This window comes from Adiantum capillus-veneris, chromosome 18 (genome assembly GCF_014529385.1).
Source record: "Adiantum capillus-veneris isolate H3 chromosome 18, ASM1452938v2, whole genome shotgun sequence".
NCBI classification, from domain to species: domain Eukaryota; kingdom Viridiplantae; phylum Streptophyta; class Polypodiopsida; order Polypodiales; family Pteridaceae; genus Adiantum; species Adiantum capillus-veneris.
The window spans coordinates 98,291,576-98,363,664 of record NC_140948.1 but is presented as its reverse complement, the minus strand read 5'-3'; the positions used below and the strand labels follow the sequence as shown (position 1 = coordinate 98,363,664).

The following is a 72,089-nucleotide window of genomic DNA, read 5'->3' as shown; positions in this document are numbered from 1 at the left end:
TCAATGGTGCTATGGCATCGACGAAAACCCGCTTGTCCCTTTGCACACTTGTCATTCTCTTCAGCCCAATCACTCAATTTCATCTCCATTATGCACCCAAACAACTTTTCCATAAGAGACCCAATCATTATAGTCCGGTAGTTGCTTACATTCTTTACATCCCCTCCTTTATGCAAAGGCTTAACCCAATTAGTACTCCAATCATAAGGCATACCATGTTGAAGTGCAAGGTTGAACATATCACACATCCACGCATGGGTAAAATCTCCCGTCCATTTGATCATCTCCGGCTTGATACCTTGAAGATCTCCCGCTTTGCGAGTGGCCAACTTTTCAAGCCCACCGCATACATCCTCAATAGTAAAAAAAGACACCATACATGGGAGTGAACCATAAAATGGCATTTTTTCAGTATTTTCTTGCTCATACAATTGCCTACAATGTGTGTACATATCCACTAAACTCAAGTTACCAAAATTCTCAACCCGCTTGCCTCTCAAGTTTCTCCAAAATCTTCCACATGCATGTGCCTTTTCTTGGACTTGAAAAAGTTGTTGCTTTACTTCCCATCTTCTTCTCTTCTTTTGAATCAATGCCTTGTATATATGCAAATGACTTTGATAGTTATCTTTGTCCATAGTTGTATCAAGCTTTATCAAGGACTTTCGAGCATCTTGACATTCTTTATCAAACCACCTTTTGCGTGATCTATCTTTGTTAATACCATGGAGATGCTTTATGGCAAAGCATTCTTCCGCACAAGAACAAATAGCTTTCTTGAAAGCTTCCCATTTAGTTTCCAATGGTGCATCACATTGAAGCTTTGTCATCCATAATTTTTGCTCAACCATTTCAATGTACATTGGTGCCCGTTTGAAATCCATACATAGTGATAACTTCTCTTTCCTTTGGCTGAGATTGTCATGCTTAGTTGCTTCTCCACATGAAAGGTCAATACATAAGGTGCGATGGTCGGATTTCGGGGTCCATTGACCAAACATAAAACTCTTTATGCGATACATGATGGCTTCAGAGAGTAGCATATAGTCAATCGACCAACCCAAATGATTTTCTCATATTAAACTGATCATTTAATGTGGGAGAATAAATGGAAACAAGGGCTAGGATATAGAAATGTTCTTATAGATCTATCTCAACACGTAGCCAATGGTAAAGGGGCCCAAAAGAGAGATGGTTTGTCAAAAGAGCAAGGCTAACCAATGGAGCTTAAAGACCTTAGGGTTAGTTTCATTGAAGGCCTCCAAAGGTTAGTGTTAAAAAGTCCTTTGACCTTAGGTAAGCTAGGACTGAGCTTAAGGTGGGAACCCGGCCCAAGCTTAAGGTGCTTGAGGTTCTTGTCGTTCTTGATGACTAATGTGCTTGAGGTGCTTGAAGTGCTTGCCGACTAGGGAGCTTGAGGTGCTTGTGGGAACACCACCCAAGATTGAGGTGCTTTGTCATACTTGTTGACTAAGGTGCTTGAGGTAAGGTGTGACAAAAGTCAATCATCAATCCCTACAAGGAGAGGGTGAACCCTACAAGAGGGGGGATGAGAGAGAACACACACACACTCACACAAGGCAAGCTTTGTACAAAGAAAGCAAAAGGGACATTGTCAAGTTCCTCCTCATGTTTCCCTCATGGTGTGCCTAAAGCCTATTGGTTGGCCACCTAAGGGGTCCAATAATAAATTAGTAGATTTAATTGATTGTTTTTGCATTTATCAAGTCCTCTCTCTCTCTCTCAAAAGGAAAAGGGGGACGTTTGTCCCAAGACTAGTAGGCTTTCTTGGTATGACTCTTGCTTGTGATTGGCTAGGCCTGAGGGGTCCAATGAGCTTCAAGCATGAGCTACAAGGGGGGGGTCGACCAAAGCAAGTAGGGGGCACGCTTGAGGGGTATACTCCCCCCCCCCCCCCCCACACACACACACACACACACGCGCGCGCACACACACACACACACACACACTCATTGTGTGAAGGAAAAGTGCAAGAGCTCCATCTCCTTCTCCAAGCAAGTAGAGAGGTTGAGAGCCTACACCAACACTCGGGATATGTTGCACACCTCGGGAGCTTTGGACTTAATAATGGGGTCTTTTTAGACTTGCCTACGGCTTTACCATTATTGAGCCGTAAAAAATCCAAAAGGAGCCAGCCCTTGGAAATTCCGCAATATTAGACCCACTCCACTAATCTCTATAACTAACCACTTCGAAACATGGGTGTAGATACTTAAGTGCCAAATTTCAAAGGCTAAGAGGAGTAGCAACTAAGGTTTTGAAGTTCCAAAGCATACACTAAGTAAGTAAACAAATTTTGTTTAACATGGCTGAAAATAACCAAGAGAGTAGAATGAACATTGACAGCTTTGATTTTGCACATGAAGGTGCTAATAATGATGCCCCCATGTTTGTCAATTATCTCCTTACTAGGCTGCAGCAATCTATGGGCAACCCTGCTTTGCAAGTGGAAGTTACTCAACAACTTTGCACTTATGGGATTTCCCTTCCTCTCCAAGAGGAGAGAGAGCTTAGGAGGCCTCGTGAAGAGACCCCCAAAAGAAGACTCTCTCCCATTCAAGAAGAGTAATCCAAAGAGCAATAAAGCAATAAAACTTTAAGCTCCTCTGAAGATGTGGCTCCAGAAGATGGCGGTCTACAAGATCTCCAACTCCTCCCAAGAAGAAAAGATCAACACACAGCCCTTCTCCTTGTCACTCCAAAAGGGAAGAGAGGAAACAAAGGAAGAAAAGGTCAAGAAAGAGGTCACCCTATTCACCTTCTTCTTCACCTTTCTCCTCTTCCCATGAAAGCTATGGCTATTCTCCTAGAGAATACAAGAGGGGAGGACATCGCAAATCATACCCTGCATGGTGAAGGTCACAAAAGCTCACTAAGTTCAAGAAGGGAGGAAAGAGTATCTCTTTTATCACCTATAATGGCACCTTTGGTGCTACCAACAAAGTATTGCCATTCATCTAGCAATTTGATGCAGCCTTTGGAGATGAGGGCTTCACGGAGTCCTCCAAGCTATACCATGTAACTATGCACTTCTAGAAATCGGCTCGTCTCAATGGTGGGCTAGCCTTCGTGGCAACAAAGAAGACCCAAAGACATGGAAAACTCTACGAGTTTCATCATGAAGCAATTCCTTGCAAGTGATGCAAAGGACAAAGCGCTCACCGAATGGTGCAATTCAAAGTTTCTCTCTCATGAGTCTATCCACAAATATGTAGACATGTTTTGGGATTTACATCTCAAGGCTACTGTCTTCCAAAAGATAGACATCACCGAGGAAAAGCAGCAAATTTGTGCAGGATTACCTGAAGAGATGGCCGAATACGTCAACTCTCAACCGCCTGGTTCTATCACCAAAGTAATCCCACACCATGGTTGCTTCATGCATCAATTTCCAACAAGGGGCTAGACGGAATGTCAAGCCCATGGAAAACAAGGACAAAAATGATGCAAAGGGGAATACCAATGCCCAAAATGCTTCCCAATGCACTTCCAACAACCACAACAACAATCGGTCCAAGGAGAAGGGAGTTTACAAATGCAAAAACAAACTCTCTCCTGAAGAGCTTGAAGCCTTTTGCAAGGATCATAAGTGTTTTAAGTGTGAGGAGCAAGGATATGTCTATCATTCTTGCCCCAAGAAAAATGCTCGCAATGAGACTCCTAGGGCTTCCACCATCAAAGCTCCAAAAGAGGATGCTCATTGCAAAGGATCATCTCTCTCCTATGCTTGGGGAAAGGTAAGGGAGCATGATGCCTTCATCCTGTTTGACCCTGCTTCTACTCATGACTTCATATCAATGGAGCTGGTCACCAAGTTGGGCATTCAATCTTTTGAGATGGGAGATATTATAAAGATTGACACAATTTTCAAGGGACGTCAAGCCTCCGTTACTCCCTTGATTGGGAAGTTGAGACTTCATGTCCAAAGCTATGTCGACAAAGAAGACTTTTTCATGTGTCCTCTCCAACATGATGATGCTATCCTAGGGGTGCCACGGTTTGATCGCATAGCTTCCAACATGAAGTTCCTTGAATCTACTTCACCTACATGGGAAAGAACATGTATATAGATGCTAGTGAGTGTGGTTGTACTATACCACTTGTAAATCCTCCTGCTTTTTATAAATCAATGAAGAGCTCAGTTTCTACGTACATGATTTTTGTCAAAGAGTCCCTAAAAGATCCTAATGTTTCATCAAATGTAAATGGTAGGAATCAAGAAGACTTAGACTTGTCTAGTTTTCTAAAAGGATTCCAAGATGTGTTCATTGATGATATCCCTATGGAATTGCCTACAAAACGAGGGGATGATGCCCATCGCATTGAGCTCCTTCCGGGAAACTCACCGCCTAACAAGCCTCCCTATCGAGTTTCTCAAGCTCAACAAGAGGAGATCATGAGGCAGGTACAAGAATTGGTTGACAAAGGGATGGTGAGGCCTAGTTCCTCTCCCAAGAAAGTCATGTATGAATCCCATGCTCCTCCCTATGCGGGGCATAGAGGCATTCAACCTACTCTCCGAGGAGTAAAAATGTACTTCTATTGGCCTACCATGAAAGTGGACATACAAGAGTATGTTTCAAAATGTGTAGTATGCCAAAAGACCGAGTATGATAGAGGGAAGAAACCTAGATTACTCTAGCCATTTCCTATCTCAAATTCACCATGGGAGAGTATACCCATGCATTTTATCTTTGAATTACCCAAGTTTATCCATGGGAATACGGGAATATGGACAATATTCGTCAGGTTTAGCAAGCAAGCACACTTTATTCCTATCAAAAAGTCTATTAAGGCACACCAAGTGGCAACTCTCTTCATATCACAGATTCTCAAACACCATGGATTACCAACATCCATCATGTCAGATAGAGATCTTAGAATGACCAGTAATGTTTGGAAAGGTCGCTTTGAAAATCTAGGAACAAGATTGAATTTCTCTTCGGCCTATCACCCACAAACGGATGGCCAAAGTGAGATAGCCAATCTTCCGATACTATTTAAAAACCGGGTGATAGGTTGTAATCCTTTATTACATTTGATAGTCCAATGGACTATTACTCAAATACTATACATTTTGTTTTGTAATGGATGTTATGTTGGCACAATCCTTGGTACTCTAGGTGATTTTTTGTTTGTTTGGTGTTTTTTTCATCTCCTTTGATATTGGTTTGGTACTTTTTAGCTATAGATTTATTGGTCTTATAGGGTACTATTGGGTTTGACTTGGGTACTATGTTCTTTAGTGCTTTTGGTGCTATTTGGAAATGTTTTGGTACATTGGTACTATTTGGGCACCGCTAAATATTTCTTGGTTGCTATATTGGTTCTATCTTTGTTTTTTTTTTGTGTTTGCTATGATTCATTTTGTATTATTTTGGTGAATTGGTACTGTTTTGGTGGTATTTTGATACTAGTTTGGTACTATTTTTATATTGTTCCGTGACTACTTTTGTTATTCCTTGCTATTATTTTTTCTTTGGTAGATAAGCTCATAGAGTATGTCTGTTTTGTAGATGGATTATGCCAAGCTCTACAATGAGTGCCTAGAAAACCAAGACCATTATCATTTTTAAAGCAATTTGTGTGCTGATGTGAAGAGGGGAATGACATGCACATTGTTTCCAAGGCCTCATGTTGTGGACACTAAGAAAAAAATTCATGTGTTTGGTACTTGTGTTGCATGTGGGGAGGCTTTGGAGGCTTCTTACATGGTTGGTACCTTCATGATTCCCTGTTGGAATCAATACCATCCACTGTGTTTTGCAGCTGTGTGCTGAGAATAAAAGATATTTTCATGAAGGCACGTTGCAACACCACAATCCCTTTGGAGGCAAAGGCATGGGTGTCAGGGAGGTCCTTATTGAAGAGTAAATGGGGTGTTGTGTTGGACACTATGCTTATGTTCATTTGAGTTGATGATCTAATCTTGTCTTTCATCTTTGTGTATATGTAGGCAGAGGATCTCTTGGTGCAAACACCCATGACAACACCCTAGTGGATCAGAAGGATCTCCATGGTCATAGCAAGTGTGATGCGACTCACATGTTCCTCGAAGATCCTCACAAGTGAGTGCAAGAAATACTGCAAGACCTTGATTCCAGCACAGTGGAAGGGAAAGGAGGTGAGCCTGTTGTAGAATCAAACTTGGGAAAAGATCAAGTGAAAGCTAAAGTGCAAGAAATATTGCAAAACCTTGATGCCATCAAAGTGGAAGGGAAATGGGTTGAGCCTACTGTAGATTCAAGCAGGAGAGAAGATCAACTAAAAGTTGAAGTGCAGGATATACTACAAGACCTTGATGCCAACACAACAGAAGGGAAAGGGGATGAGGGCACTGTGGACTCAAGATTGGAGAAGAACAATTGAAAGCCGAAGTGTAGGATAGGGTTAAACAAGGTAAAGAGGGAAAGGGACAATAGGAGAAACAATAGGGGGGAAGTAATCTTGTTGAGGAAGTTGTTGAAATGGAGATTGACCAAGGCAAGAAGATCAACAAAGAAATGCCTGTTGAAGAGGTGGTAGTTGAATTTCTCTCAGCGGGGCAGAGTTTTTGGATGTGACATCAAAAGTTGTAGAGGAGAAGGTGGGTAGAAAGAGGAGGAAGAAGGCAAAGTGGATGACAAAAGCTACTAAAAGTGCACAGGAGGCTGTAGGTTCCGAGGAACCCAAAGGCAAAGAGGAGGCTTGAGGCATGGAGGAGGCCAAAAGAGCTAAACCTGTAGAGGCGGCTAAGCGCACGGATGAGGCCAGCTATTTGGGGGAGGACAAAGGTGCAGAGGAGACACCTGATGAAATGCCCTTAGAAATAGGTGATGGCGTTGACTCATCCACTCTCTCCCAACTATTCAATGTGAAATCTAGAAAGCATCGCATTGGACATTGCCTCAAGCCATGAACGTGCAAGAATTAGCCGCTGTGAAGCATTTTGTACTTGCTTCTTGGTTTATATGAAATAGCAACCCATTTTGCTTGTGTCAATGTGTCACTCTCCTCTTGAAAGATGTCAATGTGTTTTTAAACTGTCATGTCCTACTATCAAAAATTGGTAAACTTTGATGGTGCCTAATGTCCAACTTTGCTATTGCAAAAAGGTTGTGTTCTTCTACTCATATAACCTAGTGGTACTACAACCAAGGATAGTTGGTGGCTAAATGAAGAACAACTGGATACATCAATGCCAACACATGTAATGGTGAGTGATAGGCACCTTTTTATTTTGGATGTCAATGGAGTGCTACTGAAGGATTTTTTTGAATAATACAAAGGTAGCACGACTGTGAAGTTAGTGGAAAGTGGAATTTGCCAGGTTAGTAGTTCCTCTTCAAGGATGGATGAGAGGAGGGAAGAGGACAACAGGAAGCTAGGGGAGAAGATATGATGAGAGAAAGGGAGGGGAGGATGAGAAAGAAAGAGGAAGGGGATAGTTTTTGCAGAGTACCAGAAAGGAATCTCATTACACAATAAGAATGGGATTTATAACTCTGCTTGCATAAGAATTGTACACAACAATCAATTAAAACCATTTAGCACAGTACCAAGATTTGATACTATAGTACCAAAATTGGTGGCATATTACCACCAAACATTGGTACTGTATAACATACTATTGTAAAGGTAGCAGATAGTACTAAAGGTGGGTAGTATAGAGTATCAAATTAGATACTACATTAATATAGAGTATCAAATTTGGTATGGTAACATAGAGTATCAAATTTGGTACTACAACACTCACCTGAACAAGAAAACAACACAGTATCAAAATTTAATGCTACAATAGCATATCATTTAGTTAAAAATTAGAAAGCATAGCCAAAGTTTTGTATTGTAGAGTACCAACCTTGGTACTGTGGGTACCATAGTTTGGTACTGTAGAGTACTAAATTGATAACACAACAATGGCACTAGACAATGCTGATCTCAAGTAAGATTCTACTCAAGAGAATTACAATTGTTGGCTGTGGTTAGAATTGTAGTTGGGGTAGACATTGTATGGCTCCCCTCCTGCCCACTTCCTTCTTCATATGGCATACTATTGTAGATATTTTCATATATCTCTGAGAATAGGTTAAAGTGGCTATGTAGGCCAGGGATAGCCTCCATGGGGAACCGTATGGCTCTAACTCGATGGGAGTAGATCATCGGTGGTTTCTAATTCAATAGGCTATAGGTATCAACTTTTTCCTCAACTTGGGCATAGTAAAAACCCTCAACTAGAATTCCACCTTTACTATCTTGTTATGCCAAAGGTCCTTCAGTACTCTTGGTGCCTTGTACATGTTTTTTGTGCACTTTACAAGGTAAAAGTCTTCTTTCTCCTTGGTTGTCTTCACTGCAAATTTATCCCCAATGGACAATAGTTGGATCAACACCTCATGTTCTTCTTCATACATGGGCATGGTTAAATTTTGACTCATTTGGGAGGAAAATAGATATTGTAGTTCTTCTCATCATCCTCATCACTATCTGCTTGTATTGGCTCTATCAATGGCTTGATGGAGACATATTTCCATTCTTCAATGCGTTGCTTATTACTACATCTCCTCCTTTGACCACTCACACATGGATCACAAAAGCATGACAACGTCCAAAAATGAACATCGCATGGATTATGGGTTGAGTAGCCATCAGCACAATGGAATGAGTGAGAGCCTGCACTTGGTTTATAGTCCCATAGTATTTGGTGAAACCAACCGAAACACCCTCTTTGTGCCAACACTCCCACCTTCCCTTGTTGATTGAAACCTCACGTTTAGAAGATTGACCACATCAACCGCACACTCATTGGTCAGCCATTGGGTTTTAGCTCTTCATGTGTAAGATCTCTCTTGATAACAACACCTACACCATCATGCTCTCCTTTTCCATGTCTTGAATTAGAGAAGTTATGCATCAAATGAAATCCTCTCAATTGATAATACCTGGCTACAAAATAGTGTGATTGTCATGCCTTGAATTGCAAAGTGGCACCATACGACCACACCCAATGATAACGCAAATTGTGTCCTTGTTGTTTCATCCAATTGTCATGCAACATAAAACAATGTAAACAAAGAGCATTTCATGGATCTTATAATTGAATATATAAAAATGCAGGCTCTTCTCAATAGCTCCTACTAAATTCTTGATATAAGAGATGTGCACCAATATTGTTACCTGTGTTCACCACCAATGCATGGACTGGATCTTGTTCTGCACTTTAAAGTTGTAATTCTCTACAAAATCAACAACCAAAAACACAACGTCTTTGGGAAACTTAATCAAGCACTCTTTAAATTGATGGGAATGCCACCTAAACACAAAGTTACAATTGACAAATATTTTCAAATGATCTAAAAAGAGATGAAGGAAAGTTTCACTTTTCATCCTTTCCATGACCAAGTCCTTTCTCTTCTTCTCTTTTCCTTCAACATTAACCTGTCCAATACCCACATCCTTAAATACCTTAATAGTCACCTCCTTGCTATCTATTGCAATATTGTCTAAACAGAATGACAATTTTCTCTCACCACATCTAGGGCACTCTCCAAGGAAGCATCACTTTGCATGATATTCATGATCCGTAGTGTGAGGGCACAATGTGGAATCCAAAAAGTTACTTATTTGCTGGAAGACTACCTGGCTTGTAGAACACTGACCTGGACACTATGTGTACCACAAATGGAGCATGTACATGGATGTTCTTATGTGTGATGCCCAAACTTTTTCTCGTGCATTTTATTGAAAGCATCCTTGAAGTATACCATATGCATATAGTAAACACATCGACAAGTATAGCGCACTTGATTCAAAGCATCCTTGAAGTGTATCATATGTATGTAGTAAACTGATCAACAAGTATATTGCTCTTTCAATTTTTGGACAAAGAATGGTTTGAATGTCTCAAAGGACCTAAGTGACAACTTCCTCGCATGATATGTGCTCTTGAATCTTTTGTGGAGCTCCACCTGTAAACAAAAAATAATCCACGTTAGAGATCATAATATTACAAAAAAAGAGTAAAGCATTAGAGTAGTTTACAGTACCAAATCTAGTACTGTAAAACACTAGTCCATTCTAAAATACCAAATTTGGCAGTGTACTGTCAAAAATGAGACTACAATACCAAATTGGGTGTAGAAAAGCACCAAATTTGGTTCTTTGTGACCTATGAAAGTCCCCTAAAAGCAGATACTCTGTTTTTTGAATTATACTACCTTTAGTGATTGGTGCCCAAAAGAATTAAACTGCATATAATCTTTGGTACTATGCTACTTAAAAGCACCAAATTTGGTACTATGGATTCCCTATACTTGTACCCAATTTTGTACTTTTTTGTAAACTCCATAGTATTAAACTAGATCCTTAGTAACAAGATGGATTTTTTGGGTAGAGAAATGCGCCAATGTGGGTACTATATATCCAGTTTGATACTTTGCAGGACACTTTGAAGACACCAAATCTATTTCCAAATCCAATTTGGTATTATAATACCAAGTGTGAGTGATGCCCAAAAGAACCAAGTTGGATTTGGAAACAGTCCAAACCCAATTTGCATTATAATACCAAGTGTGAGTGATTCCCAAAAGTACCAAATGGAGATTGTTATATGTAGGAAAACTCAAAGCACCCTGCATAGTACTAAATTGGTACATTTCCTTACACTTCATAGTACCAAACTGAATTCATAGTGCCTCACCAAACAAAAACTTTTTAGCATACTTCATAGTGCCAATGTAATTCAATAGTACCAAATGGGGTACATTTATTTTTCCAAGAAGCACCAAAATTGGTGTTATGCATCTTGTTTGGTACTTTTTCCAAAACCTGATTTGGTATTACATTACCAAGTTTGGGTGGAAATCAAAAGTACCAAATTGAGAACGAGCATCCATACCTTTGGGAACTGCAACCAAAAAATTGTATTGTGCATCCTCTTGGGAACCATGCAAAATCCAAAAAAGCAACAAATTGGTATTATGGAGCTGGGAAATGGTACCTACAATGATTGTTGCCCAAAAAGTACCAAACTAATACTGTTTGGCGTAGAGTGATTGTTGGCAAAAAAAAAACCAATTTGTTGCTATACAAGCAAACATGGATGTCACTTAAAGACTACAAATTTTGTGAGCACTAATCTATTTTCTAGAGTGGGCTTCTTTGAAACAACTATTGTTGATTCCTTAGGTATGTCAATGATGACATATTCTTGTGGTTTCTTTTCTTCCTTTGTTTGTGCTTTTGCATGATGACGCATGACATAGTTGTTTGTCTCACCTTTTTCACTTTCATACTCAATATGTTCATTAGCTTCCTTCAACACCTTTATCATAAAGTACGAAACTATGTCATAGCCTTCCTCATCATAAAAGTTTGTTTGCGTTATTTCATTTGTGTACACATCTAAGTAGCTAATATTTGGTTCCATCCAAATGACTCAAATACTTCCTCAGGAAACGGTCCTAGGATGTACTCTTTGTCCTCTACCGGTCTTTCTAGAATACAATCATCTTTGGCTGAACTTCCACATTTTGAAGCTCCACACATCCAAAGGTTTGTTTTGGTTTGCAACCATGCTTGAATTGTTGACTCTTTTATGGTCGCTGAATCAAACTCCTCAACAGGTGTCTTTTTGACATCTCTATAACTAGGGTATTTTATGTTCACCCTTGTGGGTGTTTTTTTATGTCTCACGAAGATATGGTCATAACCCCAATCTTGAACCATTTTATTTGTACACTGTATCGGGCTTTTCTCATAATCTAAGGCTATGGAATCTGATGTATTCTTATTCTCTCTCTCAAATGCTGTGCGGTGCTCCTCTCTCTTGCATTTCTGTGAGCACAATCTCGTAACAGGTAGCCATGCTTATTACACTTGGCGACCACGTAGTTGATCGAACCTCCACGACCTTTGGTGATGATGGTCGTGCGAGAAGTAGAGTAAAAATCAGGAGCAGCGGAAATGTATGCACTGTCAGGGTGGTGCTTGGGATCAAGTCAGAGAAGTTTGTTGGAAACCAATGGGCAAGCGGCATACACATACATGGAAGCCCCACAACAGCAGGCTCGACGCGCGGAACGGACTCCCCTTTGTTGATGAAGGAGGTGTTTCCAACTACTGACGCCAAAATTCTGAACCAAATGTTGGTTGCAAGTAGGAAGGCGTTGAGGGCAAACTGCCTTTTTCCTTATCGTATGAAGCGGAAAAGGGTTGCCGGCCATGGCCATGAGCGCTGCTGTGCTAAAGCCCCATCACCATTGCCTACAAAGTATTGCCCTTTGCTGATGAAGGAGGTGCAGAAGGAGGTAGTGAGGGTGCCGTCGGCCCTGAGCAGCTTGGTATTATGGCAATTCATCATACACTGGAGATGCATCACTGTTGTGGCGGACAGCCTAAGCGGGCACTATGCGATGGGGTCCAAAGGGATGCGTGGAGGAGCACTGCTGAGGATGTGGCATGCTGCTCAAAAAGCCTATAAGGTAAGTGGGCAAATACAACGCTTCATCCATGTGAGTACAGAGGAAGTTTATGGTGAAACAGCGGCTGATGCGATCGTTGGCAATCATGAAGCATATCAGTTGCTACCCACAAACCCGTATTCTGCCACTAAAGCGGGTGCAGAGATATTTGTGATGGCTTATGGGCGATCCTATGGTCTCCCCTTCATTACGACGAAGGGAAACGTGTATGGTCATGGGTTGCGGATGTTGCGGAGGCATTCGAGCTTGTTCTGCACGAAGGTGATGAGGAAGGTGCGAGCGGACAACTTGGACGAAGGGCCTGCGGAAGACAATGGATTGGTATATGAAGCACCCTAGATGGTGGGGGGATGTGTCACGTGCTTTGCTTCCTCATCCTCGCATGCTGGCAAATACGAAACTGCAAGGCACCCTAGTTTGACAAGCTTCCGGGAAGAGTACACCAGCAACACCAGTTCCCTAGTGCCATACTGAAGACCGGTTTTCGGGCAGTTGGACTGCTGTGTTCCCATTAGGGTGCTGCAATTTCTACGCCCGTGTGCGGTGATGCGGCTCTTACAGAATGTGGTGGCTGCCTATGTAGATCAGCTGAAAAAATAAAATAAAATAAAAATCATCAAATAATCCATACTCACCTGTTCACACACTATCATTATTCGCAAATAAAATCCATCCCAGCAGTTTGCCAATAAACAAGAATGCAGTCGGTACAAATGCTAAATGATGCGGTACATTGTGGAGCGCAAGTTGCGGCATCCAAGTTGCGGGTCCATGAAGGAAATTAGCTCCGAGTTCGGGTTGCGGCGTAGATGAATATGGTCGGTCCAGGAGCAAAGAGCCACAGAGCTAGGAAGCGGCCTCGACAATCATGCTTGCATCACACTTCTCGAATTTCACAAAAAACCAATCAAGGGATGCACTTGAGTGTTCGCACAATCCACCGTGCGTGCCAAGTGTATGAGCCCGGACCGCACGTGACCGCATTAATCATATTGGGAGTGTCAAGCATGTCTCGTGTACCTTCGTGTGGGAATGCACTCTTAGAAGGAGGGGATCTCAAGAGGCATAATCTGAAAGGGCTACGGGGATATGAAAGGGTGCTCATTATTTCTATATAAGGAAGGGTTTCCTTTGTACGATGTATCGGGCTTTTCTCATAATCTAAGGCTATGGAATCTGATGTATTCTTATTCTCTCTCTCTCAAATGCTGTGCGGTGCTCCTCTCTCTTGTATTTCTATGAGCACAATCTCGTAATAGGCAGCCATGCTTATTACACTAGTAAGGTGGTGTTTCCTTCTTATCCTTCACAATAATCTCCCATCTTGTTAACAACTATTGGTTTTTCCTTAGGTTTCTCTTGTATCATTTTACCCATTTGATCATCTAAGAAAATATCATGAAGAGGATTTTTCAATCCCATCTTCTCTATACTTTTACTCAATGCTTCCAACAGATGTGGTCTGATTTTTAACAATTCTGAGAGAGTAATTGTTAGCAACGTGTAGTGAATGACCTTCAGTGATGCTATTTTTAGCATATATTGCTTATTTTTTAATAGACATATCATTTTGTATATGCACCTCTGATGTATTTACGGTGTCGGGGGATATGGGTTCCCCGGGGGATTCACTCTATACAAAATGGGACGCCACCTGCGAGCGGACAACTTTGATAAAACCCCTATATACGACTCATATTAGGGAATATGACCCCCTTTCTACGCTTATACAAAATTCAATGCAAAAAACTATCATACCCCTATCTTACATATAAAATTTAGGTCTCACATGATCTAACTGAGGAAAACTAGTCAAAGAGCGTGTAGCATAGTGACTACCAATGTACTAAGGAACCACTTTTGTTGATAACTAGATATACCCTCAATGTGTCTTAGTTTGACTTTCAAACTATGTGCCCGTTCAGCCTGCACTCTAGCTACTCATCCAATTTTGACCCATCTAAACTACTCAAAAAACACGGTTATAAAGTTGTGTTAGGTTCTCCGTGTAAATTTGCATCTATACAAACTCTTTAAAGCTTTCATACCCTCATCAAATGAGCTATAATAACAAAAAAAGCAATTGATACAAAGCAATGTTGGTTCTTGCATGAATCTTGGTAGCTATTGACTCACAAGTTTAAGGGAAGACTCTTTTGGGATGCCATGATTTTGAAACACAAAAACTTCCTTTCATTTTCCCCTTTTCTCAACCCCCCCCCCAAACCCAAAATATGATACCCCCTCCCTTATTTTTAAGCTTAGGAGATAAATTATTGGGGGCCTACCCCTAACTTATACGCGTATGTAACTTGTAAAAAAAAACCCCTCCCCTGCACTTACGTGGTGCGGTAAGTTTTCCATGGTGAGTCCCCTGGGGTGGGTCCGAAACATGAGCCAGGCAGGCACCGGGCCTCTAGCTGTGAGAGGTGTGAAAGAGAGAGAACAACAGACACTAAAAGCTCTGGCAGTCACCGCCATCATCAATTGATTGAGTAAATCTTTAGGTACAACTTAATTGATAGCCAAGGCGGGCTTTAGCAGCACCCTTTCTCGGATTAGCTAAAAATTAGGAGTTTAAGCTCTCTTTTTACAAAATAATCGGGCCGTTAACAACATCGAAACTTAACAAGATGATTAATCAACCTTCGGACTGATGACGGTGATGGAAAGTTTTGCCTATCGCTTTATCTGGTTCAACTGCTGTCACCAACTCTTAAAAGTTCTGCAAAATTTCTTCTTTTGGCTACCTTCAGATGCCATCCAAAAATCTGTAAAACCTAGTCTCATATTGTCTTCAATTTCCCTTGAAGGGTTTTGCCAAGCTCGTCGATAGCTTAAGCTTCCATAACTCTTGCTAACCTTATCTCATGCAACGCAACCTCTTCAATCGAGGCTCAAGCTTGCATCTGACCCGAGAGAGAGAGAGAGAGAGAGAGAGAGAGAGAGAGAGAGAGAGAGAGAGAGAGAGAGAGAGAGAGAGAGAGAGAGAGAGAGAGAGTCCCTCCTTGCCGAGCTCTATTCAAGAGAGGTATACATCTCCTTGCCGTGGCTTGAGAGAGAGAGCAAGCCCTTTCTTGCCGTGGCTTTCCTCTCCTTGTTCGAATTCTCTTTGCTCCTAACCCTCTTCTTTCTTATGCCTCGCTATGCTCTCCCAAAAAAATACTTCCCACCATGCAGTCACAGTGCCGAGGAATGACGTGGTGTGGGAAGGAGGACTTGATGATGTGGTAGGTCGGATTATGGACGGCACAAAATTTGCTACAAATGGTGCCGCATGGGGGCGCCATGCCTAGTTGAGCATATTTCCTTTCATGCTCGAGACCATCCGATGCATACGCAGGACGGCGCGAGTGATTCCTCTTCTCCCTGAGCTGTTCCCCGCTTACATGCCATCTCCTCTTCAAAAATTTCCTCTCCTTCACACTCGCTTATCCCTGTTTTCCTTTGGCGGCCTAAGTTTCTTTAATTTGGGTGGCCATTAGGCCCTCTTGGCTGGCCAATTCCCCTCAATTGGGTGGCTTAGCCTACCCTTGGGCATTGGGAAACCGAGCATCTTTGTAAGGGCACCACATTTAGCATGCATATCTACCAAAGCATTGCCAAGCACATCATCTTTCTCCAACAGTCCTTGACTAACATTATCATCGTGAATTTCACTACCCGTATCAACATGTCGTATAATGCCACATGCCTTAGATACAGGTATAGGTGATTGAATTCGCCGAAAATCATTTCCTTCGAATTCGGTTAGAACTCCACTGAGCTTCTTTGCCACAAAATTATCAAAATCCAGCAGCCCCTAAATGACAATATTGTCTCAAATTTCATTGCTCATATCAGTGTCTTGAATAATGCCAAAAATTCATCCAGCTCAGCAGTGCCCGCAACTGACACCAGTCTCAATCCATATTATCTCATCCACCTGGACTCTATCTGACAAGCCGTAAAATCCTATAGACTTCTCAAGATGCATAGAATGAATACAACCCCTGTTGAGGCTGTAAAATCCCAGATGGCACACCGGCCAAGCCGACCAGACTGGTACGGAACATGCCCCCAATGAAATTTAATATGGCGATATCTTGGAGACCTTAACTCTGATCACTGATCTGAAAACACTGATGCACTCCACAAAGTGAGCACTTTAGCCCCATACATCATTTCATTTTTGTCCCCTCAGCTACAGCTGCCCAATCCGGTATAGAACCGCAATTGACTCAAACTTCAAACTGCCATAACTTTTTCATCGTAGCTCCAATCGACGAGCCGTAAAGGCAAGCCGGTAGAGCACTTCAAGCATACTCTTTTTTAGCATCATTAAGGCATCTATTGCCCTTTAAAGACGCATCTGGCATACATTAATCATTAAAATTGGCATACAAGCCCTGATCACTGCTCAATAAATGTGTAGGCTTCAAGAAGCTTAGCTTGCATTTCTTTGCTCTTTTTCCCCTCATGGAAGCTGCACGACAATGGGCTCTACATGAGTTCCAAAATGTATTATTAATGCTATCATGATGCCTAAAAGCTCTAGAGATGAACACAATTTTATTTCTCTCATGGGTAGTTGAATATATTTTATTATGTCAAAGTCAAAGTATGCCAAAAAAAACAAAAATCCAAAGACTTAAAAAAAACCCAAAAAACCTTAAAAAAAACAAAAACAAAAACCATAAAAAGCCAAAAAAGGGAGAGATTTTTTTAATAAAAAAAATCAAATAGAAAATAAAACAATAATTAAAAAACCGGAATTTTTTAAGGAAAATACCCTAAAAAGCAAAATTTTAAAAATCAAGAAAGAAAACACCAAAAAATAAAAAACTGAAGAAAAAAAAGAAAGTCATAAAAACCTCCAAAAAACCACAAAGCAACAAAAAATTCAAAAAATAAAGTTAAAAATCTTTAAAACAAATAAATAATGCAAATTTTTTCTTATTTCTTCTATGGAGTAGTTTTTTATTTTCGTTTAATTTCATTTTTTTCATTTTTAATTGTTTGTTTTCTTTTTCTTTTTATATATTTTTATATTATTCAAAAATCTAAAATTTGAAAAGAAAATCATTTCTTGCTTCCCACACGCATCCCACACCCCGTACATGATGGGGCGAACCCACACCTCTCGATTCTTCTCCTTGCTTCCCACACACATCCCACACCCCGTACATGGCGTACATTTACACATGGCTATGCATACGTTATAATAGCTAAGCTCAGAGAGTGAGATTTTGTTAGATTTTGCCTGATCACTCTATATTTGAGTCAAATTGCATGGATAGATCCTGTTCTAACACGAATTCAGATTTTGGTCTACATTTAATCGATTGACGAGCTTTAGAGCTTATTCACGCGCATTGTTCCATTTTGACTTGATTTGAGAGTAGATTCTATGCTTGATCACATTTGACTTGGAGTTGCTGTAGAGATTTGTTTATCACCTTGATATTTACGAGATTATGCTAGTTGGAGCCCATTCACATGTGAGATATTCACTTGGCTTGATTTTAGCCGTTGGTCACACGCTTGCACTCGATTAGAGTGCAATTTGATCCGTTGATTGATTTTTTAACCGAGACTTGGGACGCGAGAGAATTTTATAGCTTGTTCATACACGATGGCCCCAGTTTACTGCTTGCATTAGGAGATTTCAGAGGTCTTTTGGAGGACCTTTTAAAAGAGAGAGGAAAAAGCGCTCCTCCAATGAAAGAAGAGCTTATCTTACGTAGAAAAATAGATTGATATTAAGAAAAATATAAAAAAGGTGTCAATGGTCCTTGAAAACGGACGCCTTTTCATTCAATGCAAATGTCTTTTTCATGAGGTAGGCGATGCTCATTTAATATGGCTTTCGTCATCATTAAAATTTAAAAAAATCACAAAAATGTCAATTGGTGTTGGAAATTGAAACTTTTGACACCACCAATGCATCTTGAACATCCAAAAACTTTTAAAAATGCCTATCTACTTGCCTCAATCTAACACCCGGAGAGGGAGAAATCACCAAAAAACCCCTAAAAGGGGGATTTTGGATCATGGCGCGCAAGGGACCATCTGGAGAATTCTAGATGACCCTCTGCGCGCTGTGACTTTTTTATTTTTTGTCTGACGGTGCGCGGAGGGCCATTTGGAATTTTCTAGATGGCCCCCCGCGCGTCATGAGGCAAAATCTCCTTTATAGGGGTATTTTGACAATTTCTCCCTCTCTCTAGCTGTCAGATTGAGGCAAGTAGATAGACGTTTTTAAAGTTTTTGATCATTTTGGACGCATTGGCGGTATCAAAAACTTTAAATTCTAACACCAAATGATAATTTTATGATTTTTTTAATTTCAATGATGATGAAAGCTATATTGAATGAACGTCGTGTACTTCATGAAAACGACACACACATTGAATGAAAAAGTGACCATTTTCAAGGATTTTTGAGAAGTTAGGTTCACTTTTCAGAGTGTTCAGTTGTCCTTTTGGACGTACGCAACTAGTGCAAGTATATTTTAAGAAAATTTTCTAGAGAGAAAATAGAATTTCTTAGAAGGCTCTCCAAATGACCCCCGAAATCTCCTAATGGCTAGACTTTGATTTCTAGATTACCCACCCTAGCTAAAACATGTGCTTATTGACACCAGATTTGATAGATATTGATCGACTTTGGCGATCATGGATTCAAAGGCCCTATTTGATAGGTTATTGTGGATCTATGGTGAGCTAGATGGATTGCCTATATACACACATGCAGACACACAATAGAGGTGTATCTAGGTTCAACCCACAGACCGTCACACACCTAGTTTCTAGGTGCTTAGAGCTCAACAAGCACAAAGGATATTCCAATAAGTTTCATGCTAGCTCTTTGTGAGGATTGTCCAGCCACACTTGAGCTATCACAAACTGTATCTTTGTACTTATTTGACATTGGACCCTTTTATGTTGATGAGCATCATAGGATATACATGAGTACTAGAGCCAGAATTGGAGAGTACCCTACCTCCGATGCAGTTAGTGCTATCCCACCAAGTTCCTTACAAGGAATCTATAGGAGAATTTACGATGGGGCTACATATATATTGTTATGTGGAGGACTCCATTTTTGTTCTTCGTGTAGTATAATTGAGCATACACTAGACCCAATGAACACATCATCTACACAGTCGTCATGACTTAGATCACCTATAGGATTTACATCATCCAAGCAATCTAGGAGACAAATATCTATTCAGAGCATGACAGAGGTGAAGGCATATAAGGAGTGCAAGAGCCAAATCCTTACCACTAGAAAGCTAGAGTTACCATGCATAGAGATAGCCACATCACACTCCTTGACTTCTACTAGTACACATGCTAGAGAGGATGTAAAGGCTAGAACTTAGAGCCACAAGCACATTGGCCACTAAGCTTACTGGACTACATGCATCAAATATACTAATGAGACATATATCACCACCCAGAGACACCATGCACGCACCACTTGAGGATATAATTTCCATGATGAGAAGAGAGCACCAAACTGAGCTTGTGCTACATTTCTTAGGCTATAGAGGAGTCATTCCTTGGTTTTTTGACCTTGATAGACATTTGTACACCACAAGAACCTTCTTGGATGACATTGACCCTTCAATACAACATGTAGTGAAAGTTCAGAGATGTCATCTTGGTTTTATTTCACTCTTTGTTGATGAGCTCAAGGGAATCCCCCAAACAATGTTGTGGACAGAGCACATCTCGATGATTTTTTAGACACCTAAGTACACACATATGGTACACTATATTCTCTAATGATTGGATTTTCCTACTCTCCATGGCATGGCTAGGATACTGTAGTGATAACCACACAAAGTCCACAGACACCTACTAAGAAACTTCCTCTACCAAGTCATCTCCCAAATTGCCATCACACAAATAGATTTTGATTCAAAGCACACCTGATCAATTGAGGTCTAAAGCGATTGAGATGAAGGAGACATGCCCAAATTGATGACAAGATGAGTATACCAAAGAGTACTATTGTAGAGCCACCTATAGTGACTATTCTAGAGGTTGCTACTTGTTCTATAGAGGAGGTACAGACTAGTGAGATTGCTCCTATGTCAAAGATGAGACTTGGGTGAGTAGAGATAGATAGAGTTCCAGATTCTACACTTGTTGATGATTCTAGTGGACCTTTCCATTAGGAGAAAGTTAGACTCACTTTTGGGCCTTTCAATTCTAGAGAGAGAGTGGTGCTTGACCAATGAGGAAGAGGTTAACGTTACGTTGAGAATCGACATTTTGGAGCCAAGCTCATTTAGAAAAAAGGGGTAAAATATTATTTTTGTTCATCAAATTGCACAATTTCACGCTTTCAAGGCATAAATGCCATAAGTCGTACTAACTCTGTACCGACAAATTTCAGAACTTTCATTGAAGACTCTATCTAGTATCTATGTTCCTGCCCAAATTTGACTTTGAGTAGCTCTACTTCCCTCTCAAAACTTCTTCCCTTTTTCATATTTGCGCGAACCTTTCTATGTATTCTAGTGCACACCATGGCTACTTCTCAAAGGCCTAGCACTACCGTTTTAACAGTTATACTACAGATGATCAAGCATGGATACCATCTTGAATAACTATCAAAAGTTGTGTTCTACTGCAAACTAGGAGGAGGAAGAGGAGGCAACGCAATGATTTCATGGAGGCTTTCAAGGGACAAGTTAAAGAGTTTAAATTGTGTGCACAAAGCAAGCAGGTGAAAGAGGTCCTCATACAACATGCTTTCCAACATGCAGACTTAAGGTTTCAAACATCTCCTCCAAGTTTTCCACGGCATCGGCCCAACTGTAAGTTATTTTGAGTATCTCACTTAGTGCATGATTATATTCAAAGGTTGAGTGGTGGATATCATCTTTGGTATGTTTCAAATATTTATCCATCAAATAGGATGGATTAGCAACCAGTTGAGAGCATAGTTGGGATTTTTGATGCTTTCCATGCATTTATTGGTGAGCAAATGTACCAAGGAAGACAACACAAGGAACTTGTAGATAATGGAATATTCTTTTATGATATGTCATATTTGGAACCGAGAACTTCCTTTGGTTGGGATTGTGTAGCTCCTTTGTCACTTTCATCCTTTCATAGCAAGGACTGGTCTCTGCCAGCTTTGCAAAATAGTGAAAGCTTTAGGAATAGGTTGTTTCAGGATATACAAAAGTCCCTCAAGTATTCAATTTCCACAAAAATAGTTTGGCTCGCACTATTTATGCCTCTTGAAGTGTTTGTAGATTTCTTCTTTGATGACAAATAAGAACTACCGCAACAATGTTCATTTGCAAGTCTGAGAGCTGTTTGGACTTTTTAGATGATAATTGGGATAGAAAACGGTCACAGGGAAAAATCTGTATTTTGCAAAAGAAGTCCATAATTTGCAAGTTCATTATAAGCTCTCAAAATTTCATAGTGTCATTTTACTATTTTAGATATCATCTTCTTAGTGGGAAGCTTATTCCACTCGACCAAGATACAAAGTCTAGCCTCGAGAACAAACCTTTATCAATGGAGCTCTACTTTCGAGACAACCTACTTACTGTGATGGAGACAATTTCAAGCACAACTCTTGCACAACTTAGGGTAGATCTCACATGTGAAGAACTTCCACTTTTGCCGGAATCATATGCGTTCAGCTCAACAATAGAAAGGTGCTTACTAAATGGATGAATTTTGTATGTCTTTAATGCATTAAGACATAGAATCTAACTCTTTCTTCTTTTCGATTCCAAGACGCAAGGAGAAAACAAAATTATGCAATGAGTCACTCTCAAATACCCTTCACTTAATTGATTCCACAAGAAGCTAGGTCGCATACCTTGTGCATGCAATGAGCTTTGATGCCATGCAAACCATGATGTAGTCTTCAAAATCACTAATACAAAGACATTTTGTGCCACTCAAACAATGTTCAAAAAATGTACACTTTTCATTGTCTTAAAACTTTACAAATTGTGTTGTTTCTATCAAGATGTATACAAGTTATTGCTCCCTTTTCCCTGCTACTACTGGTCCCCTATCCTCTCCCCCGGTTTGTGCCACTGGTCCCCTGTCCTCTCCCCTGGTTGCTGTCACTGGTCCCCTGCCCTCTCCCCCGGTTGCTGCCACTGCTCCCCTGCCCTCTTCCCCGGTTGCTGCTACTTCTGCCTCGGGGGACGCTGGTCTTGGGCATCCTTTCGCATCATTCAAAATCATGGGCCTCTTCCATGGCTTCCCATGCATCTTGCACCTGTGAAGCTTCCCTCTATTCTTTCTCTTGCCCGCTGACGTGTAGCCCATTCCTCTACTTCTGCGGCATCCGTATAATATTGATTTATTTCTTCTTACATATTCTGAACCTCTATTCTTTCTCTTGCCCACTGACGTGTAGCCCATTCCTCTACTTCTGCGGCATCCGTATAATATTGATTTATTTCTTCTTACATATTCTGAACCTCCTCTTGAGTCTGATTGTAGCGCTGCGTCATTTCATCAATGCGAGCCTGTTGGAACTCCTCAGCTCTCGTCCCTTTCTCTCTTGTACGTCTGTTTACTGAGATTATAATATGTTGGATGGCCATCATAGAAAAATCTTGCACATAATTGGGGGTGTAGTTATGTAACTGAAGTTCTTGTAGAATTGTGATAATAGGTAAGTAAGTAAATATGTTGCTTCTTTTAATACAAACATTGCAGCAAACAACAATGAAAAAACAAGATTACTTACGTTTGGTACATCCATAATTTGACTGAGGAGCAACAAGGCATTCAAACAAGTTTGCCAACCACAGGTATAGTCATCAACCTATGTGGGCACGGTTACTCGTTCATTTTGGATGGTAGTCCCTAGATCACGTTCTACCAAAACATGCTCTACACAGCATATAAGTTTTTTCGCGGCACTACATACGTAACCACTTGAGTCAGTAACACATTACAAAGAGACACTACTTCCAAATGTACCCAGATGTGCCTTACGTATTTACACGACCGTGAAACAACCTGCTTTGCCCGAAGTTTGCATAGTAGACAATCTTATCTTCAATGTCAAATAACAACAGACTCCAATGATCACTACACCAAAACCATCAAAGATGAGGAGAAAGATCCTAAACCCAACGTGGTTTTTACAAAGCAAGAAGAAACTCATAATTGATTGTATGCAGTGACCAGAAAACGTGCTATATCAAAATTGACTCTGCTAAACTAGCCCATTAGAGCCAAAAAGAAAACTCCACTATTTTGCAGCATAGGCGAGATTAGCGGATCTATTACGTATATTCTTTTTTGAACCTCAGCAGCGGACAGAAGCGAGATAGCATTCCTAACATGAAGCAATGGCAGAGATTAGACTTAAGATATTTCAGCGCGCTCTCACTGCCACAAACCCATGAGTCAATACCGAGCAATTGGGGCAGCTATCAGATTCCATAAGCCACTAACTCGCTTGGTAGTGACCCATGTCTTAGCGGTAGTGGGCCATTTAATGAACCAAGCGTGACTTATAAAGAAAAACTTGAGATGTAACACATAGCAATGTTGACAACTAGCGCGAAGACATGGGTCAATATCGAGCGAGTGGTATCACTATCCAATTCCATCAGCCACCACTGACTCGCTTGGTATTGACCCATGTCTTAGCGAAAGTGAGCCATTTAATGAACCAAGCGTGACTTATAAAGAGCTTGAGAAGTACCACCAAGCAATGTTGACGACCGCATCCATTGCATTGGAGTTGGAGAAACTGTGCATGCACAGGAAGTCTTGTTGATCAAGGTTGAAAATACAGGCCTCCTCTAACCTTCTAGGCAACAGTATTTGTGCATGCAAAGGTGTTGCACTAATCAGAACTTGCAATTCCTCTTCATTATCTTAGTTGATTTGCTCTGAAATAATCAATTCCTCTGATAAAGGCTCCTCGTTGGATGGACCTTGTGAAGCAGAGCCTTTCCCTTGCATTTCTTGAGCTTTATCCATGACTGCCTCATTCTCCTTCCTTAATGGCACAGGCTCCTCCCTAACAGGCATAGACTCCTCCCTAATAGGCAAGGGCTCCTCCCTTACAGACACAGGATCCTCCCTTACAGGAATAGGCTCCAGATCCTCCATGCCTTGCTCATTTTTCTTCATAAATGGTTCCTCCATAACTATCTCTGTTTCTTCAATGAACACCTCAGGGTCCACCCTGGACTGCTCATGCCCCTCATTGGCTGGCTTAGCCTGCCCATCTGTGTCATTTCTCTTGACCCGTGATCGTGTCCTTCTGCTGTTTAATCCAGCCCTAGAAGGCTCTATCTGTCATGTACGAGGATGGAGAGGGGGGATGTTAAGAACACCCATGGTTCTACTATCCCGGATAGGTACTGGCTGAATCAGCCCATTGTAACAGAAGCGCAGGCTCCGAAGAGTGTCAAAATCCCGTGGCATGATAGTAACGCGGTGTGCATGGGCAGCCAATATATATCCATCACTGAAGAATTCAATGAGGTAGTCTTCTGCAATTTCTTGCAGGCAGAGAAGTGCACTGTTGGCCCATTGCATGCCGACTCTTCACTGCTTGCAAATTTCTCACACTAATTGCTGGAAAGGAAGACGTGGAATGGCCGTTGCATGTGTCATTTGATCCTTTGCAGCTCCTGCAGTACACCTCTGTGTGCCTTATATCGGCGTCTTCTTGCTTGAGCATTCAAAGAGTCACATGTTGCCCTTCTAGGCGTGGCTTTTGCACGATGCATCTCTACAAATAGCATAAGAAAAAATGACATGTCATTTGTTGCACAAGGGACTTAAGATTTCTAGGGTCAGCACGAAGCGAAGAAGTGCACCAATACGGTTGTATTGCCTCTACTTGCTTGGTACTGACCTCAAAAAAATTATAATAGCAAACATCATAAATAAAGACGATGGTTAGTACCAAGCGAACAAGTGCAACAAATAGAGTTTACCTTCCCTTATTCGCTTGGTACTAACCTCAAAAAAGTATAATAAGAAACATCATTTATATTTTTTGAGGTCAGTACCAAGCAAACAGGTGCAACGAAGAGAGTTTGCCTTCCCTTATTCGCTTGGTACTGACCTCAGAAAAGTGTAATAGCAAACATCATTTATATTTTTTGAGGTCAGTACCAAGTGAACAGGTGCAATAAACAGAGTTTGCCATCCCTTTTTCGCTTGGTACTGACCTCAAAAAAGTGTAATACCAAACATCATTAATATTTTTTGAGATCAGTACCAAGAGAACATGTGCAACAAAAAGAGTTTGCCTTCCCTTATTCGCTTGGTACTGACCTCAGAAAAGTGTTATACCAAACATCATTAATATTTTTTGAGGTCAATACCGAATAGGTGCAACAAACAGAGTTTTCCTTCCCTTATTTGCTTGGTATTGACCTCAAAAAAGTGTAATAGCAAACATCATTAATAAAGACGATGGTCAGTACCAAGCAAACAGGTGCAACGAGCAAAGTTTGTCTTCCCTTATTCTCTTGGTACTAACCACACAAAATACAAGTGTACAAAAGTGTAGTAGCATTCCTTTTCACTGTGTGTAGAGTTCTACGTCACTGAAGCACTGGAGAACAGGAGTAAGAGGGGGATGCACAAAAAGGAGGATCAATAGAGAGTTAGAGGAGATGTGCAAAAAGGGTTGGGAGCACAAAAGAGATGGTTTGCTTACCACGTAGCATCGACAGGGAAAGAGTTAAAATGCTGGGCAGTAAAGGATGTGAAAAGAGGTAGAAGAGTGCTCATCTGGGGTGAGGGCATAGTTAAAATGTTTGGCGGGGGTACTGCTCTAACCTTAGAATGCTTACCTCAACAAGGATGACAACTTCACTTATGTGCATGATTACACCCGAGATTGTGGTTGGTAGATTGTATTGCATGGGAATTTGAGCCCATTTATTATTGGTTGTCCTTGTGAGAACAACCCACGTGCCCTTTTTGAGTGATCGTTTAGAGTCAGACGCCGATCACCATTGCAGTCGCCATTTCCATCTCCAAGTAGAAAAAACAGATTGTCCTTGCCTTCGCCTTTTTTGCGCTCTTCCCCTTGGCCATTTCTTGCGACTTGCGTTGAGTGACCTCCATTGGTTTGAGTCCTTTGCTGTCATGTATCCATCACCCTTGCCTTCGTCTTTTGTTCCTCTTCCTCCTAGCCACCTTCTGGTTCTTGCTCTCAGCAACCTGCGACATCACCATCCAACTCAACACCATTGGATATTACAGAGATAGGTTCTCTCTCCCTATCTCTCTCTCTCTCTCTCTCTCTCTCTCTCTCTCTCTCTCTCTCTCTCTCTCTCTCTCTCTCTCTCTCTCTCTCTCTCTCTTGCCTGTGTGCTATTAATTGTGTGCGCACCGAAGCCACTACGTTATGGGGTTAGAGCACAAGGGGAACAACACTCCAAGGTCCATGAGTGGTTGCTAGGGTAAGATTAGAAGTCTCACACTGCATGGTTGGAATAATTACTCCTTATGTGACTGTGCATGAGTTATTATTCAATGCTATGTTTGGGCATAGTGAATGAGTAGGCCTATATATATTTTATTGATAGCATTAAATGCTCTATTCCAATCCACCTATTGCGAATGGACGTGGGTACATTGTAAATTCAACTTGGGTTAGAACCAAGCGAATATGGCCCTTCGAAGATTCTTGGGGCCCCTATTTGCCTGGTTCTGACTCAAATGACGTCACCTATTATGAAATTAGTGCACGGGGCAGAACCAAGTGAATAGAGACCTTGAGGGATACTCGAGGTTCAATATTCGCTTGGTGATGACACCAAATACAGACCAATTTTGAATAGTAGTTTTGGCTTGCTTTTTCTTTCAGTCATGGGGATCATAGTCCTGGAGACAAACGATGTGGGCAAGGATACATAGCATTTATTGATAACATTAAATGCTCAGTTCCAATCCACTTGTTCCCAATGGACGTGGGTACAACATAAATTCAACTTGGGTTAGAACCAAGCAAATAGGGCCCTTCGGAGATTCTTGGGGCCCCTATTTGCCTGGTTCTAACTCAAGTGACGTCACTTATTATGACATTAGCGCACGAGATAGAACCAAGCAAATAGAGACGTTGAGGGATACTCGAGACTCAATATTCTCTTGGTTATGACACAAAATACAGACCAATTTTGAATAGTAGTTTTGGCTTGCTTTTCCTTTCAGTCATGGGGATTATAGTCTTGGGGACAGACGATGTGGACGAGGATACATGTGAAGAAAAACTATTCACGTTCTTATACAATGCCAGTGATCATCACCGTGCACCAGAACTATCAGGAATGTTTAATGCATAGTTTTTTATATAGAGGATCATAGATTTCTCATTTGAGTACCTTCAAACCCATTTGCAACAGTATGAGGTAGTCATTGTGACAATTCCATGACAATTTATGGCATGAGATATGTGCACCCAGTCGACCTTGACCCTGACAAGAGTGCTTCAAGGAGACTAAATAGCTGTCTAGAAAAGTGTCCCTCCAATGCACTGCTTGTACAAGACAGGTGTATGAAGCACTTAAAAAGTGTCGCTTAGTGGAATTCTACCACGGGTTTGTGTGTTACTTGTACTTGCAGACGGGTGGTGAGTCAGAGACTTCCCAGTCAACAACTTTCGGTAGTTGTCCATTGGCGCCGGAGGAAGAGGTAGAGGATGTGGAGGTGCAGTTCGACCCAGAAGAAGAGCGGGTAGAGGTATTAAAGGAAACATATGATGTAGGCTTAACTCTTGCTTCTTTTGCGGATGCAGCATTAGGGTGCAAGCAAGAAAGCCCAAATAAGGAAGTGACTTTGCCTCTGAATTGTGATCTTGGCCAGGCCCGTGGCACCCAGAGCTCAAGTAATGAATAGTCAGTCTATTCACTTGTGGGGAAGTTCGATGCTGGAAATGGACGAGAATTAGATGGTAATTTTTAAAGGGATTCAGATGGTATTGGAGATAGCCCAGTGATAAAATATCATGATCAATCTTTTTGTTGATAGGTGCTAGTGTATGAAGATAGTTTCCTTACAAGAGCGAGAGGCTCACGGCAAGGGCTTGTTACTGGAGTAGAAGGCAAGGATGTGGCATTGTCTCACTACATCGGGTGTTTCAACCACAAAAAGGTTTGTAGAAACAATTCAAGTACTTGGCTATTGTACTCATCTCACTTACGGAGCATAAATGTTTTACTATTGTTTTGTAGATCATAATATACCACAAGGAATACTCCGAGGACAATGCAAAGTTCCCACTATTTGCAATGAAAGTTATTACAATATTGTGTGGTGGGCACTCCCTCCCATTAAATTTAGAAAGAATAATTCTAATTGAGATACAATTTTTTCTATGCGTCTTTGGCATTGCGTATGGGTGCCAAGCACTCAAAGCCCCCTATTTCATGTCCTACAGAGCTCAAGCTTTGGCTACAAGGATTGAAGACCCGGAGAGCTTAGATCCATACAATAAGCGGATGTTTTTTAGGGAAAGAAGACGATTGATGACCATGGGGATGTTGCCATCAACAGAGGAACGAGCTCGTCTACAGAGCTTGCACATCGAAGAGTTACAAAGTGAGGAGGAAGGAGGTGCATCGAAGAGGATAAAAATGACGGGCTCAGGTCCATCTTCTCCCGCTCTTGACTCGTGACTATCGCCACCTTGCAGGGCACTCCCCCGCATTTGAATTTCCCCAAGCCATCTGTTTCTTCTCTTTGCGGATGCGTTGTAAAGACTGTGTACTTTTTGAACTCTTAAGAAGCTCCTTTTGCCTTGCTCTATGAATTAGTCGTCTATAAGTCCATTGGTGTGACTCTAATAGGCTATTGGTATTATCCTTTCCTCCCCCATGTCTAGAGTGCTTAAAGTAACCTGTTCTTACCATGTAGTGGGGGTTTTCCATGTCTTGTGTGGACCATATTGATAGTGAGCCGTATGTCTTGGCAAAATATGGACCATGGTTGAACAATATGTGTTGCATTGAAATAAAACAAAATGGTCAGTAGAGTACAATCTAATTTATTTTTTTGTATACGTAGAATGCTAACCCAGCATGTAATGTGTGATATGTTGCCCACCCCACCCTGTAAGGTAAGCCTTCTTTCAATCCAGCAAGGCTGCTTGAAATGATGTGAGCTTACTTTGGTCCCAAGAATGCTGCTCAATGTGGTGGAAAATTTTATTTAGTGATTTCCACACGTTTGCCTTGTGATTTTGGATTGCCCCACCACCAGAATTGTCTTTAACCACTTTATGTAATTGTTTCCATTTGTTGAACAGGTTTCTCCTCTCTTCTCTATCTGAATCTTTGAGGCTAAACCCAAGAAACCTTTTGGCCTTCACGCCACCTATCAATGCTTTCCTAGGTACCTTGTAACGACTTTGAGACATCTTAGGGTCCTCTTTGATTTTGACATTGCCTCCATGAAAACCAATTTCTAAGAGCACTCCCTCTAATTCTTTGATCACTCTTTTTGACTCACTCTCTGGCTTTAATGTCCATGCAAAACATATGTACAAATAATGAACCACCTTTTCAATTATTCGACAGAGTGCATGAAGTGTACAGGCGTGAACTCTACTCAGAAGAATATCAAGCACTGGCCTAAAACTTTTATATTGAAGATGTCTGTTGGGAGCTCTATTCCATTGCACACTCTCAAGAGATTATCCATCAGCCATGCAATATAAGCATGGATTTGCTACAGCTTCTCCGTGTGTTATGTTGTACATACACTTAAGAGTCTTTAAATCACCTGCCATGTGCCATTCCACTGTATAGTCACCAAATCCTTCCACTGAAAGAATGACTCCGTTTCTTTGTTCACTGATGATAAAAAGAATTTGGGTTTGACTAAAAACCCAATCAAGGATTTCAAAATTTTCCTTATCAACCTGCAGTGATAAACAAAAACACAAAATCAACAACCAAATAATAACTATTTTTGTTATTATAGAGTGAATTAAGTATACCTGAAATGATCCTAGAGTTAGAATGTTGTTTTTAGATTTCACGACGCTGAAGTATCATGGATTCTCTTTCGTTATTCATGGATCTAGAGCTCTGTTCATGAGGCTAATGGTGACTCTCTCCAGCTTCTTGTTCTTCAAGACCTCGCACTCGTAGAGCTTCAAAACAAACGCGAGAACCCCACCACAGTCCTCTCAACTGATGTCCAAAAAGTGAACTACAGATGTTAACTGATTCAACATCAGTTAACAAAAAGCTGCTAAAGACCGAAGATGTACAAATGCACATTGAGGTTGAATGCAAAGAAACAGTAAAGATTGGAGGAATCCCAATCCTCGAGCGAGTACTTCCGAGCGCACAAGAAACCGAGCGAGCGTATACAATGAAAAAGACTTGATCAAGACATCAATCATTACTCTATAGAGGGTAGTGTAGCAAAGTAAATAAAAAACCCAACATAACCCTGGCACACCCCCCCTAAGGTTCAACCAGGATGCGGGGTATTTTTTGTAGCCCCAAAAACATGGTGCGGAAACCCCATGCATAATATCATGTGAGCCATCATTAATGAATCATACATACCTGGTTCAATTCTTCTAATTGCCCATACCGTCTTTGTTGCAACCTGTACTTCGGGCCAAAATTCTGTGTATCCCTATGTGCAGATGCATATCCTCTCCCACCAATGGGTTCAATGACTGTAATAGACTCATGCTTATAGCTATCCTCCTCCAATACCACACTTACGTCCACAAAGATTAGCTATCCTCCTCCAATATCACACTTACCTCCTCAAAGATTAGCCTCTTCTTCTTCACAACTTTCTCCCTTATATTTGACATATTCATCTCTTGACTTTGCAAACCCATTTTTTCCATCGCGATAATTTTTCACTAGTTTTGTAAAAATCTAAGCGGGACTTTTCCTTCTCCTCTTGCTCTCAAGCGGCATTTTTTGATTCAAGGACTTCCCGTGTGTGTGTGTGTGTGTGTGTGTGTGTGTGTGTGTGTGTGTGCGTGTGCGTGTGCGTGTGCGTGTGCGTGTGCGTGTGCGTGTGCGTGTGCGTGTGCGTGTGCGTGTGCGTGTGCGTGTGCGTGTGTGCGTGTGTGCGTGTGTGCGTGTGTGTGTGTGAGAGAGAGAGAGAGAGAGAGAGAGAGAGAGAGAGAGAGAGAGAGAGAGAGAGAGAGAGAGAGCGAGAGAGAGAGACTATGAGGCACAACAAGGTGAGTACAAATCTCATGATGTGATTCCATTTAGGAGGTAGAGTGGTAAAGTGGTTTGCATCTTAGATTCCAAAGAATCTTAGGGAAAAAGCAAATTTTTCTAAATGTTGCGGAATATGTTCTGACAATTCAATGAAAACCGTCAAAAGGCAGAATCTTGTACATATGCCTTTGTGAAGATCAACATATCGCTTGCTTCTGGTGCCCACAACTTATATAGCCACTCATGCATGGTCCACGTTTGTCCCGTACGCTTACATTTTATATAACAACTCTCTCTCTCTCTCTCTCTCTCTCTCTCTCTCTCTCTCTCTCTCTCTCTCTCTCTCTCTCTCTCTCTCTCTCTCTCTCTCTCTCTCTCTCTCTCGTCGATGTATGCAGAGCGACAGAACCCAGGACTAGTTGCAAAGGGTATGCCTTTCCTCATATCACTGTTCAAGAAAAATCATTTTTCCAAACATACAAAATTCCCTACCTTGAATTTAGCAAGAGAAAACTTTAGAAAATTAGGTTTATTTTGAGGCCTTTTACACTTGCCCTCAACTGGCATTTTTGACTAAGTAGATATTGTTGTATCATAGTCACACTCAAGTACTAAAACTTTTGGAATATTAAGGGGACAAGACCTACTGGACATACCCTCAGTCCATCCGTTTTTATTACACAAATCTTGATAAATTCCAATTGCATGGTTGAATTGATGTAGAGCTCCCCTGCAGCCGATCTTGATACCTTTTGGACTCCAGAGCTAAGCTAATCGAGCGCAAAGGCATAGCTGCTGCATAGTACGAACTCACTTAAAGAAAAACGCATCGCAAGCCACTTGCAGCCTTGCTACACATCGTCTAGCATATGGCACATGCCACCATGCTTCATATCCTGGGTCGCTAGCTTTGCCAGATTACCCACCTGCCCCCAGGTCGCCATCCTGTATCCTCCCCTTCTTCACTATAGTCTACGTATCCAATCGGCAACACCTCTAGGCTCTCTCTCATGGTAGAGAGAGAGACAACATCGTTCAAATCAATAAGCTTAGTGTCAAGAGAGAGAGAGAGAGAGAGAGAGAGAGAGAGAGACAGAGAGAGATTCTAGATTGCTATCTCCCTTGCATAAAAAGTCCGACTCCCTTGCGACCTTGTTCTCACACATCCATCTACAATCTGTGTGCGCACGCGTCTGTGTTTTTTCCTTAGGGCGGGAAGGAGACGGAGATGAGAGCTCAGTGGAATCACAATAGCAGGAAGGGTGAAGCATGCAACCGCTTGGGAGGCAGGTCGATAGGCGTGCAGGAAGGGAGGGGGAAGTATGCAATGGGTTGGGAGGCAGGTTGAGAGACTTGGATGCAAGGCTCTTCTCTACTTGACTGTGAGAGCTTAGAGCTCAAATGGAGTGCTGCAGATTGGCGCCTCGCAGCAGGAGTGCAACACGCACAGCTTTCAGCCACGAGCTTGCAGATATTAAAAATGCGGCATCACGGCAGGGCTTATTGTTGCAAAGGGTGGTGTATGACAGGAGGAGGCAAGGAGGGTAGAAGGCGGAGAGGGCGACTGCAGGATGAAGAGAGTCGACGACGATGATAACTTTTCCTACTGCAAGGAACGCGAGCCGGCACGCGGTCGAACAGAGTCTCCGAAAAACTGTTTTTATAAAACTTGACAAGACTTTAATTTTTTTCCCAAAGCAGTGTTCGAGAAAAATAGGTCTCAGCATAATACGTTTTCAACTTCAAAAATGCCAGTTGAAGGCAAGGAAAAGGGAGAAGTTCTGCCTTAAAATAGAGAAAATTTTTCAAAACTGCCGATTGAAGGCAAGGAAAAGGGAGAAATTCCACCCCAAAATAGAGAAAATTAGTGTAAAACCCGAAAAACAAAACTAATTTTCTAAGATTTCCTCTTGGAAAATTCAAGAAAGGGAATTTTGTATGTTTGGAAAAATGATTTTTTCTTTACACTGGACCAAAACAACACATTCCCCAAAATGTAACACCTCAAAAAGTTTGAATATACCTACTTTTTTTGGATTGTCGTGTGCACGCCGACGTGCGGTCCTTGCAGCAAGTAATGACATACGGAAAACTTTGATTCTCGCCCTTGCTATATAGTACTTGGTGCAAAGTTTGACACCCACGAGCTCGTCCGTCCTCGTTGTAGGTTGTTTCCTCTCTCTCTCTCTCTCTCTCTCTCTCTCTCTCTCTCTCTCTCTCTCTCTCTCTCTCTCTCTCTCTCTCTCTCTCTCTCTCTCTCTCTCTCTCAGCCCACTTCAGTCCAAATGGATGCTAAGCACTCAACGAAGAGAAAGAGCCCGTGGAAAATGCTGCTATAGAGGAAGGTGATGATGCAAGATCTGCAATTGAGGAGGAAGACACAGGTGCTGCATCATCAAGCTTGATGCCCTTGCTATCAATATTGGCAAGGAGAATGAGAACGTTCTCATTGACCTAAAGGCCAATTATCTATACCAATTTGATAAGGACGACAACCAGTGGAAAGAGAGAGGTATGAGTCAGGTAAAGCTACTCCAACATAAGAAGACCAAAAACGTTCGATTGGTCATGAAATCTATGCAAATCACACAATCATTCCCTTCTATAAGTTGCTTGTAGGAACATGAGGGTAGTGACAAGGCTTGGGTGTGGCATGCCTCTGCTTTTGCAGAAGGAGAGTTGAAAGATGAAATGTTTTGCATTTTCTTTGTTGGGAGTGTGGAACACGCTCAAGCATTTACAAAAAGCTTTTGAGGTTGCTCAAAAGGAGATGTCAGGCACCCCAAGGAGGTGGGCGAGTTTATTGAGGGGCTAAAAGTTGGCGACAAGGAGGCCAAGAGTGAATAAGTGGAGGAGGAACTTTGCCACTGGCCATCCTTACTCGGGCCATGACACCCAGCCTCAATGGAGAGTTACTCGGGCCATCATTGAGTACTACCATAATTGCGATGATGTCCAGCTGCATGACGGGCACTGACTAGAGATGGGAATCGTATCCCTAACCGTGCAAGATACATAGAGAGAAACAATGTAGCAGTGATGCCTATATATGAGTCCCTCACCTTGCGCGATGCTGAGGTTGAGCCACGTTGCAATGTGCAACATCAATGCTTGTGAGGCCCAATGCTGTGCGACATTGCAAAGGCAGACAACACCTGAACACCTTTCACTTGTACATGAAATGAAATGTAAAATCAAGAGTAAACATAGCACAACATGGGTAGATGCCATTTAGATATTCGATCGGGTTTTAGTTTGCTTGAGAAAGCTCGCTCGGGTGATGGTAAGACTCTAAAGATTGGAGTTACACATTTTTCACGTTTTTCCAAAATGATCAAGTATTGTAAATTCCGGATTTATTTCAAGCCATTGTAATATTTTAATGTGTTATGGGCTCAATGGGAGTTCCAAGATGTAAAGAATAGATCAGTTACTGTGCCTAGCTAGCAAATTTTGTAAGTGGTGGAGCCCTAAAGGCCTTGGGCATCTGGACATTGCATATTTTTAACCTAGGCATATAAGGCAGTGTGTAAAAGAAATTAGGGTTCTCAAGCACTCTTTGGTGAGAGCTCTCAAGTGTGTGGCTATGGAGTCCTTGAGCTTCACCTTGCTCATGAGACTTGATTAACACTAATCAATAATTCATTCTCTCTCACTATGCCTCTCTCTTACTTCTTATGATTGCCTATGATTCTTAGATTAACTAGATCTTAACTAATTATTGGTTAATCTCTCTCTAATCTTGTGTGATGGCCCTCTTTTTCTTGTGTGTGCATGTAGGTTTGATTGAAGTGTGGTGCTCAATAGATCTATGTGTGTGTGCTTGCGATTAGTGTGTTGCATGATAGGATTAGTGTTGTGTGCGTCTTGCAATCTTAGTGTGTGTGATTGGGTTGATTAGAGGTGAAGAGAAGTGGATATGGAGATTGCCCTTCATTGCGGCTTTGCTCCTCCATAGGCCAAGAAGATCACCTCATAGAGTTAACCATTTGTGTTGCCACAATAAGATCACTAACCGTGTGAGTGCTTCCATGCTCTAGCCGGGTAGCTCATCCCTCCGTATTGACAATTTTGTTGGTCATTGGAGCTATTGCAACGATGGAACCCCCAACATTTGGCGCCGTTCCCGGGGACGATGGCCTATGCTAGTGTAATTGTGGCATAAACAAATGCGTTCCCTCACTAATTTCACTACTAATTTCACTTGTGTGTTTATGTTTTTGTGGATTTTGAATGTGTGTACATGAAGCATTGTGTTCATAATTTCCTAATATGTGATTACATCTTGCCAATTGTGTGTTTACACACTCTAATTTTTCACTAACCCCTTGCTAATTTGACTAATTTTTGCTAACTTACTAATTTGCTATGAAGGATTGGAGCATTCGACCATTCAATTGATCTTCAACGGAAAGGTAATCAAGGTGGTACTCTCAACCTCCCTAGAATCTAGAGATGTGTAAAATTTAGTAGAGATCCCACCATGATGATGCAATGTAATCTATGCTATGTTGATGCAATGTAATGTAATGCAATGTGGATTAAAAATTTTGTGATTTTTTGTTTTCATGCCGTCGTAATGCCGAATTTTTTAAGAATTGGTGGCATATGATTTTACAAGTTTCAATTGCTAATTGGTGATTGTAGGTTGCTAATTGGGTGCCTAATTGAGTTGATTGCATGATTGGATGGTCAATTTCAAGTGTGTGTGCACTAAAATCAAGTGTGTGTGCATTCTAATTGAGTGTGTGTATGCTAATTTTAGGTGTGTGTGCACTATTTTGGTCATGTTTGAGCACCTAAAAATCAATGTGTGCGTTATGATTTTTCAATTGTGATGATTGATATGTGTTGTGCTCATACCCAACTAATTATTTGTGAAGTCACATTGCAAATCTGACAAATTTAACCCTTTTGTGTGCGTACCTAAAGATTGGTAAAAAATGCCAATTTTTTTGTGTGTGTGTGTGTCTAAAAAAATGTTTCATTTGCATGATTGATTCAATGTTTTGATTGCATGATTGATGTGTGTGATGATTAAATGCTGCGTTTTTGTGCTCAAAATAGAGATTTACACACTCTAATTGAGTCAAATTTTTACCTAATTTTGTCGATAATTGTGCAGGTTTAATTGCCCAGTCTTGATTTTGTTGATAAAATTATTGGCAATTGAATTGATGTGATTTGTGTAGTTTTAATTGGCTGCACTATTCCCCAATGTGTGGAGAAATTTTAAAAAATATTTTGGTTTTTTCAGATAATTTTTGCATTAATTTTTGGATAATTTGCTTACCCCTTGTAATTTTTTGTGGTAAAAACGCACATTTGTAAGGCCCTCATTATGAAGAGAAGCCATCGTGCGTGACAGAAAATCACTCGCCGGAAATAAAAATCACTCGTCGGAAACCAAAATTTTACCAGAATATTCCTTTTCGTCGGAATATTATGGCCGGCCCCAGCGGTCGGAAAACGACCGGTCGGTTGGTCGGTTGGCCGGTGGGGCCGGTAATCAATGGCCGGTGTCCGGTGGTCGAAAGTCAATGGCCGGTGGCCGGTGGCCAAATTCAATAGCGGACTTGTCTTCTCAAGGACGGCCACACATGAGCGGATTGGATGGTCCGACTTAGACTTATCTGCACAAGGGCGGCTTCACATGGTTGCCTCTCATGAGAGAGGGTAGCCCTTTTGGCCTATAAAAGGAGGCCATTTCTACACACATTTCATACTGTGAAGTTGATGCAACAAGGTGTGTGTGAGCTGGTGAGAGTGAAGCAAGGCGGGAGCTCTATTAAGGGTATAATCCCTTTGTAAACTACTTTTTGTTTTGAAGTACTAAAGCCATTGAGTGGCTGCTTTCCCGTGGACAAAGCCCACATTGGGTGAACCACATATATCGTGTGTACTCTCTCTCTCTCTCTCTCTCTCTCTCTCTCTCTCTCTCTCTCTCTCTCTCTCTCTCTCTCTCTCTCTCTCTCCTCTATAATCTCTTGTGTGTGAAATCTTTCTGTCTCCATTAAGTAATCTACTCAAATATCTATTTAGCTACGTCTTATTTCCTAGCATAATTCCATAAAAATTTGATTTTGCGATTTTTATAAGCTATTTTTTGTATGCGTATTTATGAAATCCTTTTGTTCGTATTCGTGCCCTCCGTAGTCGAGTTGTGAGCGTTTTGCTTTTTTCGGGAGCCGGGTTGATATTTGTGTCGTAAATCGCATTTTCGATAAAATTTGCTATTTTTGGTGTGCTTTTGCGTATTGAAAATGTTCGGTTGTGAATATAGGTGATTTTCTAAGATTCCTAGAATTTTTTAGACTTTTTTGGCAAATTTTGGGATTTTCGGCATTTCGGGACATTTGAAAATTTGCAAATATTAATATAAAAAAAAAAAACCGGTTCGAGTTGCGACAACACCCGGGCCGACGCATTAACTTCTACGCAGCGGATAGATCTTTACGATCTGCTGGGATAAATTTTGCCGACAATAAAATTCTTTTCTTCTTTTTCCCTGTCCGCGTGAACATATACCCCACACCCACTCTCTCTCTAACTTTGTCTCTCACCTCCCCCTCACACTTCCTCATTCTCTCTCTACCTTTGCCAACGCGCAGTGCTAGAAAAAAAAACCGGGGTCCAGTGTATTTTAACCGGCTGAAATCCTAAAAATCTCTGTTAGATTTTGAGCTTGCCTTAAAGAAAACTGGGAAATTTTCACAAATCTTAGTGTACTTACCGGCGAAAGCTTCAAATTTTGACATAAAAGCCGGGAGAACTTCAAGTTTCCCTTATTTTCTTCGGTTAGAAAAATGTATTTTTCTAGTCCAGCACCTCTCCCACCTCTTCCTTCATCTCTTTCTACTCTCTCTTTCCCTTGTGTGAACCCACCCCCTACTCTCTCTCTAACTCACACTCTCTCTATCTCCCCTTACTCTCTCTCTCTCTCTCTCTCTCTCTCTCTCTCTCTCTCTCTCTCTCTCTCTCTCTCTCTCTCTCTCTCAATTTTCTCTCCCTCTTAACTCTTTCACCTACAAGCTCTATCGGGCCCGCCTGCTGCCGCTGCCCACGCGCACCAACTCACACACACACACACCCTCTCCCATACTTTGTCGTGTAGCCCGAGGCCCCGCTTCAAAGCCCTTGCATCTCTCTCTCTCTCTCTCTCTCTCTCTCTCTCTCTCTCTCTCTCTCTCTCTCTCTCTCTCTCTCTCTCTCTCTCTCTCTCTCTCTCTCTCTCTCTCTCTCTCTCTCTCTCTCTCTCTCCCTCCACTGTTGCGCGCCAGATCTGGAAGCAGTCACCAAGCCTTCACTTGCGCTAACTCCCCACTTGACACAGTCCCTCTCTCTCCTCCTGTATGCGGCAGCGCGCAGCACAGCCGCAACGTCAGCTCTTCAAGCTAAGTCAAGGTAAGTTTTTTAAAAAATAAATAAATATATATTAATATATATATATATATATATATATATATAACGCTAAAAAAACTCACAAAAACAAAAAAGAATTTTAAAAAACTATAAAAAATCACAAATAACAAAAAAAACTCATTAAAAGGAATAAAAAAATCAAAAGAAAAAAAGAAAAGCATAAAAAATTCACTAAAAAAATAAAAGTATCTTAGAAAACTCTATAAAAAATAAAAATTGACAAAAAAAGGTAAAAAAGAAAATCCAAAAATTCACAAAAAAAAAAAGAAAACATAGAAAATTCACAAAAAAATAGAAAAACCTCATAAAAATTTCAAAAATAACACGGATAAATAAAAAAATCATAGAAAACTAAAAAAAAGTCACGAAAAATCATAAACTCATCGGAATTTCAAAATAAATCACAAAAAATTCATAAAAACCATCAAAAATTCCATAAAAATTTACAAAACTTTACAAAAATTAGAAAATTACCAGAAAAATTCCTAAAAATCAAAACTTTTCCAAAAAAAAAAGTAAAAAATCATAAAAAGACCATAAAATTTTAAAAAATCAAAATTTCACAAAAAATTAGAAAAAATAAAAAGAAAGGCGTCAAAATTGCCAAAAAAGCCAGCAAAAAGCAAAGAAAAATTAGAAATCGTCAGAAAGACCCAGAAAGAGCAAAAAAAATCAGCACAAGCCCGAAAAAGGCATAACTAGCAAAAATGCACCGTCGGAGAGTCACACCAAGCATACACCGCAAGTCGAGAGTTACACTGCGCAAAGCGAAATAGTGAATTAAGCCGACAGGGACTCAAATCGAGCCGAGAGTTCAAGTACAGCAGAGCAAGCTAGTAGCAGTGGCAACTTCTGCACAAGTGCAATAGACTAGATTTTGCAGCTATATGGATACAATGGATACAAAGTCTTATATGCAGATACAAAAGTCCATAGATACTTGATGAGCAGTACAAGCAACATAGGAGGCAAGATCCTATTGATCAGGGTAAAGCCAGATTCAGAGAACTCCTAGATGTTCACAGACTTGAGTGGAGCCAGGTATTGCAAACTTAAAGATGAAGTGCAGATAGAAGTGCAAAAAATTGACCCAAGTGGGTATCCAAAAATCTGCACAAGTCCACAAAGCATCCATTTGATGCATATGCAATCAAGGTCATTGTACATGGATTACAGTGGTCATATCTATAGTCAAGAACCAGAAATGAAAGATCCAACATATCAACCAATAGAAGCCAATCTAATGGAAGAACAAAGCCAAAGACGGTACAAAGGTCAAGATAGAGCAATCTACAGCTTGATGCTCAGTGTTTTAAAGGAAGACGCTGACAACTTGGCCAGCATAGAAGCAGAAACTTCTCAGCAAGAGCTCGACATAATAGAAACAAATGAATTACCACCAATCATGGCGTATTGCTCAGATTGTGGACGAAAAGGTGGACATTTTACTGAAGATTGTCCAAGAAATCCTGACAAGCGGGATACATCAACTGTCAAGCAAGGTATAAAGCAAATTGAAAATGTGAATATCGATGTAGGTGCATCTAACTTGTCACTTTTAATGCAATCAGATGATTTTGCATTACCATTAGAAGCACAATTCAAAACACTGCAAGTTCAAAATCAGCATAAAGATACACAGACACCGAAAAAGCTTAAAATTGATTCTTTGAACAACAAATTCTTGCATGAATTTAGTCAAGGTGTCGAGATATCACAGAATGTTGAAAAGACTGTTAGGTTTGCAAATGATTTTGCATTTACTGATACAAGTGTGGAATCATCCACGAGTCTAAGGGACACATCAAAGAAAATGATGTTAGCTTTGTATGGTACACATAATTCATATGCACACTATGTAGACCAAAAAGGAAAACTATACAAAAAAGATCATCCTGTGTTTGAACGACCCACATACCAGCTCATAGAAGTGGGTCAGTGATAGATAAAAAAGGATGGTTCATTTCAGAGGAAAGAATCTATTATAGCCCATCCTCTCTAGAGTTGAAGGATATTACTCGAGTGAACTCAGAAATTTGTTCAGAGCCAAACTCTCCTCCATCAGAAATCAAACTATGATGTTGTGACCAAACGAACATATACTTTGATCAAAACAATCATAGATACAGACGAGAGTCTAGCATCTATGAAGCCTTGGGTCCTGAAATCACAGAAGCTCAAATCATAGGAGACCCATGGGATAGACAATATCAGGGCGAAGATAATGCTATTTATAGCTTGACTTGGAGAATAATTTGTCAAGTTTCATGGAGATACATAGAAAACTATGTAGAAGGTTTACACATGCCAACCATCAATAATGCTACCCAAAGTGTACCTTCACAGTCCCAAAAGGTGAGACTAAATCAGAGCCAACCAATTTTGAACTCTTACAATGAAGCAGGCTATAGTGATCACCCTAGGAAGGGGGGAGCTATAAATCCATCAAGCTCAGCTTATGTACCAGGAAATGCTACACCAAGTAGAAGTCCTAGGGCTTCTAGCCAATAGACCCCTTTGAAGCAAAAACCATTGAAAGATCATATGGTTGTTGTAAGTTTTCAATTGACCCAGATTCCATCAAAATCTGTAGACAAATGCTTCTATGAAGATCATCAAAGACAGAAGTTTTAGCTGATCTCCACAAATCAGAGTCAAAAGCCGACAAATCCCATAGTGTTCAAACAGTTACATGTGATCAAGCTCACATATGCATATCAAGATGCACATGGCAACAAATATCAGCAAGATCACGACCTTGTACAAACCCCTATGGATGGTAAGACTGAAGTCAAAGACTATCTAAAGATGATGCAAAGCCTCAAGCTGCCAGAATAAGTGACAAAAAAGTCAAAGTCAATGAAATCTAAAGTACAAAAATCTACACAAAGGTCACCACCAAAATATCCTCCAAAGAGACAGATTCTGCCAAAAAGTACAATGGATCTATTAAGATCAAAGGTTACTCAGATGCAGATGGATAATGCTCATCAATTGCAAACAAAAAGTGAAATATCACAGTCATATGAGTCAACATCAATTGAAGCAGGTGGTCAAAGAAAAGAAAATGCATATAAAGTTCAACCAAAGGACATTGCCACAACAAAAGAAGCCAATTCAGACACAAATCTTGAGAAGATCAAGTGCAACATTGTTGGCAAAAACAAAGAAAAGATGTGAAGAGAAGTAAAGCTAGATTTCCAGTTAGACAAAAACCTCATGTCTTTTTGCACCTAGAAAAGATGTGGCCAACCATAGCTAGAAGATGCTCCTGAATTTGTGAGCATATCAGGAAACAAAAGAGTAAAATGTTGGGGATTCATCTCCACCACCATTGAAGTAAGTTCACAGATTATCAAAGCTCAATTCCACGTGCTCACAACAAAGGATATGCCAGATGACATCATAATGGGAATGAAAATGGACCAGAAGATGTTAGAGATACAGAATGCAAAAAAGATGCAGTCTTTAGAGACAATCAAGAATGAAGACCAAGACTAGTCACCCACGGACGATAGCACAAAGTCCTCAACCACAGTTAAAATGGAGACTTATGTCAAAGAAGATCTTATTGAAGATGATTCATCTCCATCAATTAGAACCTCAGAAGAGCTTAAATCAAATCAGGCAGCAACAAGTGCAAATCAAACAAAGCAAAGAGAAAACACAATAGCTATTGAGCAGAGAATGACACCAAAAATCAACACAGAAAGGAAAACACATGGGATCACAATGGAGCTTAAAAGAACAAGAGTACTATGGAGGTAACAGACACATATGGGTAACAAAACCGAAGGTAAGAGCATATGAAATAAATTCAAGTCCCTCCCAAGAAAGAAGTCAAACAAGGTATCAACCTCGACAATATCCTAGGATACCTAAGAAGCAGGTATACAACAGAACAACATTGAAATATGCTAAAGTCTACCACAACTCTCAAGAGGATACAAAACAAAAATGGATCGCAAAGAATGTTCCTCTTAGAAAAGGACATACTGTTAACCCTCGTGGCTCACGGACACCCTATCGCCTACGACGGACACCGTAACCGTATTATTTATTTAAGTAGAGTCAGGCACCGGGCTTGTCGGTCCAATAGGGAAAGGTAGAGTGATCGCCGATGAGAGGCGCACTCTAACATGAACATGCTAGGGTTAGTTGGCTAAGCATGGGCGCCCAAGTGTGAATGGGGTGAGCTCACATAAAATCCAATTAAACCTAAAATTGAGTCATTCTCTCATTGTGCAATAGAAGCAGCTCTTGCTCCATCTCCACCTTCTCCTTCACCATCTCCTTGTGTGTGTGCGTGTGAGAGAGAGAGAGAGAGAGTGTGTGAGAGTGTGTGTGCGATCGAGCGTTGCGGCGGCACGACGTCGGTGAGGCGGTTGAGCGCGGCGTAGCGGCATCTCCCTCTTCTTCGCGGCGCGGGAATCCTTCATTCGCAACTACGCAGGAAGGTGAGTGACACACCGTTCTTCCTTGTGAGCTTGTCTGTTGTATGACTGTGTGCTAGGAGCTTTTGTGGCTCGCACACGGCGCGTAGCAAGTCCCTAGCCCTGACACATAGGGTATACAGAGATTTGGCTACCAGTCAATCGCAAGCCAACTGCAACTACACTAGACCTTCTTGAAGATATCAAGAACTCAACAAGACCTACAGCTCAACAAAGACAACAAAGGAGATACAAAGGTCATCAAGTGATTTGGATTCTTAAGTCTTCCAATGCTCCTATAGTCAAAATCCAGATGCCTACAGCCAACAAAGGCCTACAACAACATCAAAGACTCCTATTAATAGGCCCAATTGGAGAATCAAACGGATAATGGAGTCTTCACGGTCAAAGAAGGAAAACCCAACCAACCAGAATGCAGATTCAAAGATGATAAAATAGGTATGGCAAAAGAAACCTTAAATGCCAACTTGATCCTTCACTAATCCTATTTTTGAGGATTCAAGCTTACTTTTACCTAAAGAAATGTTTGTAGTAAGCACAAGAATGTAAAAAATCAAGTCGTCACGGTGCAAAAAACACTCTTTGGCATAGTTAGAGTTGGATTGCTGAGCCATAAAATGAGAAAAGCACTAGTCCCAAATCTTCAAGTCATATTAAACTATGTGCTAAGAGTTGTAGTTATTAGGCTTATACTCAAGCTGGAAGAGTTGAGCATATCTAAGTCGTGCTGCTCATGCTAGATGAGATGAGCATAAGAGTCAAAGTCTATTAACTTACAATTGGTGGAGTGTCGTAGAGTCCAACACCCACGCACAGTGCATAGTAAGATGAGAGCACATATCCTCGTCAACGAAAACCATTCTTCAAGGGGTGCCATCTTGCAAAGCCATGACATATGCTTTTATAGCTACACCATCTTTCTGAAGAACCCCTCAAAATCTTTCTTGCACAGCATATTGTTTTACATGCATTTTTTTGTATGCATAAATAGGATGTCCCATCATTGGACATATGCATTAGACACTCTTTTTTGCTTCCACCTATGCACCTTAAGTGAACTACAATAGGCAAACCAATATTCCATAATGCTACCCTCTCACATTTGCTGCCTTTTTAATTCCATATCTATGAGCAAATAATCCTTTGAGTACTATATTAATATTTCCCATTCTAATAAGTACTCCAATAATGCACGTATCCCAAAGGCACTTTTTTCCCACTGGGTTCTTTCCCTTTGGTCATCCAGGTATTAGACCCTAATTTAGAATCTCATCATTCTACTTCCCTTGTACATACTTTTCATAAATAAACATCGGTCTCATCATTATGCTATTACAATGGACAAATGCAATATCATCTCTCACAAAGCAGACATATTTGGACCAATGAAGATGCTGCAACAAATTGGACCTCATCAACAAATTCAATGACAAATGAAGACAAGCATCCCATCAACAACCAATCAAAACCTTCCACAGTCTCCACAGACACTTTTCAACAGTGCCCAAGGATGGGCATTAAAATCGGAGGGGGGAATGTTAACTGAGTCAACGTCAGTTAACAAAAATCTGCTAGAGACCAAAGATGTACGAATGCACATCGAGGATGAATGCAAAGAAGCAGTAAAGATTGGGGTTACACATTTTTCACGTTTTCCCAAAATGGTCACGTATTATAAATTCTCGACTTATTTCAAGCAATTGTAATATTTTAATGTGTTATGGTCTCAATGGGAGTTCCAAGATGTAAAGAATAGATCAATTATTGTGCCTAGGTAGTAGATTTAGTAAGTGGAGCCCTAAAGACCTTGGATGCCCGGACATTGCATATTTTTAACCATATATAAAGTAATGTGTAAAAAAAATTAGGGTTCTCAAGCTCATTTGTTGAGAGCACTCTTTGGTGAGAGCTGAGCTATGTGGCTATGGATTCCTTGAGCTTCTCCTTTCTCATGAGACTTGATTAGCATTAATCAATAATTCATTCTCTCTCACTATGCCTCTCTCTTACTTCTTATGATTGCCTATGATGCTTAGATTAACTAGATCTTAACTAATTAGTGGTTAATCCCTCTCTAATCTTGTGTGATTGCCCTCTTTTTCTTGTGTGTGCATGTAGGTTAGATTGGAGTGTGGTGCTCGATAGATCTATGTGTGTGTGCTTGCAATTAGTGTGTGTGATTGGGTTGATTAGAGGTGAAAAGAAGTGGATATGGAGATTGCTCTTCATTGTGGCTTTGCTCCTCCATAGGCCAAGAAGCTCACCTCATAGAGTTAATTATTTGTGTTGCCGCGATTATCTCACTAACCATGTGAGTGTTTCCATGCCCTACCCGGGTAGCGCATCCCTCCATATTGACAATTTTGTTGGTCATTGGAGCTATTGCAACGATGGAACCCCCAGAAGCAGACCTTTGCAATGCTTCAAGATCAACAAAGAGGTTGTTGTGCTCGTTAAACTATACCTCTCTGCCACCCTTGCCTAAGAACGTTGTTTCAATATGGAATGGTAACCCAAGTTTCTCAAACACCTCATCGTTTACGTGCCAGACAGTAACCTTTACATGTGATGGCTTTGGCAGCAACGATCTTCTCTGCAGTTTATTTTGAGACTTTTTAGATAATGCTTTGAAGAGTTACCTGTATACCATCTGTGAGATGCCACTCTCATCAAGTATTGATTGCACTTCCATTGGCTCCAACTTATTCTCGTTCATGAAGGAGATAAGGATCCTCCCTTTCAACTTACAAATTTTTTTCTGCGTTATCATCTCTTCAATTACTTCTTTTGGAACTAGATGGTTGTAACGCACTCCGGCATTGAAGCTTACACCATTTGAGTTTGGATGCAGTAAAGACCTGCCAAAAAAGCACCATGCATTATGATCATGTATAGAAAAGTGTATCCGTTTCTTAGTGAAGCACATTGAAGATACTGTAAGGTCTCTGACCCCGATCAAAAAGAGCACCCTTGTACCATGAATTGAATATAATGGAATAAGTTACTATTTTTAGTAGTTTTCCAAATTCTGTCAATGCCATGATGTTTAGAATGTTTTAAAGCTTCGAAATGTGAACTAAAATAATTTTTGTAAAAAAATTCCAAAAATAGTAAGTTTTTGGTTACCCAACCCGTCCATTTTTTACCGTCTTGAAAAACTGCACCCGTACCCCGAATTTGAAAAAAATGCATTTTCGAACCCCGGGGGCTGCTAAATATGGCAGGTAATCGGGCCAGTACGTCTTAGTTAGAGCTCCGTATAGCAATTTACGGGATCAAAATCCATCTCGTATGACTCGTTTTAGCCTAAAATCAATTTTTCCAAAAATTGAGCGGGGAGGCACCGGAGCCCGGGGCTGTGTGGGAACAGGTTCCAGGCCACTCCAAACCAGCTTTAGCAGCTAGGGGGCGCCCTCTTGCCTTGTGGGAGTCTTTGGGAAGTTTCCAAGCTTGCAACTAAGTGTGAGAACCAATTAACTAAACCAACTGGACACTAGGTGGATAGGCAACTAGACTTGCCATGCAAGGACTAATGCTCACTCAGATGCTTATAGCAACACAAATCAATTTCAAGCCTGTAAGAGCCTATTTAAAGGCCTACTCACACACACACACACACACACACACACACACACACACACACACACACACACACACACACACACACACACACCTACACACACTGGGAAGGTGCTACCGGTACACACACCTTTTGAAGGAAAAGCAAGGAGGGAGGTGCTGTCGAATTCTCGCCTCAAGAAGCTCGATTAGATCAGAGAATCGAGAAGATTATCAGGCCTTAATCACGATAACCACGGTTTAATTAATGCCTCTGTAAATTCTTTTCATTACCATCTAAATTCCTCGTCTATTAGGCTTATTCCTGGTCGTAATTCTCTATAATTACTCTCTAATTTCTCCTTAACCATATTCTATTATATAATCATCATCCCATAGCTGAATTATCAGCCATTCATCACTCTTAATTAATGATTAGTGCATGATTATTAGAATTTTCTCTCTCTAGTTAGCATAGTAATTAATCGATAAGCTGGTAATTGTGTAGATTGATGAGAATCACTCTTTCTATCATTCATTAATATTGTAGATAAATTAAATTCATTTCCCTTATGCATTAAGATGTAAATAAGGAAAAATTAATCCGTTGTTAAGTCTCTAAGAGTTGACTTTCCTCACACCTATGCATAAGGTGAATCTGCATCATCTATTTGCTAAGAAAGAGATTAATCATACTTAATTCATCTCTCTGGTAATTCCATTAGTGAAATCCTATTATTCTTAATCATGTAAGCCGAGTAATTATCTTTAGAGCCGGTTCCCATAGTATTATGTGTCATCCATAATGATTGCTATATGGAAAAATCTAGACCTCTCATATAGGAGGGATTAATTGATGTTGCTAATCTATCTATTGGGTTGTTATGACGCTTGCGAACCTTAGCTTTTTCTCCAAGCTAATTATTTAAAGTAGTGAGTAAAATGGCTTCGGTTAAGAGAACTCGCTTCGGTGGTGCCCACGACCGCGAGGCAGGAACAAGCAATGTCAATGGAAAGGGAAAAGCTCCCATGGAGGAACAAATACCGGCCATCTCACAGGCCATCAACGAAGAAATGGAAGAGGTAGGTCACAATTTCATTCAAGTTGTTTAATTTAACATTGCACACGTTTAACTAGGAATGAACATATCCCCAAACATGTTGGAGAAATCCGATGGAAACCTCGGCATTGAATTCATTGTACATTAAGTTCTAAAGTAGGAAGGAAATGATTGATGGGTATGCTGTTTGCAAGAGGAAAGAATGTCTGCTAGGGAAAATTTAGCTCGACATGTTCATTTTATTTCCAATTTTGAATCAGTCCTGACCCCCCTACTGATCACAGGGGGCAGAGTTCCTCGTTAAGGGCTCTAGAATCCACATCTTGCTTTTTATGCGGTGGATACCCACGACTTGCTTTCTATGCGGTGGGAACCCACGTCTTGCTTTCTATGTGGTGGGAGTGTCCATGACGTGCTTTCTATGCGGTGGACATACCTAGTTGTATGGGCAGTTAGGTGACAACGGGAGGAGTGAACTCTTGCTGGAGGGGGGATATTGTACCTCCAGAACATTGAAATTTTTATGAATAAGTTTGAGTATAATTTTTACTAGAATTCTGTCTTGGTGTTGTTGCAATACTGGTTGAAAGGGCTGTCTTAACGAACAATGTGCTTCGGAATTAAAACAAGGAATGTTTATGTTGAATAACCTTTGTGGTAGTAATTAGGTCACACAAGGAAGTGTGAGTGTGGGGGTGGAAAGTGGGGGCTTGGCTCAGGTTGCCAATGCCTACGAGATGGGTGGTCCCGATTGGTAGGGAACTCTCTTTCCCCATAGTGCTTACTTTGATATTAGTAATACTCATTGCCCCTAGAGCGATGAAATCTCGAGAGTACGTGCCTCTGAAACATGGGAAAAAAGGCACTCGGGGTTTATCTCCTCTTGGAAGGTGGGTCTTAGGATCGCTAGATAGTTCAGTACGCTTCCCCTGCGAGGTGGAGCTAGATCTCCTTGCTAGTAGGCTTGAACTCGACTCACCTTGTGATGAGAGATCGTCCGCTAGTCGAACCCCGAACCATTTTGTTTGCTTCATTAGAAAATTTTGGAGGTCATTTGGAGGGCCTTGTAAGAAATTGTATTTCTCTCTCTAGAAACTTTTTTTAAAATGCACTTGCACCTTGTGAGTACGTCCAAAAGGACAACCAGACACTTTAAAAAGTAGATTTATATTCCCAATCGTCCTTGAAACCGGTCACTTTTTTATTTAATGTGAGCGTCTTTTTCAGGAGGCCGGTGCGGTACATTCAAGGCAGCTTACGTCATCACTGAAAGTTAAAAAGTCACAAACTATCAAATAGTGATAGATTTTGAGGCTTTTGACACCACCAATGCGTCCGGAACGCTAAAATACCCTAAAAACGAATGTCTACTTGTCTCATTCCGACATCCGGAAAGGCAAAAAATGTCAAAAAACCCCAAAAAATGGGTTTTTTACTTAAGGCGCGCGAGGAGGCATTCTAAAATGCTAGAATGCCCCTCTGTGCGCCGTTAGTACAAAGCTCCTTTTAGTGATTTTTGGACAATTATCTTTCAAGAAAGCCTACCCATGTTTCTCTATTGCACTTTTGCACCATGCTCTCTCTCTCTCTCTCTCTCTCTCTCTCTCCTTTCTATAGCTTAGCATATTTAAAGAGATAGAGAGTGAGAGACTCCCATTACTAACGGCGCGCGTGGAGCATGTTTTGACCTCAAAAAACACCTCCTCGCGCCGTTAGTATAAGGTAACAGAAAGACTCTCTCTCTCTCTCTCTCTCTCTCTCTCTCTCTCTCTCTCTCTCTCTTTCCCCCGCCTTACTTCCTCTCTCTATAACACTCACATATATACACATAAACACATACACTGGTGGATGAACAGTACTAAAGGCGCGCATAGAGACATGCACACCGGTTGTGCCTCTCTACGCGCGCCTATAGTATAGAGAGAGAGAGAGAGAGAGAGAGAGAGAGAGAGAGAGAGAGAGAAAGAGAGAGAGAGAGAGAGAGAGAGAGAGGCTCTTTGTGTTTGTGTGTGTGTGTGTGTATGTTATATTTGTGTGTCTGTGTGTTTGTGAGTGTGTGTGTCTCTGTGTGTATGTGTGTATGTGTGTATGTTATATTTGTGTCTCTATGTGTTTGTGTGTATGTTATATTTGTCTGTGTGTGTGTGTGTGTGATCAAAATGCACTTTGTAGAACTGTAACAATGGGTGTGCGTGCTCACTCTTATAGACCCGAAATTATGATCTCTAAGGCTAAGATGATGGTCAATGCCGGAGTGCGTTACAACCATCTAGTTCCAAAAGAAGTAATTGAAGAGATGATAACGCAGAAAAAAATTTGTAAGTTGAAAGGGAGGATCCTTATCTCCTTCATGAACGAGAATAAGTTGGAGCCAATGGAAGTGCAATCAATACTTGATGAGAGTGGCATCTCACAGATGGTATACAGGTAACTCTTCAAAGCATTATCTAAAAAGTCTCAAAATAAACTGCAGAGAAGATCGTTGCTGCCAAAGCCATCACATGTAAAGGTTACTGTCTGGCACGTAAACGATGAGGTGTTTGAGAAACTTGGGTTACCATTCCATATTGAAACAACGTTCTTAGGCAAGGGTCAGAGAGGTATAGTTTAACGAGCACAACAACCTCTTTGTTGATCTTGAAGCATTGCAAAGGTCTGCTTCTGGGGGTTCCATCGTTGCAATAGCTCCAATGACCAACAAAATTGTCAATATGGAGGGATGCGCTACCGGGGTAGGGCATGGAAACACTCACATGGTTAGTGAGATAATCGCGGCAACACAAATAATTAACTCTATGAGGTGAGCTTCTTGGCCTATGGAGGAGCAAAGCCACAATGAAGAGCAATCTCCATATCCCACTTCTTTTCACCTCTAATCAACCCAATCACACACACTAATTGCAAGCACACACACATAGATCTATCGAGCACCACACTCCAATCTAACCTACATGCACACACAAGAAAAAGAGGGCAATCACACAAGATTAGAGAGGGATTAACCACTAATTAGTTAAGATCTAGTTAATCTAAGCATCATAGGCAATCATAAGAAGTAAGAGAGAGGCATAGTGAGAGAGAATGAATTATTGATTAATGCTAATCAAGTCTCATGAGAAAGGAGAAGCTCAAGGAATCCATAGCCACATAGCTCAGCTCTCACCAAAGAGTGCTCTCAACAAATGAGCTTGAGAACCCTAATTTTTTTTACACATTACTTTATATATGGTTAAAAATATGCAATGTCGGGCATCCAAGGTCTTTAGGGCTCCACTTACTAAATCTACTACCTAGGCACAATAATTGATCTATTCTTTACATCTTGGAACCCATTGAGACCATAACACATTAAAATATTACAATTGCTTGAATAAGTCGAGAATTTATAATACGTGACCATTTTGGGAAAACGTGGAAAAATGTGTAACCCAATCTTTACTGCTTCTTTGCATTCATCCTCGATGTGCATTCGTACATCTTTGGTCTCTAGCAGATTTTTGTTAACTGACGTTGACTCAGTTAACATTCCCCCTCCGATTTTAATGCCCATCCTTGGGCACTGTTGAAAAGTGTCTGTGGAGACTGTGGAAGGTTTTGATTGGTTGTTGATGGGATGCTTGTCTTCATTTGTCATGAATTTGTTGATGAGGTCCAATTTGTTGCAGCATCTTCATTGGTCCAAATATGTCTGCTTTGTGAGAGATGATATTGCATTTGTCCATTGTAATAGCATAATGATGAGACCGATGTTTATTTATGAAAAGTATGTACAAGGGAAGTAGAATGATGAGATTCTAAATTAGGGTCTAATACCTGGATGACCAAAGGGAAAGAACCCAGTGGGAAAAAAGTGCCTTTGGGATACGTGCATTATTGGAGTACTTATTAGAATGGGAAATATTAATATAGTACTCAAAGGATTATTTGCTCATAGATATGGAATTAAAAAGGCAGCAAATGTGAGAGGGTAGCATTATGGAATATTGGTTTGCCTATTGTAGTTCACTTAAGGTGACATAGGTGGAAGCAAAAAAGAGTGTCTAATGCATATGTCCAATGATGGGACATCCTATTTATGCATACAAAAAAATGCATGTAAAACAATATGCTGTGCAAGAAAGATTTTGAGGGGTTCTTCAGAAAGATGGTGTAGCTATAAAAGCATATGTCATGGCTTTGCAAGATGGCACCCCTTGAAGAATGGTTTTCGTTGACGAGGATATGTGCTCTCATCTTACTATGCACTGTGCGTGGGTGTTGGACTCTACGACACTCCACCAATTGTAAGTTAATAGACTTTGACTCTTATGCTCATCTCATCTAGCATGAGCAGCACGACTTAGATATGCTCTCAACTCTTCCAGCTTGAGTATAAGCCTAATAACTACAACTCTTAGCACATAGTTTAATATGACTTGAAGATTTGGGACTAGTGCTTTTCTCATTTTATGGCTCAGCAATCCAACTCTAACTATGCCAAAGAGTGTTTTTTGCACCGTGACGACTTGATTTTTTACATTCTTGTGCTTACTACAAACATTTCTTTAGGTAAAAGTAAGCTTGAATCCTCAAAAATAGGATTAGTGAAGGATCAAGTTGGCATTTAAGGTTTCTTTTGCCATACCTATTTTATCATCTTTGAATCTGCATTCTGGTTGGTTGGGTTTTCCTTCTTTGACCGTGAAGACTCCATTATCGTTTGATTCTCCAATTGGGCCTATTAATAGGAGTCTTTGATGTTGTTGTAGGCCTTTGTTGGCTGTAGGCATCTGGATTTTGACTATAGGAGCATTGGAAGACTTAAGAATCCAAATCACTTGATGACCTTTGTATCTCCTTTGTTGTCTTTGTTGAGCTGTAGGTCTTGTTGAGTTCTTGATATCTTCAAGAAGGTCTAGTGTAGTTGCAGTTGGCTTGCGATTGACTGGTAGCAAAATCTCTGTATACCTATGTGTCAGGGCTAGGGACTTGCTACGCGCCGTGTGCGAGCCACAAAAGCTCCTAGCACACAGTCATACAACAGACAAGCTCACAAGGAAGAACGGTGTGTCACTCACCTTCCTGCGTAGTTGCGAATGAAGGATTCCCGCGCCGCGAAGAAGAGGGAGATGCCGCTACGCCGCGCTCAACCGCCTCACCGACGTCGTGCCGCCGCAACGCTCGATCGCACACACACTCTCACACACTCTCTCTCTCTCTCTCTCACACGCACACACACAAGGAGATGGTGAAGGAGAAGGTGGAGATGGAGCAAGAGCTGCTTCTATTGCACAATGAGAGAATGACTCAATTTTAGGTTTAATTGGATTTTATGTGAGCTCACCCCATTCACACTTGGGCGCCCATGCTTAGCCAACTAACCCTAGCATGTTCATGTTAGAGTGCGCCTCTCATCGGCGATCACTCTACCTTTCCCTATTGGACCGACAAGCCCGGTGCCTGACTCTACTTAAATAAATAATACGGTTACGGTGTCCGTCGTAGGCGATAGGGTGTCCGTGAGCCACGAGGGTTAACAGTATGTCCTTTTCTAAGAGGAACATTCTTTGCGATCCATTTTTGTTTTGTATCCTCTTGAGAGTTGTGGTAGACTTTAGCATATTTCAATGTTGTTCTGTTGTATACCTGCTTCTTAGGTATCCTAGGATATTGTCGAGGTTGATACCTTGTTTGACTTCTTTCTTGGGAGGGACTTGAATTTATTTCATATGCTCTTACCTTCGGTTTTGTTACCCATATGTGTCTGTTACCTCCATAGTACTCTTGTTCTTTTAAGCTCCATTGTGATCCCATGTGTTTTCCTTTCTGTGTTGATTTTTGGTGTCATTCTCTGCTCAATAGCTATTGTGTTTTCTCTTTGCTTTGTTTGATTTGCACTTGTTGCTGCCTGATTTGATTTAAGCTCTTCTGAGGTTCTAATTGATGGAGATGAATCATCTTCAATAAGATCTTCTTTGACATAAGTCTCCATTTTAACTGTGGTTGAGGACTTTGTGCTATCGTCCGTGGGTGACTAGTCTTGGTCTTCATTCTTGATTGTCTCTAAAGACTGCATCTTTTTTGCATTCTGTATCTCTAACATCTTCTGGTCCATTTTCATTCCCATTATGATGTCATCTGGCATATCCTTTGTTGTGAGCACGTGGAATTGAGCTTTGATAATCTGTGAACTTACTTCAATGGTGGTGGAGATGAATCCCAACATTTTACTCTTTTGTTTCCTGATATGCTCACAAATTCAGGAGCATCTTCTAGCTATGGTTGGCCACATCTTTTCTAGGTGCAAAAAGACATGAGGTTTTTGTCTAACTGGAAATCTAGCTTTACTTCTCTTCACATCTTTTCTTTGTTTTTGCCAACAATGTTGCACTTGATCTTCTCAAGATTTGTGTCTGAATTGGCTTCTTTTGTTGTGGCAATGTCCTTTGGTTGAACTTTATATGCATTTTCTTTTCTTTGACCACCTGCTTCAATTGATGTTGACTCTCATATGACTGTGATATTTCACTTTTTGTTTGCAATTGATGAGCATTATCCATCTGCATCTGAGTAACCTTTGATCTTAATAGATCCATTGTACTTTTTGGCAGAATCTGTCTCTTTGGAGGATATTTTGGTGGTGACCTTTGTGTAGATTTTTGTACTTTAGATTTCATTGACTTTGACTTTTTTGTCACTTATTCTGGCAGCTTGAGGCTTTGCATCATCTTTAGATAGTCTTTGACTTCAGTCTTACCATCCATAGGGGTTTGTACAAGGTCGTGATCTTGCTGATATTTGTTGCCATGTGCATCTTGATATGCATATGTGAGCTTGATCACATGTAACTGTTTGAACACTATGGGATTTGTCGGCTTTTGACTCTGATTTGTGGAGATCAGCTAAAACTTCTGTCTTTGATGATCTTCATAGAAGCATTTGTCTACAGATTTTGATGGAATCTGGGTCAATTGAAAACTTACAACAACCATATGATCTTTCAATGGTTTTTGCTTCAAAGGGGTCTATTGGCTAGAAGCCCTAGGACTTCTACTTGGTGTAGCATTTCCTGGTACATAAGCTGAGCTTGATGGATTTATAGCTCCCCCTTCCTAGGGTGATCACTATAGCCTGCTTCATTGTAAGAGTTCAAAATTGGTTGGCTCTGATTTAGTCTCACTTTTGGGACTGTGAAGGTACACTTTGGGTAGCATTATTGATGGTTGGCATGTGTAAACCTTCTACATAGTTTTCTATGTATCTCCATGAAACTTGACAAATTATTCTCCAAGTCAAGCTATAAATAGCATTATCTTCGCCCTGATATTGTCTATCCCATGGGTCTCCTATGATTTGAGCTTCTGTGATTTCAGGACCCAAGGCTTCATAGATGCTAGACTCTCGTCTGTATCTATGATTGTTTTGATCAAAGTATATGTTCGTTTGGTCACAACATCATAGTTTGATTTCTGATGGAGGAGAGTTTGGCTCTGAACAAATTTCTGAGTTCACTCGAGTAATATCCTTCAACTCTAGAGAGGATGGGCTATAATAGATTCTTTCCTCTGAAATGAACCATCCTTTTTTATCTATCACTGACCCACTTCTATGAGCTGGTATGTGGGTCGTTCAAACACAGGATGATCTTTTTTGTATAGTTTTCCTTTTTGGTCTACATAGTGTGCATATGAATTATGTGTACCATACAAAGCTAACATCATTTTCTTTGATGTGTCCCTTAGACTCGTGGATGATTCCACACTTGTATCAGTAAATGCAAAATCATTTGCAAACCTAACAGTCTTTTCAACATTCTGTGATATCTCGACACCTTGACTAAATTCATGCAAGAATTTGTTGTTCAAAGAATCAATTTTAGCTTTTTCGGTGTCTGTGTATCTTTATGCTGATTTTGAACTTGCAGTGTTTTGAATTGTGCTTCTAATGGTAATGCAAAATCATCTGATTGCATTAAAAGTGACAAGTTAGATGCACCTACATCGATATTCACATTTTCAATTTGCTTTATACCTTGCTTGACAGTTGATGTATCCCGCTTGTCAGGATTTCTTGGACAATCTTCAGTAAAATGTCCACCTTTTCGTCCACAATCTGAGCAATACGCCATGATTGGTGGTAATTCATTTGTTTCTATTATGTCGAGCTCTTGCTGAGAAGTTTCTGCTTCTATGCTGGCCAAGTTGTCAGCGTCTTCCTTTAAAACACTGAGCATCAAGCTGTAGATTGCTCTATCTTGACCTTTGTACCGTCTTTGGCTTTGTTCTTCCATTAGATTGGCTTCTATTGGTTGATATGTTGGATCTTTCATTTCTGGTTCTTGACTATAGATATGACCACTGTAATCCATGTACAATGACCTTGATTGCATATGCATCAAATGGATGCTTTGTGGACTTGTGCAGATTTTTGGATACCCACTTGGGTCAATTTTTTGCACTTCTATCTGCACTTCATCTTTAAGTTTGCAATACCTGGCTCCACTCAAGTCTGTGAACATCTAGGAGTTCTCTGAATCTGGCTTTACCCTGATCAATAGGATCTTGCCTCCTATGTTGCTTGTACTGCTCATCAAGTATCTATGGACTTTTGTATCTGCATATAAGACTTTGTATCCATTGTATCCATATAGCTGCAAAATCTAGTCTATTGCACTTGTGCAGAAGTTGCCACTGCTACTAGCTTGACTGTACTTGAACTCTCGGCTCGATTTGAGTCCCTGTCGGCTTAATTCACTATTTCGCTTTGCGCAGTGTAACTCTCGACTTGCGGTGTATGCTTGGTGTGACTCTCCGACGGTGCATTTTTGCTAGTTATGCCTTTTTCGGGCTTGTGCTGATTTTTTTTTGCTCTTTCTGGGTCTTTCTGACGATTTCTAATTTTTCTTTGCTTTTTGCTGGCTTTTTTGGCAATTTTGACGCCTTTCTTTTTATTTTTTTAATTTTTTGTGAAATTTTGATTTTTTTAAAATTTTATGGTCTTTTTATGATTTTTTACTTTTTTTTTGGAAAAGTTTTGATTTTTAGGAATTTTTCTGGTAATTTCTAATTTTTGTAAAGTTTTGTAAATTTTTATGGAATTTTTTGATGGTTTTTATGAATTTTTTGTGATTTATTTTGAAATTCGATGAGTTTATGATTTTTCGTGACTTTTTTTAGTTTTCTATGATTTTTTTATTTATCCGTGTTATTTTTGAAATTTTTATGAGGTTTTTCTATTTTTTTGTGAATTTTCTATGTTTTCTTTTTTTTTTTGTGAATTTTTGGATTTCTTTTTTACCTTTTTTTGTCAATTTTTATTTTTTATAGAGTTTTCTAAGATACTTTTATTTTTTTAGTGAATTTTTTATGCTTTTCTTTTTTTCTTTTGATTTTTTTATTCCTTTTAATGAGTTTTTTTTGTTATTTGTGATTTTTTATAGTTTTTTAAAATTCTTTTTTGTTTTTGTGAGTTTTTTTAGCGTTATATATATATATATATATATATATATATATTAATATATATTTATTTATTTTTTAAAAAACTTACCTTGACTTAGCTTGAAGAGCTGACGTTGCGGCTGTGCTGCGCGCTGCCGCATACAGGAGGAGAGAGAGGGACTGTGTCAAGTGGGGAGTTAGCGCAAGTGAAGGCTTGGTGACTGCTTCCAGATCTGGCGCGCAACAGTGGAGGGAGAGAGAGAGAGAGAGAGAGAGGAGAGAGAGAGAGAGAGAGAGGAGAGAGAGAGAGAGAAGAGAGAGGAGAGAGAGGAGAGAGAGAGAGAGAGAGAGAGAGAGAGAGAGAGAGAGAGAGAGAGAGAGAGAGAGAGAGAGATGCAAGGGCTTTGAAGCGGGGCCTCGGGCTACACGACAAAGTATGGGAGAGGGTGTGTGTGTGTGTGAGTTGGTGCGCGTGGGCAGCGGCAGCAGGCGGGCCCGATAGAGCTTGTAGGTGAAAGAGTTAAGAGGGAGAGAAAATTGAGAGAGAGAGAGAGAGAGAGAGAGAGAGAGAGAGAGAGAGAGAGAGAGAGAGAGAGAGAGAGAGAGAGAGTAAGGGGAAGATAAAGGGGGAGAGAGAGTGTGAGTTAGAGAGAGAGTAGGGGGTGGGTTCACACAAGGGAAAGAGAGAGTAGAAAGAGATGAAGGAAGAGGTGGGAGAGGTGCTGGACTAGAAAAATACATTTTTCTAACCGAAGAAAATAAGGGAAACTTGAAGTTCTCCCGGCTTTTATGTCAAAATTTGAAGCTTTCGCCGGTAAGTACACTAAGATTTGTGAAAATTTCCCAGTTTTCTTTAAGGCAAGCTCAAAATCTAACAGAGATTTTTAGGATTTCAGCCGGTTAAAATACACTGGACCCCGGTTTTTTTTTCTAGCACTGCGCGTTGGCAAAGGTAGAGAGAGAATGAGGAAGTGTGAGGGGGAGGTGAGAGACAAAGTTAGAGAGAGAGTGGGTGTGGGGTATATGTTCACGCGGACAGGGAAAAAAAGAGAAAAAGAATTTTATTGTCGGCAAAATTTATCCCAGCAGATCGTAAAGATCTATCCGCTGCGTAGAAGTTAATGCGTCGGCCGGGTGTTGTCGCAACTCGAACGGTTTTTTTTTTTTATATTAATATTTGCAAATTTTCAAATGTCCCGAAATGCCGAAAATCCCAAAATTTGCAAAAAAGTCTAAAAAATTCTAGGAATCTTAGAAAATCACCTATATTCACAACCGAACATTTTCAATACGCAAAAGCACACCAAAAATAGCAAATTTTATCGAAAATGCGATTTACGACACAAATATCAACCGGCTCCCGAAAAAAAGCAAAACGCTCACAACTCGACTACGGAGGGCACGAATACGAACAAAAGGATTTCATAAATACGCACAAAAAATAGCTTATAAAAATCGCAAAATCAAATTTTTATGGAATTATGCTAGGAAATAAGACGTAGCTAAATAGATATTTGAGTAGATTACTTAATGGAGACAGAAAGATTTCACACACAAGAGATTATAGAGGAGAGAGAGAGAGAGAGAGAGAGAGAGAGAGAGAGAGGAGAGAGAGAGAAGAGAGAGAGAGAGAGAGAGAGAGAGAGAGTACACACGATATATGTGGTTCACCCAATGTGGGCTTTGTCCACGGGAAAGCAGCCACTCAATGGCTTTAGTACTTCAAAACAAAAAGTAGTTTACAAAGGGATTATACCCTTAATAGAGCTCCCGCCTTGCTTCACTCTCACCAGCTCACACACACCTTGTTGCATCAACTTCACAGTATGAAATGTGTGTAGAAATGGCCTCCTTTTATAGGCCAAAAGGGCTACCCTCTCTCATGAGAGGCAACCATGTGAAGCCGCCCTTGTGCAGATAAGTCTAAGTCGGACCATCCAATCCGCTCATGTGTGGCCGTCCTTGAGAAGACAAGTCCGCTATTGAATTTGGCCACCGGCCACCGGCCATTGACTTTCGACCACCGGACACCGGCCATTGATTACGGCCCCACCGGCCAACCGACCAACCGACCGGTCGTTTTCCGACCGCTGGGGCCGGCCATAATATTCCGACGAAAAGGAATATTCTGGTAAAATTTTGGTTTCCGACGAGTGATTTTTATTTCCGGCGAGTGATTTTCTGTCACGCACGATGGCTTCTCTTCATAATGAGGGCCTTACAAATGTGCGTTTTTACCACAAAAATTACAAGGGGTAAGCAAATTATCCAAAAATTAATGCAAAAAATTATCTGAAAAAACCAAAATATTTTTTAAAATTTCTCCACACATTGGGGAATAGTGCAGCCAATTAAAACTACACAAATCACATCAATTCAATTGCCAATAATTTTATCAACAAAATCAAGACTGGGCAATTAAACCTGCACAATTATCGACAAAATTAGGTAAAAATTTGACTCAATTAGAGTGTGTAAATCTCTATTTTGAGCACAAAAACGCAGCATTTAATCATCACACACATCAATCATGCAATCAAAACATTGAATCAATCATGCAAATGAAACATTTTTTTAGACACACACACACACAAAAAAATTGGCATTTTTTACCAATCTTTAGGTACGCACACAAAAGGGTTAAATTTGTCAGATTTGCAATGTGACTTCACAAATAATTAGTTGGGTATGAGCACAACACATATCAATCATCACAATTGAAAAATCATAACGCACACATTGATTTTTAGGTGCTCAAACATGACCAAAATAGTGCACACACACCTAAAATTAGCATACACACACTCAATTAGAATGCACACACACTTGATTTTAGTGCACACACACTTGAAATTGACCATCCAATCATGCAATCAACTCAATTAGGCACCCAATTAGCAACCTACAATCACCAATTAGCAATTGAAACTTGTAAAATCATATGCCACCAATTCTTAAAAAATTCGGCATTACGACGGCATGAAAACAAAAAATCACAAAATTTTTAATCCACATTGCATTACATTACATTGCATCAACATAGCATAGATTACATTGCATCATCATGGTGGGATCTCTACTAAATTTTACACATCTCTAGATTCTAGGGAGGTTGAGAGTACCACCTTGATTACCTTTCCGTTGAAGATCAATTGAATGGTCGAATGCTCCAATCCTTCATAGCAAATTAGTAAGTTAGCAAAAATTAGTCAAATTAGCAAGGGGTTAGTGAAAAATTAGAGTGTGTAAACACACAATTGGCAAGATGTAATCACATATTAGGAAATTTATGAACACAATGCTTCATGTACACACATTCAAAATCCAAAAAACATAAACACACAAGTGAAATTAGTAGTGAAATTAGTGAGGGAACGCATTTGTTTATGCCACAATTACACTAGCATAGGCCATCGTCCCGGGAACGGCGCCAAATGTTGGGGGTTCCATCGTTGCAATAGCTCCAATGACCAACAAAAATTGTCAATACGGAGGGATGAGCTACCGGCTAGAGCATGGAAGCACTCACACGGTTAGTGATCTTATTGTGGCAACACAAATGGTTAACTCTATGAGGTGATCTTCTTGGCCTATGGAGGAGCAAAGCCGCAATGAAGGGCAATCTCCATATCCACTTCTCTTCACCTCTAATCAACCCAATCACACACACTAAGATTGCAAGACGCACACAACACTAATCCTATCATGCAACACACTAATCGCAAGCACACACACATAGATCTATTGAGCACCACACTTCAATAACCTACATGCACACACAAGAAAAAGAGGGCCATCACACAAGATTAGAGAGAGATTAACCAATAATTAGTTAAGATCTAGTTAATCTAAGAATCATAGGCAATCATAAGAAGTAAGAGAGAGGCATAGTGAGAGAGAATGAATTATTGATTAGTGTTAATCAAGTCTCATGAGCAAGGTGAAGCTCAAGGACTCCATAGCCACACACTTGAGAGCTCTCACCAAAGAGTGCTTGAGAACCCTAATTTCTTTTACACACTGCCTTATATGCCTAGGTTAAAAATATGCAATGTCCAGATGCCCAAGGCCTTTAGGGCTCACCACTTACAAAATTTGCTAGCTAGGCACAGTAACTGATCTATTCTTTACATCTTGGAACTCCCATTGAGCCCATAACACATTAAAATATTACAATGGCTTGAAATAAATCCGGAATTTACAATACTTGATCATTTTGGAAAAACGTGAAAAATTGCCTCAACAATAGAACCCCAATACGTGTGTCAACTAGAACACAACAAATATAAATCACTCAAGGAAGGGAGGAGTGTCATCAAGTACAAAGCAATTTCAAAGCTAAAGACCATCCTTAAAGAAGACAACCCTAAAGACTAGATTGCACATGGTCATGTGAAGGGATGACAAGAGCTAGGAAGGGAGGAGTGTTTGGCCATTTTAGTATATAAGCACCCACCTAGCTAGACACCACATTTTTAATATATTTGTACTCTGTTATTTTTCCAAGCTAGTGTAGCTATCCTATGTGAAAATCTTGATACCAGAGTAGCAAGGAAAGTCCATTACAAATGGTTCTTTCCTTATCAAATGTGAAGCCCTTATGAAAATCTTCAAAGTATGTCATTGTTGCCGATGTTGAATGCAAATATTATTTTTCCAAGCTAGTGTAGCTATCCTATGTGCAAATCTTCATACCAGAATAGCAAGGAGAGTCAAATACAAATGGGGATTTCTTGATCAAATGTGAAGCCCTTATGAAAATCTTCAAAGTATGTCATTGTTGCCGATGTTGACTGCAATTGTTATTGAGGTTCCTCCTCCCCTCCATATGTGTTTTCAAAATCTTCAAAGTAGATGCCAATGCTAGCATGACATGTATGCAAAAGTTTGTGCAAATATGTGCTAGTGAGGATGGTCTTACCCCTGATTGGCCAGTATTTGATCCTTGTACAATAATTGTCATCTTTGTGAAGCCAATGTGATCATGCTTTTTGTCCAATAAATATGTGAATGCCAAGTGATGTGTGTAAAATGCATGGCTTCAGGTTTTCAAAATCTTGAGATAGAAATTTGTTTAATTTTTTTGATCTTGTGCACAATGCCTTTGTACATACTTTTGGTGATGCTTCATTTGTGGGGCTAGGCTTGAATGTCATGACATACATTTCATAGGGTATTTGTGCTTACTTGCAAGAAGCTTAAGGACTTGAGAAAAGGCAACATCACAAGAACAAAGCCTTCTTTAGATCTTTTGGAACAACCTCTTGCTTGAGGCAAGGAATCCTTTGGTGCATGCCTTTGTGTGGGAAGGGCGGACCCATTAGGGGCGGACACAAAGGCTGCATCCAAACAATCTTACTGGGTTGACAAGTCCACCAATCATATGCAATGGTCAATGGAGTTCCATTAACGATTGATTGCAATAAAAACTATGGAGGACAGGGGTGGTGTTGAGTGATAGTCGGTCACAGCATGTTGGTCGGGACCCAAACTCTTTATATATTTGGCTTTGGTGCTTGTGCTAAAGTCTGCCAAGGGAGCACCCTTTCTCATGTGTGAGCACCCTTGGGCCTTTGACTTTCTATTTGAGGAGGTTTCCACCTCGTGGGTCTCACAAAAGGCGTGAAAATAGGGTGATGAGCATGAAAGGAAGCAAAGACACACACACACACACACACACACACACACACACACACACACACACATAGCTATTGCAAAAAAATATAGAGATTAAGCACAATATTTTCAAGTTTAATGGAGTATTCTAATGCTACGTATTAATTATGAAATGACAGATTAATTAGGACTACGTGTGAACCGTCAGCTTTGATACCACATGCAAGGGAATGGCCTTATGGTGGAAACGTTAATGAGCCATTCATGATGTGATTAATATGATAATTACACAAGAGAGATTGACACAAATGGAAGTATAAAGTCATAACTAAATGATGCAAATGAATACAAAGTGGGCTAGAGTGATGGTAATGAGTGGGGATGCAAAAGCGGGACACAAAGTATGTAGCTTAGGTTTCTATATAAGAGTTGTGAGAGAGCTTTCAATGATGTATAGGCTTCAAATTTAAAAAGGGTTCTCGCTTGTTGTGCTACAGATGGGTCACATAGTTGTCATAGAATGCTATCTCCCATCATAAGTTCCTTCAGGTTATTGATTTGTCTTGTGGTGTAGGAGAGGTGTCTAACCTCTCTCGTATCTTATAGCAGATTTAGCGAGAACCACGATTATATTGTCAATCCATGGGATGAAGCTGACTCAACTAGTGCATAGAGGCTACAAGAGGTTGTCAATCTCTCAAAAAACAACAAACAACTCGCATCTAACTCAAGCTACACTCAAGTGACTGAAATCACCAAAAGCCAATCGCTCATTGGCTAACAAATCACATCCGTTACAGCATCAAATGATATCCAAACGTAACATAAACTTATAGGACATGTTTATAATACCTAAGAACACATGATTATGGTCTCAAATCCCACTTTAGGTCAAGTGCCAACATCGCGATTATTAACAGCATTGGATTTTTGACCTAGTCGTTTTTGACCCAAAATGCACCTAAATGCTTAGCAATGATGCCCCAATACCCCGACTATGCTTAGTTTTTTATTTTAAAGTGTAAATTCCTACTTATGATGAAATTAGTCCGTGATTGGCGACGCCAAAAGCTACGAAATACCGTGATGTGTTTATGTCAATGCGTAGAGCTCTTACCTACGGTTGCAATGCAACAAATGTGATTGCAATGTGACAACCAGGGAGGGAGTAGGAAGCGCGAGAATGAGAGAAGTGATCATCGTTAGTTCACACTGTGTATTTCATTATCCAAAAACTTAATAATAACTTACAAAAATTGGCTTTTATACCTTAGCCAAGGTTTTGGTGGTCAAAACTAATAATTTGGGAGCTCTAACTAAAGATAGGTAATGATAGGTTGATACAATCTGGAAGCTTGTATCCCTGGCTCATCTATTACAAAGTCTGCCCAAAAAAATAGGAGTTACAATATTGCCAATTAATAAAAAATAATAAGTATTTTTACAATGAGAGCTCCAAAAATGGTATCTGAGCTAGCTTGTTGCTAACATTCCCCCCTCCTCGCTTGTGTCGTCCCTTGACATGGCTTTATGGACTGAAATATTCTTCGGGTTGACGGCGGCTGACGAGGCGGTCTTTAAGTGCATTTAGAGCTTTTTTGTATTTGATCTTTCTCTCTTTATATGGCACCTGCAAAAACTGCATAGTGACTCTATTTTTAAGCTCCACTGCCGAGTAGCCTACAATTCTGGAAGTCAGTTTGCTGATCACTGGCCCAAATATCTTCGTTCGCCAAGTGAAAAACCCTGTGTAGAATGCTTCCTCAAACGCCAACATATTGGGAGAAGGTAAGAACATACATCTTGCGTAGAAGCCATAGAGAACTTCTTCGGAAGGTTGGCCACTGAGATCGTAGCATAAACCTTTATTACCCTCGAGGAATGACATCCACCGGGCGCCTGCTTTCTCTGACTCATGGAAAACTTTGATGCACGTGAGCAGCATTTGGTATATTTTATATAGCATTTCACATGATAGAGCCGGAAGACTTTTGAAGAAGGACATGGCACCCGTTAGGGTTTTCACAATGTATTCTTCTATCGGCAGTTCCTTTTCTGGACCAGGAAATCTTGGGTAGTTCAGCTAGGTTGGCCACTTCTTTGTTATTGCCTCATGTGCTTGCCAGGTCCTTACTCTTAGTACAGGACAAAAAGTGGGATCCTTTTGAAGTGCTGCAGGTACTCTTGTGAACAGAATCAGATACCTTGGATTCTTGTTCAACCAGCTCAACCTCCACTTTGGGTGGTCTTGATCTGCGCCTTCTACTTGCATGTCTTTGTAAAGCCTCTCTTTGACTTGGAGAAACTCCACCTTTATCAAAGGATATGGCAGGGGTAGTTGATGCCATTGCACATTGATTTGATTGGGAGTGAGTTGTGTAACTTTGACAAAGTGAAGAACTCTCAACTCCCAATCCATTGCTGCTTTCCATTGCTCATCCACCTCTTGTGTAATCTTTTCTTTCAGTGCATCTTCCTTAGCTTTTGACAGCTGGACCATTGGCATTGTATAAGTTTTTGGTAAATGTACCCGGAATTCATCCTCGCCACCTAGCCCTTCTGCTGGCTGTGTCTCCATCTCAGCAAAATAAATTGAGGGGATATCTATCTGTGGTTGTCCTAAAGTTCCTACCCCTTCTTGATTTTCTTGCCGTCCATCTCTCAGCAGCTGGTGACTCTTTTAAGCTCAGCTATTTCTTTTAGCATCTCATCTTCTTGTTGCACTCGCATGAAAACCAAGTCTCTGCATTAATATTTCTCCAGTTTAAGCTCTAGCTTGAGGTCTTTGTTCTTTTTTTCAAATACTTTGTAGACTTCGTCTGTCCCTTTGCTCGAGGCCACTACGGGATTTTCTTGTATTTGCCACAATAAAGTTTCTTGATCATTTATTCTCTGCTCTGAGTATTGCAGGGAGGTGTTCGCTACATCTAATTGTACTTGCATTTTTTGAACTGAACGGTTGTAGTTAGAAGTTCGTTGGTAACTTCTACCAGCTGTCCATCTTTGGCTTTGCAAGCATCTGACAATTTTGTAAGTAGGTCACCGAGCTCCTCCATCTCCTTTTGTTGTTTATCCCTTGCTAGTAGCTGATGTTGTTTAGCTTCAGGTTTTAATTCTTGCACTTGCCTTTGTAGATCGGTGATGACATTTAATCTGTTGTCTAACTCTCCTTGGAGAGCATTAATCACTATCTCTAGTTCTTTAGCCTTTGTGTTGTGGCTAAGTGTTGTTGTTCGGAGTCTTTCTGTAATATCTTGCATTTGCCTTGCATATTTGTTGACTTGCAGGATTACCTCATCGTTTTATTGCCAATCATCATTTCTTGCGAGCTGCCTAGATGTCTCGACAGTCTCTTGTGTCTCTCTCGGCTATGTCGTGGCAGCTGGTTGTTCTTGCCCTTGAGGCTGTGGCTCGCCTTCTTCTGATTTGTCATCCTAAGACTTTGTGGATCCCTCCATTGTTTCTTGATGTGTAGAGGTAGAAGGGGTCTCTTCATAATCCTATTCTCTTGCTTGTTCAAACTTTGTGATGTCCTCTCGTGCAGGACTCACTGCTCTTTTCGGCTCTGGTTCTTGTCCTTGTGTAGTAGCTTCCTGTTGTGCAGATTCAACTGCTTCTCTTTGTTTAGGTTTTGTCTCTTTTGTGGACTTAGTTTTTGTGGCTTTATCTGTTGGTGATGGTGGTGGGATTGGCATGGGGTGATCATGTTGTTTTGCTGCAAGTGAAGAAGGTCGGGGAGACATATCACCTCGCTCATGCTGTGCTTCTCCTTGTGCGGTTGCATCTTTGGCTTGTTTTTGCTGCTCCGCCGCTTCCTTAGCTTTTTGTTCCACTTCTTGGGCTTCTTTCAGCTTCAAATCTTCTGCCTCTTGATAAATTTTTTCCAATAATTTTGTGGGATCTTCTGCCTATTTCCTGGCATGGTACTTTGCTCTTGGTCCTTTCAATTCAATGGGTACCCACTTTGCCGGGTCCTTGCCTTGAGCTTGATGGCTACGTTTATAGGAGTTTTTTTCTCTTTCAAACCTGGCCTATTTCTGTTGCGACTCCTCCTGATGTGCTATCATGGATTTTCTTTTCATTTCCTCGATTTGTGCTCTTCTTTCCTCATTATCGGAGCTTTCACTACTATGTCGTTCTGGGGAGCTCTTAGCAGACTCTTCATCAGACTTGTATGTTCTCTTGGTAGATCTTGTGGCTCGAGGGGAAGGTTGTGCTGACACAATCCAAGTGTTTTGATCTGAGGCAGGCGGCAAGTTGGAGCCATGCCGATAGGATGGTAGGCAATTTTGGTTAGAACCTCTAGTGCTCCCAGATATGTTATTTTTTCGTCTTTCTTTGTCCCTTCAGTGTGGACAACACGTATTGTGCATGGTCAATTGGTTGTGTGGTTGTTGATTTGAGAACTTGTGTAAATGTTGTGGCAACCGCATGATTGGGTGTCGTATACCTTGGCAATCTCTTCGCGAGGAAGTGGAAGTGATGATGATACAATCTTGCAGGTTCTTCCACCTGTTTCTGGATGAGATTGACAAATGTGGCAGCAGCGGTTTCCTTGGTAAAGGTTCTTGTCATTTTTCTATCTCTTTCTCTCATTGTCATTCCTTCTTTGGTGTTTGAGAGCTTCTACCACTATCTCTTTTATAATCACCACTTCGACTTTGTTCCCTTGTTGGTCAAGATTTGGGCGGTTCCATCTTCTTTGATCGTGGACAAGAGCTCATAAGCTTTTTGGAAGTCCACTCCACATGGCTCTTGTTCATAAGACTCTCTGAGCCCAAGCCTTCTATTGGCTTCTTTTGTCTCGGGCTTTGCAGCGACATCATAAACTTCTTTTGGTAGAAGTTGTTGTCCTACCTGATGTCCTTTTTCACTCTTGAATCTACTTGTGAACACTGCTGTGTTATGCTCTTCAAGCTGTTCTTTCAACAGGTAGGTCGCTTTGGCAGTTTTGACTGATCTTGTGTCCAGTTGGTATGGTAGTAGCTCTTGCACCTTCTCCTTTTGTGAGAGCTTCTTCTTGGCCTTCTCTAAGGCCTGCATGGCTCCTGTTGAGTGAATAGGGTTTCACAGTTAGCAACTTTGGCAGATTTTCTCTGAAATGTCCTTCAGTCTGAAATGCTGATAAATTGAGTCCAATTCGCTTCAAATCAATTTTTGAATATGCATAGACGCATAAAAACATGTAAAGAGCAAAATTATGAAGTCCAAACAAAAAATTGCAACAAAAGTAAATAATCATGATTATTTACAGTTGAGTAATTTTTTTTAACTTTTTGCAAATTTGGCATTATAGCCTTGAAGTATATACCAAATAGAAACTCTGAGTGAAATATGGGCTCATTTGGGTGCACAGGATGAAAATGGTGCCAGATTTAGGCTTTAGGTCTTTGAAACAGTAGATGTAAAGGAATTTTGAGATTTTGAGCTCCAAATTTGTTCAAACTTGGCTTGTGGGCTTAGGACATCATGTACTTTGGATCTATGATGGCAAAGTTGCAAATTTTTCCCATCTTGGCAAAAAAGTAAATAATCGCGATTATTAACTTTTTCATCGAGACAAACATTTTTTGGTGCAACTTGGTTCTAGGCATGGTATAGACCCTGTGTATGTGATATGAGGTGATTTGGATCAAAAAATGTGGCTCATAACTCAGAATTTTTCTTGCAAGGACTTCTTTACGTTTTTTGGCAATTTTCCGAGTTACATTTGATCATTTTGGCTCATACTTGAAATTTGGCATGTAATAGGTGCGTGCAAGTGATAGGTGAGGTGATGATACAATTTCACGCCAAAATATTGTAAAAGTACATAATCGTCATTATTTACAGTAGTCAACTTTTTCTTGTAAAACTTGAAAATTTTGACCTAAACACATTCTATACACCTAAAACAAGTCCTAAATTGAATTTGGTAAACTTTGGTCTTGCCGATATCACTTCGTGCTTTGTCGACTTTGAAATCTCTTATTTTTGTGACTACATGGCCTGTAGAGTTGGTTATTGACTTTCGAGGCTATGGACTTGTCTGCAACATAGTCGTGAAGCAACTCATCCAATTTTGACAAATTTGGAGTCAGTTTGACGTCGTATGTTGAATTTGATGCTTTCTAGCCTTCGACCTGTTTTTTGCTTTTCGAGGGCTTGGCTTGATTGGTTTTATGAAACCAATCATATACATTGTGCATAGACCTCATATGTAAGCTGTCTTTGGAGTCAGAATCCAATTATTCTAGCATCTACCAAAAACCTAGCTTTTCTACTTGGGACCCTCTTGACCCTTGCCAAATGGTCAACTCTTGCTATGGAAGTGTTCTATTATGTTGGGGCATGATACAGTTCAAATCTCATCCGATTTGGTTGAGTTGACAGGACACTATGGTCGATTTTTGGTTGTAGGTTTTCGTGCACTGCTCAGATTCTAGGGTTTTTTCCAGGGGTTTAGACTAGCTACCGGCCTTACAAAATGGATTATTGATAAGTATGAACTTACCCCCCATGTCTTGTGTGAGATGGCACTGAAAACAGGTGACTGTGGACTCCGAAAAATACGCGCGAAGAGGGTCGAAAAGCTCTCTCTCCAAAGGCAACAAGTGGACATGAGGTGATTTTAGCCTACCTTCAGTATCTATACTCGGATTTCCCAAAACATTTTCCCCCCAATTCCCCTGTTAGTCCTACTAGCCCGTGAAATCTATGTTAGACTCAAAAATTTCCTCAATCGGATCCCTGTAGCTCATTCTGCAAAGTAGGTATGGCAGCTCAATTTAGGCTTCTCACTTCCATCTGTCGATTTGATTGAATTTTTTTTGTGCTTGTCCGCCTTGTCTTTTTTATCACCATCCTATCTTCATTTTTTCCATCTGAGCTCCTTTGCTATTTATTATTAATTTTTGACTTGCTTATTAGAAAAAATAAAGAAAATAACAAAACACGATAAAAAAGCAAAGTAAAAATCCAATAATGAAGGAAATCCATTGAGAAATACAACTTTATTGTTTTTTGTTGGATTTCTCCACTTTTAAGTCTCAATATCGAGAAAAATGATGAAAAATAACCGGAAAGAACTTTTTTTGATGATTTTTTGATAGTATATACACTATCTACACTCATTGGGGCGACATTATCAGTTAAATTTCCCTTGTTGATAAATTATAAGGACATTATTATGTAATTTTGCAAAAAATCACACGTTAATATCAAAAATTTTCCTCCCTCTTCAAACATTGCCCTTAATTACTTAGTACTCTTCCACCCCTCCTAGATGGCGTACTCCAGAACGACTGTGTGCATGGGTTGAACAATCGTGTCTATGCATAACCTTGGTTGGCTCTACCATGCTTTGAAGATCAATGCAATTCAAACCATTATGTTGTAAAAGAGTTGGGTCCTGAGTAATTAACTCAAGGGTTTCTGATGTCGAGGCTTTCTGATGCTGTCTTCCAAAGAGCAAACCTTGTAGCTTGTGTGCTCTTTGCTTTATTGTTCCATCAAGATGCTTTAGCACGCTCATTTCTTGAGCTTTTGGTATGAACAATGATTGTTATCGATCTTTTACCAGCCATTGGTATCTTAGTTTGTCTTGGTCAGAATGGTGTGGTTGAGGTTTCTAAGACTTAACTCTCCATTGCTTGATAGGTTTTCTAGTTTGCGGAGAAAATAAGTGCTCCTTTTTCTTCCAAATCCATTTTGTGTTAGGTTCCTTGCTCGGAGATGATCATCTCTATGTTTTGACCTTTGGAACTGTCTTTGGTATTGTCGATGATGTTTTGGGCACCGAGATTTGAATCGGCTTGTCTTTAAGCTGTGCTTTCGGTACCCAAATTTGCCTGACTCCTTGCATGCTAATTGTAGCATTTTCTTGTCAATAGGATGGAGAAGATTGATGACTTTGTGGTTTGCTTTGTTGGTATTTGCCTTTCCACTCCTCCTTGCTTGGTGCAATCGGAACAATGAGTTGTCCGGCTTTAGGTGATAGCTTGAGCTGGTTGGTATCCCAATCTGGTACTGCCTTTTATGTCCGCATCCATGGATTTCCAAGGATTATCATCTCATTCATGTGTCTGGTAAGCATGCAAATTGATGAGGACATGAACGTCCATGTACTATCACATTCAAGTTGACTATTCCCAATGTTGGTGTTGCGTTCTTGTTGCGTCCTTTGATAGTCGCTATTTCTACTGTTAGAGACTGGCTTGTTGCTTTTTTGTACATGGAATAACATGTCATTTTATCTTTCTTTGCTTGGTTACATGCATTCTTTCTAGCAATCCATTGGTTAGCGGAAAAATTTATTTCTTTAAACGACATTCACTAATCCAACTAGCCATTGGTTCACCATCTAGGGTGGACAACTTAACTGCTCCACTTGGAGGTACATATTCAATGATAAACGGTCAGTTTCCCTTTTTCTTAAAATTGGGAATGTGTTGCTTAAGGGAATAGACTAAAACTAAGTCCCCTTTTTTGAAGATTTTTGTAATTAAATGGGAATCAAAAAACTGTTTTTGTTCCTGCTTTTGTGCATAGATCTGAGCTACAGCAGTCAGCCTTTGCTCATCTAGCTTCTCTAAATCTTCAAGTCTTGCTGTCAATTCATGTCCATTCCACTCAAGATCCTTAGCTACCCTTAGTGGCGCAAATAGAAAGTATGATGGCAATAGGGCATCAAGACCATAAATAAGGTTAAAGGGTGTAGCATTTAAAGCTGTTTTGAATGAAACTTGATAAGTCCATATAGCAGCATGGAGGTTTATTTCCCAGCCTGTTCTTCCTAAACTAACCACTTTAGTCAATAACGAGCTAAGAATTTTATTCATATGCTCAACTTGTCCGTTTTCTTATGGGTGATGGGGAGCTGATTTGTTATGGATGACCATAAATTCATTAAGCAGATACTCCATTACCTCATTAAG

At 40.5% G+C, this 72,089-nt stretch overlaps 1 pseudogene; it reads left to right on the top strand.

The window, feature by feature from the left end:
• The first annotated feature begins 32,875 nt into the window (after window positions 1–32,875).
• LOC147436070 (ran-binding protein 1 homolog b-like) lies at window positions 32,876–34,539 on the top strand (annotated as a pseudogene).
• The last annotated feature ends 37,550 nt before the right edge of the window (window positions 34,540–72,089 follow it).